We start from the raw sequence: 57,461 nt of genomic DNA on the forward strand, positions 1-57,461 counted from the left end.
AGGTATGTAACTTGGGGTTGAGCATTTTTAATACAATTATAATTATTTATATTTAGTTTATATTATAAGCAGTTCAAGTAGTGTTACCATTCTCTAATCCTTTTCAAATGCATCAATGTAACCCATCACCAATACATTTGTTCATTTTCCCATTCCTTGATCGTGTACCGCGCAATCTGCCATGAGAGCTAAGTCAAACCTCTGACCTTATATCCTCTAGGTTCTTAACTTTTTTTTGTGTGAGAGGTTTGTAAGACTTAAAAGTACGTATACATATATTTAAGTGAGTTTTGAAATTGCATTGTTGAATCAGTTTCTTCCCTAACACATACAACTTTCTTATCAATGATTTAAGAATCGTTTTTAGTTTGTAAACATATATGTTGTTTCTTTTCTAATTATCTACTCATAAATACCCGTTCTTCCCCTCGTTCAAACCATCAGATGGTTCTACCAGCTTGATCATGTACATATATAATAATAAATGAATGTACATATAAATACAATATAAATGCAGCAAGTATACTCTCTTTGCACACCTACCAAGCGAATACATATATTAAAGCCGTGTTCGAAAATGCGGGGGAGTTGACGATTACTCGGACGCGTATACGGTAAGCGGAGCATGGCCGTGGCGAAAAGTGTCTGATCGGGTGCTCTGTGCGGCAAGGCGAATTGTTTCCGCCTATCCAGTGTATTTGTGAAACGCGGGGGCCTAGATTCAAAACGTTTTACGCAATTAAGCCCAAGATCCTTTGGTCTGAATCCTAATCCAAAGCATTTGTCACGAAATCAAGAGAAAAAATGAGAGGTGGAGACAAAATCCAAAGGGGATTGAGATCTCGTTCCAAACAAAATAAAGTTGAATCTTGTTCCTGCATAGTCTATCTTCTTCTATTTCACGAAACTGAGGAAGAAGAAGACTTATTTACAAGTCTACCATTCACTAAAAACAAAAGAAATATTAAAAAAAAAAATTAACGTAACACTGTTCAAACTCTAAGATAAATTGAATCAAACCACATTATTGTCCACTACACCACATTTACAACTCAGTTATCTTACAGAAATTTAATATATAAATACACCACATTGCTTATATAGTTACATACTTACATATTAAAGCATGTGAAACTTCCGCCATGTACTTTCGCATCAAATCTCTTTCACGCACTTCCTCTAAGCCTCCACTTTAGAAAGATAGCAAAGACCGATCAACACAGTTACAATACCCAACCTGAGCCTTTTGTTTCTTTTGGCAATTCACGTAATGACCAAAACACTTCACACCAATCTCATAAGTTCAGTGGCTGTCTATGCTCATCAGTCTTCTTCGCATAGTAATTACATCCACCCATTGATGTTACTGCTCAAAAACAGACCAGTGCTGAATGCTCATTAGTTTCCTTTGTTTTCATGTACATATCTTAGTCTTAAAGCGGAGGCGCCTTGAGGAACAAAAGAGTACACTTTTGTTAGTTGTTCTTGAGGGCGAGTTGTTAAGTAATGCATCACAAGTAGCTTGGAACAGTATTGTATACTTCCTTGTAGCTCTATAAGACAAATATCAAGCATGAAAACACAAATATATGTATTAGCACATATAATATGGGAGCATGAAAACAGAGTAATAAATCATAATAGCATCCTCACACTTTCATAACAATGCATTATTTAGAAAAACCTTGATTTCCTACGGCCAGAGATGTCAATTGAGTTGTTCATGTCCAATGGGTATGTTCAAATAAACAAAGCAGTTTATTGGACATTATTTTTCTTAAGTCTAAATTGTACATAGTCTAAATTGTCCAAACCCAAAATGGACCATTCCAAATGGACCGTCCGCAGGGCCCAAATAAAATGTCTGCCTTAATATACTAAATCTATAAAAAACATAATTTCATATTCAATTTATATAAAAGTACATATACAATGTAAGAAATGTGATTTTACGATTTTAGCAAGAAAACGCAATTTTGCATATTTAACGAAACATGATTTTGCGGTTTTGGTGGAAAAACGTGATTTTGCGGTGAAAAAACGCGATTTTACAAATTTGCGGAAAACATAATTTTTACAGTTTCGGTGGAAAACACGATTTTGCAAATTTATGGAAAAATGTGATTTTGCGGTTTTGGCGGGAAAACATTATTTTGCGGTTTTGGTGGAAGAGCGTGATTTTGCGGTTTTGGCAGGAAAATGGGATTTTGCAAATTTATGGAAAAACGCGATTTTGTGGTTTTGGCGGGAAAACGCGATTTTGTGGTTTTGGCGGGAAAATGCGATTTTGTGGTTTTGGCAGGAAATCACGATTTTGAGGTCTTGGAGGGGAAAACGAGATTTTGCGGTTTTGGCGGAAAAACGCGAGTTTACGATTTTGACAAGAAAACTTGATTTTATGGTTTTAGTGGGAAAATGTAATTTTGTAAATTTGGCGGAAAAACATGTTTCTTTTTATTTTCTGATTTTTAGTTTTTATTTTTTTCTCAACTTAAAAAAAACTCTATATTTTTAAGTTTATTGGACGTCCATGTCTAAATGGTTTTAGCCTATCTAATTTGGATTTAATGGGTTTCAGTCTAATTGGACAACTTTAAATTTTGGACTTAATATGGTCATACCATTTGGGTTTGGTCTTCGCTAACCCATGATCATTAAACCCATTTGACATTCCAACCTACGATAAATCAACTTTGAACGGAAAAAGTTGAAGTCTTTACCTTTGTAATTATTGGATTTTCAACTATAATTTGGAATAGCATCCTCAACACTAATAACGAAGCAACAAAACTGAGTCCGGCCACAAACATAGCAGATATATTAGGGTCAATCCACTAATCACCAATTAGTTTTAAGTTGAAACCTCATAATAAACTTGAATATAATATGTATTAGAACTCATATCCTAAATACCCAAATTCCTAATTAATATTAATCCTTCCGACCGGGTATAAAAGTCGTGATTAACCCTTCCGACCGAGTATAAAGATCGTGTTAAACTCGATCGACCGATATAAATGTTCTAAAGTTTCGAAATTTCTGGCCGATAAGAACTATCATTTCGAAGAGAGATATTAGGATATATATCCCGGAAATTCTAAAAGACCTTAAGTAATATATAAAGGATTAGAACCAATCCATTAATCACCAATTGGTTTTAAGTTGAAACCCCATAATAAACTCAAATCTAACAATATATAAACTTGACCAAAAACTAAAGCTTTATAATGATCCATTATTTGAAAACGTAAGCAACTTGATCCAAGTTAAATCCTAATTCCAATTTAAATCGAAAAAACCTGAATCATATGAAAGGTTATCATCAATTAGGTTTTGACGTTACTCTCGAATCATCAATAATCATCCATATGGTTGCTCTTTCTTTTCACTGTTCTTCAAAGCTCGAATTTTGACGACAAACTTTTTACAGAATCTTGTTTAATTTAATATAGGTTTAATCAAAGTGTTATGAACTAATTGGTTTGATTTAATTAAATCGGTCAACATATATGAGATTGTAAGCATGTCTTTATATTAAGTCACGACATAGTTAATAGGTCAAATTTTAAAATATGCCATAAAATTTCAAATAAAACTATGTTTTAATAGATTAGATATATCTATATTAATTTCTTTTAGAACCAATTATATATATGATTATATATCTTATTGTAAACCAAAAATGAAATTTTAAAGATAAAATTCTTACAATAATTGTTCTTTTTTGGCCTAAAAATCTCATTGACGATATATAAGGAAAGTTATATATATCTTGAATTGAACAATACTAGATCTTCTGTATTTATCTTTAAAGATCTATAATTATTAGTTAATTAAATATTAGATATTGCAATTCTTCATGTAGCATAACAATAACACAATGGCATTTGCGTTTGATTCATAAAGTGCCTTCGAGAGTTCCGATACAGGACGAAAGCAAGTACGAACCACTAGATTCGATCAGTGAGTACTTAAAGGCCAGGTTATTCTCTTTTTTTTTTTTTTTTTGCTTTTAACCTTTTAACCGTGGTTAAAGTGAAGTCATTAGGGTCAACGGGAAAAGGATATAAAAGTAAAACACACAAAAACAAAAAACCAATAACTAGTTGGAGTTAAGTCCGTGTACATATATATTGTAATAAGAAAGAACATTCAAGAATAAATATTCAACTTCCTTTTTTTTATTTTTCCTTCAATCAAAGCAGAATCTGTGAACCTCTCTAAAACCCTAATCAAGCTCTCCTCTCTAGCCTCCTCCTCCTCTTCACACAAAAGCTTCCTCCTTTATTCTCGCCGGATTGTCAGGATTCTCCTCGGTTCCATCTTTCTCTGCCGCCAGGTTTATTTTCTTGATCTGAATTCAGATTTGTGATTTTTTTTTTTTTCAATCTGATTGAAAGATTTAAACTTTTCTTTCTGGGGTTTTGATCTAGGGTTTTCGATTTGAATCTTTGATTGGTTCTTGTCTCCATCTGTTGGATCTCTAATTAGATTTATTTTTTTAAAGGTTAATTAACAGGACTATGGCTACCGAGGAAGGTGTACATGAGGCTCACCAAGTCTCTGAGGCTTTTGTGGTACAGTACTATCATATTGTCGGAAAGGTGACTCAAGAAGCTCATAAGCTTTATGTAGATGCTAGCGTTGTCAGCAGACCAGGTCCTGATGGTACCATGACCTCTCTCACATCCCTTGAGGTACTAACTCGTCTCCTCCTTCCATGCTCCTATTGCTTGTATCTGTGAAAAAAATCCTCTAATATATTTGAATGCTATAATTGTAAAGTAGTTAATGATTTTAATTATTGGTTTCTCATGCTTTAATGCTTTGTTGACTTGAGTTTAAGAGAGACTCTTGATTAGTATCTAATGCAAGAGACTTCGCATTGTGTTTTTTTTTTTTTATCATTATGGTTCCAGGCTATCGACAAGCATTTTCTTTCATGTGACTCTACTACATTCGAGGTGCTTAGTGTCGACTCTCAGTCTTCCTTGGAAGACGGGATTTTTGTTATGGTGATCGGTTTCTTGACCGGAGAAGACAACCTGAAGAGGAAGTTTTCACAAATGTTCTATCTGGCACGTCAAAACACTGCCTATGTGGTTGTTAATGACATCTTTCGTTATGTTGATGAAGTGTCCTCCACTCCAACAACTCTTCCAGCTGCTGTTGAATCTGGTAAGTCTTGTAACTTGAAAGATAGAGAGATAGAGAGATAGAGAGAGAGAGAGAGAGAGTATGTTCGTATCTTGATCTGAGTTGAGAACTATTTTGTAGTGCCAGAAACTGAGGTGGTGGAGCCTGTCCATGCTCCTGCTGAAGTAAAGAACGTTGCTGAAGTGAATACGGCTGTTGCTGAAGCTGCTACTCCGTTGGACAATGGGAGTGACAAGCACTCTGTTGAAAAATCTGTTACTGCTCAGAAACCTAAAGAGATAGCTGCTGATACAGCTGCTCCCCCGGTTGATGCGGGAAAGAAATCTTTTGCTGCAATGGTGAGTTTTCTTTTTGGTGGTTTTGCTCTTGCATGTGCCGTCTATGCAATGCTTATCTAACTAACCTGAGAAACAGGTTGCTTCAATGGCGAGAAGCTCTGCTCCGTTCCAAGTTAAAGCATCCCCGGTGGTTCAGAAACCTAAATACATGGCACCATCTAAACCCCGTGAGGCGGCTCCAGCACCTAAGGCACCTACTGTTGCTGCTAGTAAACGTGAAAGGAAAAACGACCAGAGGATTGTGGACGAGCCAGGTTAGAAGGAAGAGAATGAAATATCTCTTTTTTCTTGTCTTGTCTATTTTTGGATTATCAGATTGGTAATTGTTGTTTGGGTTTCAGGCACTTCGATATTTGTGTCAAACCTGCCAATGGATGCAATGCCGCCTCAGCTATATGAACTGTTCAAGGAGTTTGGTCCTATCAAAGAACATGGGGTTCAAGTCAGAAGCTCCAATGTAATGATCTTTTGATCTATCTTGTCTTTTTTTGTTGCTAGCTTTCTTTCATTGAAGAAACAATTCTAACGTTTTTCTTATGTGGTCTCAGGCTCGTGGAACTTGCTTCGGTTTTGTTGCCTTTGAAGCTGTTACCTCTGTCCAGAGCGTGCTTGAGGTAAATTATAAGTACCAGTTTCTTGTTTCCCTCGGAATCTTTTAATTATAACTCTGTCAAATCCATAGGCTGCCAAGAACAATCCCTTCAAGCTTGGAGACCGTAAGCTTCGTGTAAAGGAAAAGCAAGGCAAGCTTTCTCTTGCTTTAGACCAACCCTCTTATCTAAACAGTTGTCAGTTCCTTATGTGCAAGTCTGAAACTTCCTTTTGTTTTGTTTGCAGTTGAGTATGATGGAAGCAAACCGTCTGGTGGGAAAAGGACGGAGAATGGGTCTGCAGCAGATGGAAGCAAGACAGAGAATGGGTCTGCTGCAGATGCGGAAGATGACTTCAAGCCTATCAGAAGCCGTAGGAACAGAAGTGAGAAGAAGGGAAACGGTCAAAACGAGAAGAACAGTGTGCAAACAACACCAAAACCAAAAGCCTGATACTCGAGAAGAGTTCATATTTGCAGCAGCAGCCTTCTTAGAAAATCTATTATTCTAAACCTTGCAACAAGCTGAATTTTTTTTTTTTTTTTTTAACATTACAGATTCATCTTTCTTTGTTTTCTTTTTTACATGTCAGCACAATTTCTTCTTTTTACATCTTATTTTGTTTTCGTTTTCTTACTTGAACCTTATAATTTTTTGAAAAAAACAATAAATTTGTTACAAATGTGATAATCCACAGGACACTAAGCATCCTCTCATTGTTTCTGCTTTATCATCAGTACATATGTCACTTTGTCCTTGTCTTTATCTTTAAATGTTATTATCTTTAAATGTTACCGACATAGATTTCTATAAATAGAGAGGTTGTACTTGTTTATTTGAATAATCTGAATAAGATCAACTCTTCTTCTCCTCTTACGACCAAACTCTTCCTCTCTGTCTCCTTATCACTTTCTAACATACATATACAATAAATTATTATCTCTCACAACACGTTATCAGCACGAGACTCTGGCCAATTGAGGCTTATCAATCCGAAAATTCTTAAACCAGCAGAGGTAATGTTTAAATTTATGTATTTCAATATACTTAATTTATTTAAATTTTATTATTATTTCGGAGTGAGAGGCTGGACCTTCTTTATTTTTCGGGATGATAGGCGCTGCCTTTCCCGACTGATCGTTATGGTAGGTTATGCCTTCACGATCAGAGAAACACGTGGTAGGCTTTGCCTCCGTGAATTAAAAAAAAAGGTCAAAAATGGTAGACTAAGTCTCCTCGGACCTTGAAATAAGTAAAAGTCAAAATGGTAGACCATGTCTCCTCGGACTTTGAAAAATGATCAATATGGTAGTCTATGACTCCTCGGATCATGTGGTAGGCTGAGCCTCCCGATTTTATTTATGCTATTTAAATTCCTGCAATTTAAATTTATGCAATTTAAATTTATGCTTTTAATTTTTGCATTTAAATTATGCATTTAAATTCCCGTTTTTACTATATTTATAATATTATTCTATGAATACAGTTATCATGTCGAATTTGACAAAGCTCGAAATTAATGCCCTGGATATGACGGGAAATAATTATATGACCTGGGCAGTGGGTGCAAAGATGCACCTGAGAGGAAACAGGCTTTTGGAAACCATCGATAGTTCAAAAACGGTGTCGGATGAGAAAAAGGCTAAAACCATGATATTTTTACGACACCACATCCATGATGGTTTAAAGGATGAATATATTACGAAAGAGGATCCTTGTGACCTCTGGAAATCTTTAAAAGAGAGGTTCGATCACCAGAAATATGTGATCTTACCGAAAGCTAAACACGAGTGGATCCATCTCCGGTTCCAGGATTACAAAAGTGTTAGTGAATTTAATTCCGCGATGTTCGGAATTACTTCGAGGATGATGTTATGTGGAGAGAAAATAAGTGATTATGATATGATCGAGAAAACTCTCTCCACGTTCCATCCTGAAAATGTAATCATGCAGCAACAGTACCGGGTGAATGTATATACCCGTTACTCGGAGTTGATGCAAGTCCTCCTTGTAGCGGAGCAGAATAATCAACTCGTGACTTTAAACCATCAAGCTCGTCCCACTGGATCTGCTCCATTCCCTGAAGCGAATGTTGCATCATCCAGTTATGATAATAGAAGAGGACGAGGTCGTGGACGTGGTGGAAACCGTTATCATGGTCGTGGAAGAGGACGAGGAAAAAGATTTCGTCCCTATGATGAAAGAAATAATAAAGACTTCCACGAAAATGAAAGGAATGAAAAGGGCTAGGATGATAAAAAGCAAACACGAAAGGTTTGCTACAGATGCGGCATGAAAGGTCATTGGGTACGTAATTGTCGTACGCCAAAACATTTAGCCGATCTGTATAGAGAATCCCAAAAGGGAAAAGAGAAAGGAAGAGGTGAAACAAACTTCATCTCTGATGAACCTGGGCCATCCTTTCATGGTTTGAACGATGATACTCATCTCGACGTATCAGACTTTCTAGTTGAGCCAGAGAGTATCGATGAGTGATGTAGATCGATGTGATATAAATAAACTGTATTATAGTATCTATATCTTTTGTTGTAAGATATATGTTATGTTTGTCATGTTTGATGTTTAATAATATATGTTTTATGAATATTTTATATTCAGAAAATGCCAAACTTTGAGACTATGGATGGAGATCTGTGTTTGGCAGATAGTGCGTCAACGCACACGATAATTAAAGATAAGAAATATTTCTCCAGTCTCAAAATAAAAGATTACGCTGGAAGCGTAAGTACAATATCTGGTAATGCAAAGATTATTATGGGCTCTGGAAGAGCGAAATTTTCAATGCCAGGGGGAACAATATTTGAAATAAGTGATGCATTGTATTCCCCCGAGTCTCATAGAAACTTGTTAAGTTTTAAGGATATCCGAAGAAATGGATATCATATTGAGACTATGAGTAAAGATGGCATTGAATTTCTTTGCATTAAGTCCGAGAGGAAACATATATTGGAAGAGTTAAGAATGTTATCCTCTGGACTATATTGTACGAAAATAACCATGACTGAGTCCTATGCCGTGGTAAACATGAAGTTTACTGATACATTTAAGATTTGGCATGAGAGGCTAGGACATCCTGGTTCAGTCATGATGAGAAAGATAGTGCAAAATTTGAATGGCCATCCGTTGAAAAACGGAAAATTTTTGCAAACGGGCGAGTTTACATGTGATGCATGTTCTCAAGGAAAGCTTATAACTCGGCCATCACCAACAAAAGTAGGCAATGAATCACCAATGTTTTTGGAAAGAATACATGGTGATATATGTGGGCCGATCCACCCACCGTGCGGGCCGTTTAAGTATTTCATGGTATTGATTAACGCATCTAGTAGATGGTCAAGTGTGTCTCTTTTGACGATACGAAATACGGCTTTCGCAAAGTTCATTGCCCAGATAATAAAGCTGAGAACGTAGTTCTCAGAGTATGCCATTAAGAAAGTAAGGCTTGATAATGCTGGTGAATTTACATCACAAGCATTTGATGATTATTGTATGTCAATGGGGATTGATGTGGAACATCCAGTTCCCCATTTGCATACACAAAATAGCATGGCCGAGTCATTGATAAAACGGTTGCAGTTGATTGCAAGACCGTTAGTCTTGAGAACGAAGCTCCCAATTTTTGTATGGAGACATGCTATATTGCATGCGGCTGCACTGGTTCGGTTAAGACCGAGTGCATATCATAAGTACTCCCCATTACAATTGGCATCTGGGCAAGAGCCAGATGTATCCCATCTTCGTGTCTTTGGGTGTGCGGTCTATGTTCCGATAGCTCCGCCACAAAGAACAAAAATGGGCCCACAAAGGAGATTGGGAATATATGTGGGTTATATGTCACCAAGTATAATAAGATATCTGGAACCAGTATCTGGTGATATATTTACGGCAAGGTTTGCCGATTGCCATTTTAATGAGGATGAATTTCCAGCGTTAGTGGGAGGAATTGGTAAAATTCCTCAAGAGATTATATGGTGTACACCGTCGTTGTTACACCTTGATCCCCCTACGAATCAAAGAGAACTGGAAGTTCAGAAAATTGTGCATTTGCATAATTTGGCAAACCAGTTACCAGATGCGTTCACAGATACGAGAAGGGTGACGAAGTCATGTATACCCGCTGAAAATGTTCCATCAAGAGTTGATGTTCCTAAAGAACAAACTGATGGAAATAAAATGAAAGAACCTAGGGTTCAGTTAAAGAGGGGAAGGCCAGCGGGTTCTAAAGATAAAAATCTCCGAAAGAAAAAGAAATTGGATGAACAAAGTAAGGTTCTAGAAGAACCTGATATTGAAAGATGTCTGAAAGAAGACATAAATAGAAAGGTTCCAGAAGAACCTGATACTGAAAAATGTCTGAAAGAAGGTATAGATAAAGATGATCCAGATGACGAGAAGGGAACAGAAAAGTATGAGATTTCCATCAACTACGCCCGAGATGAAAAGTTATGGATCAGAAATAAGATAAAAGATGTTGATGGAATATTCTCCTTTTCTGTGTCCAAAGAAATCGATCATGAAAATGATGATCCCGATCCAAGGTCCATTTTGGAATGTCAGAAAAGACATGATTGGGAGGAGTGGAAGAAGGCCATTCAAATTGAATTACTCTCCCTAAATAAAAGAAATGTCTTTGGACCTATAGTCATAACGCCTGAGAACGTAAATCCTGTTGGGTATAAGTGGGTATTCGTGAGAAAAGTAAATGAGAAAAATGAAGTAACACGATATAAAGCCCGATTAGTTGCCCAAGGTTTTTCTCAGAGACCGGTAATTGATTTTGAGGAAACGTATTCCCCGGTAATGGATGCAATTACGTTTAGATTTTTGATGAGCCTAACGGCTTCTAAAAATCTTGAAATGCATCTCATGGACGTTGTGACTGCATATTTGTATGGATCGTTGGATAACAATATATATATGAAGCTCCCTGAGGGATTGAAAATGCCTGAAGCATTGAAAGAAAAATCCAGGGAGATTTGTTCGGTCAAGTTACAGCGATCACTTTACAGATTAAAGCAATCCGGACGCATGTGGTACAATCGCTTAAGTGAATATCTTTTGAGTAAAGGATATGTGAATAATGCGATATGTCCATGCGTTTTTATAAAGAAATCGTCATCTGGCTTTGTGATCATTGCTGTATATGTAGATGACCTGAACATAATTGGAACTCAAAAGGAGGTTGATGATGCTCGAACTCATATGAAAGAGGAGTTCGAAATGAAAGATCTCGGCAAGACAAAGTTTTGTCTTGGGCTCCAGATAGAGCATCTCCGAGAAGGGATATTTGTGCATCAATCAAACTATACGAAAAGGATATTGAAACGCTTTCGTATGGACAAAGGGACTCCTTTGAGTACTCCAATGATTGGTAGGTCTCTCAATGTTGAGAGTGATCCTTTTAGGTCCTGCGAAGATAGCGAGAAGATATTAGGTCCTGAAGTATCTTATATGAGTGCTATCGGTGGGCTTTTGTATCTTGCAAACTGTACCAGACCCGATATTGCCTTTGCTACTAACCTCTTGGCAAGATATAGTTCTGCTCCTACTCGCAGGCACTGGGACGGAATAAAGCATGTATTCCGTTACCTCCAAGGTACAATTGATTTAGGGTTAATGTATTTTAGAAAACCCGAGTTTGGTATGGTTGGTTTTGCAGATGCAGGATACCTATCAGATCCTCATAAGGCTCGATCGCAAACCGGTTATGTTTTTACAATTGGTGGAACCGCGATTTCTTGGCGGTCCCAGAAACAAACTCTGGTTGCGACATCTTCAAATTATGCAGAAACTATTGCGCTTCACGAAGCTTGTCGAGAATGTGTGTGGCTTCGGTCAATGATTCACCACATACAAGAATCAAGCGGAATGGTCAACGAGAAAGAGCCGACGAAAATATTTGAAGATAATTCAGCTTGTGTTGCTCAACTCAAGGAAGGCTACATTAAGAGTGATAGAACAAAGCACATCCCCCCAAGATTTTTCTCGTACATAAGAGAGCTCGAGAAAAATAAAGAAGTGGACATCGAATATGTACGATCATGCAGCAATCCAGCTAACTTGTTCACCAAAGCTCTTTCGACTACAATATTCCGAAAACACGTCTACTGTATCGGAATGCGGCATTTGCGTGACCTGTGAAGAAAAAGCTATGTCCATTATTTTCAGGGGGAGATTACGGCAGTGTACTCTTTTTCCCTTGTCATGGTTTTTGTCCCAACGGGTTTTTCCATGACTAGATTTTTAATGAGGCACTACGTAATACAAGATGGATGATCAAGGGGGAGTGTTACAAATGTGATCATCCACGTATGAGGACACTAAGCATCCTCTCATTGTTTCTGCTTTATCATCAGTACATATGTCACTTTGTCCTTGTCTTTATCTTTAAATGTTACCGACATAGACATCTATAAATAGAGAGGTTGTACTTGGTTATTTGAATAATCTGAATAAGATCAACTCTTCTTCTCCTCTTACGACCAAACTCTTCCTCTCTGTCTCCTTATCACTTTCTAACATACATATACAATAAATTATTATCTCTCACAACAAAATTAAATTTTTAACCATTGTTGGAAGGGTATTTGTATCCAACAGTTTGAAATCAAAGTATCATCAAACCTCTGCATCAATATATTTCAAAACTCTTTCAGATGGTGTTAATGGGCCGGACCTCGTTAATAATAAGAGGGAAGGGCCGGGCCTCGTAAGTGCTTCGTCTTCTTCTTCTGAACGAGTAGAAGTGGGGGAGGGAGATTCAGTAGAACGTAACTGGTAATCAACTCACATATTATTGGATTCCGTACCACTCTAAACCCTAGATTCCGATCTCTCTCTCTCTGTTTTCTTTGCTACCTCTTCGTTTCTGTGGCAGATCGAGAGAGAGAGAGAGAGAGAGAAAGAGAGATTCGTCGATTTGTGAAAACCCAATCGTATAAATTGAAGAGTTGATTCGTATCGAAATCAGGAGTATGTCGGACTGGCAAGTCAAATACAAGAGCACTGTGAAGGATCGAGGAGCTCGTGGAATCCTCAAATTAGTATGAATCTATCTATTTCTCTCTTTGGCTTAGTTTCTTTGGTTTGGTGAATTGCTTGCTTACTTTATATAATTTTGGCAGAGGGAAGGGATGCTGCTCTTCGTTCCAAATGATCCCAACTCTGATTCAAAGCTTAAAGTCCTTACTCCCAACATCAAAAGTACTCTTCTTTACACATCATTTATGAATAACATGTCCTTCGTTTCTTAGTGATCACTGTTTATTATTTCCTTCAATTTCTCATTGGTCAATTTTTCAGGTCAAAAATATACTAAAGAAGGATCAAATAAACCTCCTTGGCTCAATCTCACCAACAAGCAGGTTTCTTTTTGCTTACCCTTTTGTTGTGTAAGGCTGTAAAGTTCCCTTATGTCATTGAAGCTTCCTCAATTTTTTGAATATAGGCAAGGAGTCATATCTTTGAGTTTGAAAATTATCAGGACATGCATGCTTGCCGTGCTCTCATCAGTACGCTTCATCTTCCATCCTCTTCTTTTAACTTTTAATTAAATCTAACCTTTTTTTTTTTTTTTACTATGAGCAGCTAAGGCCCTAGCCAAATGTGAAGAGGAGCCAAATAAACCAGCTGCTGTCTTGACGTCTGCTGAGCAACTCAGTATTGCTGACTTGGAGCTACGCTTCAAGGTTCTTCGAGAAAATAGGTGTGTAAATGATTCATAACCATTAGGTTGATTTTTTTTCCCGGTTTAAAGTTTAATCAGGACTTGAGTAACGTACATATAATCTGAAGTGAGTTGCAGAGATTGCATAAGGAATTTGTGGAAACTAAAGTCTTGACTGAAGATGAATTCTGGGCTACAAGGAAGGTTGCTTCTTTGTGGTTTCCTTTAGTTTTTCAATCTTCTGTTCTTGTGGTTACCGACTTTCTTCATTGTAGAAACTACTGGGTAAAGATTCTATCAGAAAGTCGAAGCAACAGGTCGGACTGAAGAGCATGATGGTTTCCGGCATCAAACCTTCTACTGATGGGCGGGTATATTACATAATTCTCTCTACCCCTTCTTGGAAGTTATCCTTTCCAGTTAAATGCTCATGTAGGAAAGAAATAATGCATACCATATCGTCTTTGGCTCAATTAGTTCCATTTGTTGTTGTATATCATGTAACATTTCATCTGGCTTACTAACCACTTTCTTTTCTTTTCTGTCAGACTAATAGAGTGACATTCAACTTAACCTCCGAGATAATTTTTCAGGTAACCTCTTTGGTTCACTATATTTGTCATTGCTGTAAGTGCAATAAGTTTCGGAATCCTAATCGAAGCTGGATTGGGATAAGTTTATATGGTGAATGGGGTTAAAGTTGCAATTGGGAGTACATTAGGGCTGAAATTCATAAATAGATGTTCAGGTTGCAACATGTGTTTCCAATTGAAAGCTAAACGCGAGATATGAAATAGCATTTCACTTTACCTTCTATTTTGAGTTCGTTTGATCTATAAACATTTAGAAAGAATCTTCAGTGCTGTTTTATACACGCGACTGTCCTTTCCTCATATACTATCTTCGTTACGCTTTCAGATTTTTGCTGAGAAGCCGGCTGTTCGGCAGGCATTCATAAATTATGTTCCGAGTAAGGTAGCAAAGACTTCAACACTATCCCAATCTTTGTTTATAGGTTTAATCATCAGATAGGACGAGTCTTGACTAGCTTTGGTAGCTATTTTCCTACGCCAGATGACAGAAAAAGACTTCTGGACAAAATATTTTAGAGCAGAATATCTTTACAGCACCAAAAATACAGCGGTAGCTGCAGCAGAAGCTGCTGAGGACGAGGAACTCGCTGTCTTTCTGAAGCCTGATGAGATATTGGCTCAGGAAGCTCGTCAAAAGGTTATCTCTTTTCTACATATAAAATCATTTCCATCTAAATTTTATTGAGATGAAAACATTTATGGCACATCCATTTGATTTGAATGTCGTGTCTTGTAGATCAGACGGGTTGATCCAACTCTTGACATGGAGGCTGACCAGGGAGATGACTACACTCATCTTATGGTAAGCCAACTACCACTACATGAGATGGGAGGTTTGGATAACTTCCACCTCAGTGCGGATCAAGGGTTGTTGAAACAAAAAAAATTAAAATGACTGGCACAGCTATATATACGTCGATATATTGTCTCACCCTATTAGATGGGAAGAACTGGGCTCTAGTGATCTATAATATTTGCTGTGGAAATTTTGATATTTACAGTTGTACTGTATCATATTACCCTATGTTGTACTTATTGTTAATTACCCGTAACACAGGACCACGGGATCCAGCGAGATGGCACCATGGATGTTGTTGAACCTCAGAATGGTCAGTTTAGAAGATCACTTTTGCAAGATCTTAATCGTCATGCTGCTGTTGTATTGGAAGGCAGGAACATTGGTAAACACCTCTATGCACCTCTCCTTCGATACTTTCTTCTTACGTTTTTCACGGTAGCTAGTTTACTAAGTGTAAGCATGTGTATTGGCCTTTTGACTTTAGTTATTGGTGGTCAGTATACAATGATGCTCACTTATATTCTCTTAAATTGGAAATCAGATGTTGATTCAGAAGATACAAGGAGTGTTGCAGAGGCGCTCGCACGGGTTAAACAAGGTTTGCTGTTACATTCTGCTTTTGCTTTCTTCTGTGCTGATCCATGACCAATGCCATACTTAATATTCGTCTGACCTCACTATCTATCTCTGTTACCCCTGGTAGTAAGCAAAGCTGATGGTGAAACCACTAAAGACGCTAATCAGGAGAGATTGGCGAGAATGTCCCGGGTGGCTGAAATGGAGGATCTTCAAGCACCGCAAAATTTCCCGTTAGCACCGCTCTCTATCAAGGTTCGTCTCTTTCAATAAAAGGTTTTCACTGTTGATCATAGATTCTGATTTACCCTTTCTTCTTTGGAATCAGGACCCTCGTGATTACTTTGAATCTCAACAAGGAAACGTCGTCAATGAACCTAGAGGAGCAGGGACATTAAAGAGAAATGTTCATGAAGCTTACGGATCGTTAAAAGAATCCATTTTGGAGATTAGAACGAAAGGGTTAAGTGATCCGTTGATTAAACCTGAAGTTGCCTTCGAGGTGCTGTGCTGACTTAAAGAAACCATGGCTTATTCACATATTCCTTCGTTTCCTAGACTAAAAATGTCTATCACCATTCAGGTTTTCAGGTCATTAACCCAAACTATCTCCACCGCCAAAAATATTATCGGGAAGAACCCGCGAGAGAGCTTTCTGGACAGATTGCCGAAGTCCACTAGAGACGAGGTTTTACATGTAAGTTTCTAATATATTCCAATGTCCAAATCAACAATAAGCTTTGTATTCTGTTGTCCAATCAAATGCATCGTAAGTCTTACCTTTTCTTTTCATCTGCAGCATTGGACATCAATACAAGAATTACTTAAACATTTTTGGTCATCTTACCCGATAACAACCACATATCTTCATACCAAAGTAATGTTCTTTCTATCTCACAATCTCTTAAACCAAGAATTTGCTATATACGTATATTCCTGAGCTCTCTCAGGAAAGATTCAAACTTAAGATTCAAACTTACCTTACAGATGTTATATTGTATTTATGCAGGCAGGGAAGCTGAAGGATGCAATGTCCAATAGTTATTCACAACTCGAGGTAAGCTATGAAATAAGAACCTTGGAGTAATCCGTTAGAACAGTAGTTTACTAATATCTCAATACCAATGCAACACAAACATGAAATTGAATCGGTAGTTTAAGCGTATTGCATATAGTCTAGTGTGTACTGTTTCCTTGATATTAAACCGTGCAATTGGACTCAGGCAATGAAAGAGTCGGTGCAATCCGAACTCCGCCATCAGCTTTCTCTACTAGTTCGTCCAATGCAACAGGTTAGCTTCTTCCAGTGCCTACTTAGAACAGCTTACATATATCTAAACTTGCATTGTAATCCAGTTTATGAATTTGTATAAACCTATTTTTCTCTGCCAGGCTCTTGATGCTGCGTTCCAACACTACGATGCTGACTTGCAGAGAAGAGCCGCTAAGAGCGCCAGAGGTAGCGCCGGCGAAGCAAACGGGTCTGTTTAGAAGATGAACAAAACGTCTGCAAGATTTTTGTTTTGTTTCATCAGCCTTTGTTGCTGTTTTCGAGATTTTTCATTTGTTGTGATTTTGTCCAGCCACTGGAACTACAACAAAGGCGTTATTATTGTATAATGAAGACTTTATTGTACTTGGCAAGAACAAAGAGAGTTTCTTTGGCGTACAGATTCTCAAAGGACTTTGATTGTAAATCCAATTTGAGATTATTTTTCTACTTTCCTATGATTTTGTTCCTTTGCGAATCAATCACCTTTAAGAAAATAAATAAACTCTAAGATGGGTTTCTGGTCTAATGTTGCGTTAATCAAATATTACATAAACAAAGAATGATATGCATTTGTAATAACATAAAAAGCAAGGTGATTAGCATCTTACTTCCAAAAAAGTAATCAGTATAGAGCAATTTAAATCAACAATTATGCGAATGTTTTCCCCCTCTATAATCTGCAGGGTTTGGATTGCAAAAGCTTTACACGTCAACGATTTTGCTTAGATCTGATTCCATTCCTTTCTCCATCTTATTATTACCTAACCTTTTTTCTTATAAAATGGGTCAACGTTGCTTATCTTTTTTCAAATACAATTTTAGAACTAGTTTTCTAATTTCTTATAGCATTAGCGCGTAACTATATAGGAGATGGCTACAATAATTTACAGTTTAAGAGGATAAAAAGGTAGAATATCATCTTAGAATGTTAAGAATTCTTTTCGACAACTGGTGATTTGTGAATGTATTCATAGTGTTAGTTTCTAATGCTGTAGTCCTAATCTATTCTTTTTTTTTTTTATAGCAATCAAAATCTATCCAAGAAAATTATATTCACAAAATAATGTGGAACAGAAAATAGTAGAATCTATCATCCTCGCATATTTTAAAACATTTAGAATCCGACCCATTAATGGCATAGAATCTGTTCAGTTTATGATTATTATGGCAAAACCCTTCATATAAACTATATGGGACTCAAAGATACTCGTATGCGTTTCAACCATGGATGCTATAGAATGTGAGATTACAAAAGATTATTCTACTTACTATGATGGTGTGATTATGATCAAGCTTCAGCTATTAATAATTTTGTACGTGTTCCACGGTGGTCAGCGACGGCTAACAAAGGTGGGCTTTTACGACAACACAGTGCTGGTCATTTTATTCACTACAAGGCTCCCTTGAGTCCCAAGGCGGCGGCTGAGGAAGTTGTTCAAGTGTTTCCGAGATGGAAACCAAATCGCATTACACAAATGGATGCATCATTCTGAAATCATTACATAACACAAAAGTTAGTTTTCACCTTGTCGGAACCTGAAAGGCCCATTTGCTTGGTTATGAAGATTTAAACTTAACCAAATGTTACTTAGAAACAGTGTTGTTTTGATTCATTACAGGGTCTAGCAAGGAAGCAAAAAGCTTACAACGGCAACAACATAGATCCCCTAATACTCTCTCTTCATTTATCCCTTTTATGTCTTAAAGAGTTTTAGATCAGACAACATATGTTTTGTCTGAATCTGAGTTAACATTTTGTAAGCAACACATGTCTATCAGTTTACAGATTTAAGAGAATCACATTGATGATGCATATGGTGAGTACCGAGTAGAGTTAGTACACAGATGAAAAACCTCCTAGTCTGAAAATAAGCAAACAGACTTAAAAACAAAAAATACAAAAAGCTACAAAGCTTCTAATAGCTACTACACACTTGTGTTTTGCTGCTGTATCACAATCTAGAAGGGTGGATTCGTTTCAGTTGTTTAACAGCTTGTTTCATCGTCGGCCTTATCGAGAGGCTATCAACCGTGCATTTGAGTGCTAAATGCAGAACCTCGACCAGATCATCCTGAGGACCAGTCTCCCACAGTCCCTTGGTGAAAACCTCCTTAGCTTTGCCTTGACTCAGCATCATATGCGCCCACGAGACAATGTTGAATCCATTCTCGTGAGACGAGAAAGAAGGATCCAAAGCTCGCTTATCCGATATAAGCTCCAAGATGACAATACCGTAGCTGTAAACATCTGCTTTCTCCGAGACACGGCACGTCATCGCGTATTCCGGAGCAACGTAACCAAACGTTCCAGCCACTCCTGTCGTGACATGAGACTGCGAAGCCCCCAAGAGTTTAGACAGCCCAAAATCAGATAGATAAGCGTTGTAGTTGTTGTCCAAGAGTATGTTACTCGGTTTGATGTCTCTATGCAGGACTTTAGGCGAACACTGTTCGTGTAGATAAGCGAGAGCACGGGCCACATCGAGAGCAATCTTGTGAAGGACCTTCCAGTCGAGAGCAGACTTGGATCTTTCTTTGATGAAGTCTTCAAGGTTCCCTCCGGACAAGTAGTTGTAGATAAGAAACATCTCTGTCTCGCTCGCGTGGTAACCTATTAGCATTACCAGATTCGGATGCCTAACCATTTCGAGAGCTGAGATCTCGGCGTGGAACTGTTGGTCCCCTTGGAACCTACCAATGGAGAGTCTTTTAACAGCGAAGACATTGTCAGGAGAGACAACGGCTTTGTATGTGGAACCGAACCCACCGTGACCGATGCAGTTTGAGTTGCAGAAGTAGCCAGTGGCTCTAACGATGCTCTCGTAGGTCAGAGGGATACCATTGTCCACAAAGACTTTGATCTCCTTTGGTTCCACTACTTGAACTTGAGAGTTACGTTTGCCTTTTCTAGTGTAGATGAACAAGACAACGAGGACGAGAAGGACAAAGACTATGACTGAAGCCGACACGATGGAAGCAATCTCGATAGGGTACAAACCGGTTTTGTCTGAAGAATCTGAGCTTGGACTCGCTTCGTTCTCTGAATCTTCTTCTTCTTCACCGTTATGACTCATGAGTTTCCTGACAGCATCGCGTGAGAATCTCTGAACCCTAAAGTCGTTGCCTTGAAGGTCAAGGATCTCTAACCTCTTCAACCCCCAGATCTCCTTTGGAACTTGGCCTCCAAGATTGTTGAAAGCAAGAGATAAAACCCTAATCTCAGAGAGGCTTCCGACCACCGGAGAGATCTCGCCGCCGAGTCTAGTCTCGTCGAGGATTAGAGAGACGACTCTGAGATCGGAGTTGCAAGAGACACCGAACCAAGAACAGTGGTTGGAGATGTTCGGATCCCACCTAGACAGAACACCGTGTGGATCGGAGAAGCTACTCTTCAACTCCAGAAGAACAGTTGCGTCGTGGAAAGGTTTGAGTTTCCGAGAAGATGAAAACGCAAACAGATTCAGAAGCAGCAAGAACAAAGCAAGGAGCGTTTTCTTCATTTCTCCCACCAGAGAGAGAGAGAGAGAGAGAGAGAGTTAGAGAGAGATGAACGGCAAAAAACGCAGGATGATAATCAAAGCCCTGATTTTTCGATTTACCCTTTTTTCAGAAACATAAAATCAAATAAAAAGTTTTTTAAGTCTTTTGTAGATTTTTGATCTCTCTCTCTCGAAATTCAAGTTGCAAAAGATGAAAGTTTCTTTACTCTAAAAGAAAACGACAATTTAAAAAGAAAACAAAAATATTTATTGGCTCAATAATCAATACAAAAGAAAAAAGTTAGTTGACGTATTGGAAACAGTCAAACGAGTATATGAACTTCGAGGAAAAGAAGAAAAAAGAATGATAAAACAAAGTCTAAAAATCTACTAAAAAGCTTAGCTTTCAAAAAAATATATATTTTTTAATTAGGAATTTTTTTCAAAACACACTACTTTACTAAAGATCTAAAGTTTTTCTTTGATAGATGTTAAAATATATATATTTTTAAAAATGGTGATGTTATATTTTTAATAAAATAAAAATGTAAATGTTTGAGAGATAGATAGATAGCGTTTCACTTTCAGGCGTGTCTCTCTCGGTTTTATTGTCGTTGTCATTACAGACTTTAGAGAGAGAGAGAGGGGTAGGGAGTAGGACCCAGGAGAAGTCAATTGTCTGTGATGTTATATTTAAGGAGGGTCTCCACATGGCTGCTTCTAGTTTGACCAGCCAGGCTAAGTGTGGGACCTACCCTTTTTAATTGATCCATGAATGATTAGATTCCGAAAATCGTTTTAACGATCGTCACGGGTTTTTTTAAGTAGACGTGTCTTCCTCTGTGTATCTACGTCATAACGACGTTTATTTTACGTCAGGAACAAGGCCCCATTAGTGTTTTTTTTTGTCAAGTCTCTTTAGCTAAAAGAAAAAAAACACAGAGGTGAGCAGAGAGTACTATTCTTTTTTTTTTTTTGTAACATGAAATTTAATAGGGTTCAGAGAGCAGGAACATTTACAACTGAAGCATGAAACAGATGATTCCAGAGACATGCTCGACGATACAACAAAAGTAGAAAGCATTATGAAACATGAAAGCCTATAAGAGATGATTGTTCCCAAGAACAACTAATAGTGGAAATCGACGTTGATACACCAATAAGAAGCGGCTGGACTGTTGCCCGATAAGAGTACTAATCTAGAAACTAAAGAAGAGGAACAATAAGGAAAGCAATATTAACCAATTTATGAGATGTTTTGTACTTAGTTTCTGCTCTTCACTTCCTCTCATCATCTTCTTCGAAGTAACTGTATGCAGCAACACACAAAGCAAAAATTCGGTCATCAAGCTAGCTTTATGTTATGAGGGCCCATTTCCATAATGGGTTAGAGAGGTTAATGGGTTAGTTTACGGCATGAGTCATGTGTGGCATATTTAACCTAAGACATTAGTAGTATATAAGGAGAGGGGGATAAGAGGAGAGGGCTTTATCTAGAAATTATAAATCAATTGTTCCAGTACTCCTGTCCGGAAAAAAAAAATTCTCAGATACTCCTGTCCGAAGCTACCCGGATTAGAAAATAGATAAATTTTTAATTAAATCCGAAAAATTATTAAAAGACCACGGAACTAACAGAAATTTGCATATTTACAACCCAACCAGTACCATTTCGCGGACCATCCAGACCCGATCCATAAAATTCGGATCTCTTTCTTCATAACTTTCGAAAACCTTGTACGACTTGGTGTAATTGTAAATCTTGGTGTAACTGTACATCGTATAAGACTGCGACTAATATAGACTGTATCAATTACAAAGTTATTCTAAATTGAACTAAGTCACACTTTTTTATTTGCAAAGTTCAACTAGTTTTGATTGTATCTTTTACATTTGCATTATGTTCTTTTACATTTGCATTATGTTCTTTTATGGAGACAGTGTTGTTAATGATATATTTATTGAAGTTAAAATAAATAAAGATTACTTTATAAAGAAAAACTAGAGACATTATATTATATGAAATGTATTTTACATAAACCTAGTAAAAGTAGATAAAAAGTACATGCCATAACTCATAAACACACAGCTAATCTTTAATTGGCCAATGGCCAGCGGTCAAGTGAATATCATTGCAGAAGTCCCAAGCTGCACATTGCCAGAAACAACGATTGCATGTCCACCGTGTTCTAGATCCATCTAAGGAGACTACAAACACTGGTTCTATTACTGCGGAGCACCAACAATCATGTGAGACGCTGGAATTTATTCTTTCCAGTAGAGACATAAACACCTTAGGTTTTTCGTAACCCCAATGGCCTGAGGATACCGAAGTCGTGATCATGTAAATTCATCTGATCAACAAATTCACGACTAAAACTAGGATAGTTGTGAACAAATCCTCTAGCATCAACACTAAACGCTAAGTTCAGTATTCCATCTACATACTTGGCCCACAACAATCCTCTCTCACCAGCAAGACGGATTTTTTCCCTTCCTTCATCAAGTAAATGGAGGACGAAGAACTCATACATACCTCGGATGTAGATGGCCTCTAGATTACCGGCTTGGTAGCACCTAAGCCTGAATGTCCTTAAAGCATTAGCCTCATCAATCCAGTCATTCAAGTTAAAGAGACCTGTAGATCGGTAGAAGTATTCTTCTCTGCCAATTTGATTGAACCCAGAGAAAGCAATTCTTGCACTACCGAAGTCTCGGAGATGGCTTGTTGCTACCTCTAAGAGAATCTTATGAAGCATGGAAGGAGGGAGAGAGCCAAGTTAAAGTTCGACATGGAGAGATATTTGTTTAATCAAGTAAATGGAGAGATTTTCGTTTTACTTATTTGGAGAAGGTGATAAACCCTTTTATAATGGGGGTGATCCTCTAACCGAAATACACGTAGTATGGAAGTTCAACTGACGTGTAGAGAAAAGTATAAACTGAGTATTTATTACCCCACTTAAGTTCAAGTTGTAACTCTTCCATTTAAGGGGAGACGGCGCGACGAGACACGAGTTCAGAAGACACGACTTCTCTCTCCTACAGTTGCATCTCTTGGAATTGGAACTGGAACTTTGTATAACTTTAACTTATTAAGATATAACAATGCATAAGTAAGTGAAACTAAATGATTTAGACTGTCTAAATTTATGAAACTAAGAAAAACGTAACAATTTATATTGTATAAATATTTGAAACTATGTAAAACTTAACGAAATTTAGATAGTATGTTGTTATATTTTGGAAGATATGATCGGTATCCAAAAATTATTATACTTAGTGGATATATTTAATGACAGAAACTAGCAGTATAGGAGATAATAAATGTAAAAGTGAATATTTAGTTTGAGAAAAATCCTATAATTAATGATTCAAGCAGTGGCGTGTCCATTTAAGGGTGATTTGATAGACTCCCTGATAAAGCAAGACTTCTCTCACACGCCTTCTGACTGCAACAGTCGCATGTCTGGAATTTGGAAATTTGTATAACTTTAATTTATTAAGATTTATAACTATGTATAAGTAAGTGAAAGTGAGTTATTTAGATTGTCTAAATTTATGAAACTAAGAAAAACGTAACAATTTAGATTGTATAAATATTTGAAACTATGTAAAACTTAACGAAATTTAGATAGTATATTTTTATATTTTGATAGTAATGATCAGTATCCAAAACTTATTATACTTAAGGATATATTTAATGACAAAAACTAGCAGTATAGGAGATAATAAATGTAAATGTTAGTATTTAGTTTGAGAAAAAACATGTAATTAATGATAATGATGGACTCCGCGAAATAACTGCCCGTCTCGCATGAAAAAGTCTCTTATAATAATAATTACACTTGCATTTAAACACCACAACACTACACCGTCTACAATCATCATTACCATTGCATTTAAACTCCACCACAGTAAGTTAAATCGTCTCCTTCAGTCCGGATATAAAATTTCTCCGCAAAATTCACCAAAAAGAAAAGCAAAGAAAGGATTCATCATCTCCTCTCTTAACAAACAAGATGACACACTACAATAAACTTTCTGCAGTTTCTTATAACCCCAAGATCACGTCTTGGCGTTTCAGAGTCAAAATACACAGGATCTACCCTTTCTATTCCTATGTTACCAGCAGTGTACCTTTCTATAAATATGTCCTAGCAGATGAAGAGGTACGTGTTAAATCATCATCTATCGAGTTTCTAATAACATGTAACCGTGAAAAATAAAAACTTGATCCTTGTACTTTATTTATGTAGGGAACCAAGATGGAGATGATCATTTATTGGAATTCTGATAGGTTTCGAGGCCTAGAGAAGCAAAAGGGAAAATGGGTGGAAATCTTTTGAGTAAAAGTTAACTGTTCCTATCTAGGTTTCCAGACAACTAACTCTCGGTTCAATCTATCTGCTACGCGCAATACACAGGTCCACATCATCGATCCTCTGAACAATCGGCTTTTCATGGACTTCAAGAACATCCATGTAATCCCTCACATGTACCACAGGGACCGAAACTATCCCATAGGTATGAATGCTACTAGAATTAAAATATATTCACATATTTAGATGTTAGTAACCGCAACAGTCGCATGTCTTGGATTCAGAACTTTGTAATGTATTAAAAATATAACTATGTATAAGTAAGTGAAACTAAGTGATTTAGATTGTCTAAAATTATGAAACTAAGAAAAACGTAACATTATCCGGTAGATACAATGGGAGTGGTCTTCAACACGTAAGCCCATTTCGATGACCCTGCAAGTCCAACGATGGTGTTTTACATAAGGTACAACATGTAAGTAGAAAGTAACATATGATCAAAGCAAAATTTATCTATACTGTAATTGACGCACCTTTTTTTATTCTGAATAGTGACAGTCGGATAAAATGAGTGGCAACTGGCGCTCATGCTTATGCCTTCCAGGATGGTCTTGAAAACATGAAGGGTCGTGGACAGGTGATTGTGGTCCTTAAGATGTGGAGGGTCTGGAAATTTTTGAGTAAGTGTAGTTTATGTGTCTAGTTTTAAACGTGATAGTTGAGTAAAACCTTTACTAAACTCATTTACACAGGTTATTTTGGTCCTCCTGGTCTATGGCTTGAGACCGAGGGTGGATTATCTGACTTCAGGTTCAATCCGCGTTTGCCGGAGGTTGAGGAGTTCAGGCAGTCTCTACTACGCAATGACCCTTATGTTCAACGATATGGGGCTGTATGTCTTTTGTAAATCTTGTTGTTCTCAACGTTCTCCATCTTCGTAATTGTCTTTAACTTGGTGAAACTTTGTTTAAATGTTGGTGAACCTATGTCAAATGTTGGTGAAACATCGTGGTTTTATCTTTTTCAGTTTTCCAACTTCGAAAAACATAGATGAACTACAAGTTCGTGCTCCTATAAACTGGTATAAATTTGTGTTTTCACTTAATCAATTGTCCAACTTTGTAAAATTTAGACAAAGTTGAAATTCGTTTTCGTTTAAATAGGTCAGACTTTGTGTTACTTTCACTTTCTCAATTGTCTAACATCGTAAAAATTATAGAAGCTTTTTCGATAGATCAAACTACATAGTTATCCAACTTCACATAACTTAGGAGAAACTTACAAAAAAACTTAGAAAAAAACTGAAAATAGCTGGAAGTCTCTTAGGAATTACTTCATGAATTAATTCCTAGAACTAAAACGACAGCAAGAATAACACAACCTCTTGATATCTTTATCTTGGGCTCCATTATTTTGGGACCTTCACTGACTTCAATTTCTCAAATTATTGTTGCTTTGAGAAATTGAACTTCTTCTTCTAGCATTCGAACTTGGTTGTCCAACTGTTGTATCTCATCGGTGAAAGCTTCATCAACCCATTTGAAGACGTGGTTGTCGTTCTCAAGCTACAACGGATTAAACGTACCAATTAAAAGAAGAACGAGTAAGCCTTCAATAACAAAAGATAAACGGATGTACCCTTAGTGACACCGCATAGATACACCGATAATACCGACAATATGGGTTTTGATTGATTTTGGAGATGAGCTCGGTGATGCACACCCCGCACCAACACTTACTAGGTATTCCCGGAGTTCTTACTCGTCTCCGACCACCGGTCGTGGAAGAAGAAGCGGACATCTCCACTATTTCTCTCTCGGGGTTGGGGGGAGTTCGAATGGGAGAGAGATAAATTAGGGAAGAGAGAGAAAGGAGAAGATAGCGAATGGAGAAAATAAAAAAAGGTCTTTAATACTTCGATTAAACGATTTTGGGGTTTTATCAAATTGGGAAGAGGGAAATTCGAAAAGCTGGGAGGAAAATTTTATTCAAGGATTTTCGTGGTCAAAGTTTCACCAAGTTTTTAGTTTTACAAAAAACATCAAAGTTGTACTTTTTAATTATTTCCATTTATATTAGTTATACTCTACTTGAATGACTGATTTTATAGTTATACCAATTATATTATGTTTCCTTGGTTCATTTCTCATACGATCATGTACACATAAACTTGATTTCTTACCATTAGCAAATTTTTAAATGTAACGAGGTGAGTATTAACGAAAAAGCTATGAGAACTCAGTGTATTTCCTAAATGATTGCTAACAAGCAATGAAATGAAATGAAATTTTTATAATTCTGATTAAATTATAATTTTAATAATAAATCACCATCTTATTACTTCCATGACTTATTAACAAGTTTAGAATTTACAATCATATTACTCAGTTTACCTATCGTAGTTTTACCAGTAAAGGAAAAAAGTTTCACTTGGTTGTACAACACACAAATACAAATTTCACCTCACAACGTTCCCATACGATAAAAACATCAAAACTGAAAGCGAAAGGCTTACAACCTACTTCACCTCAAAACTGAAAGCAAAAGGTTTACAACCTACTCCTCTTCTGTTTCTTCTTAGGGTGTTCATCGTGTTCCAAACTAGTGCCCACATTCTCTTCTTCTCCATATCCACTCTCACGCTCGCTATAATTCTTACTACAAGAGCTTTCTCCAACTCTTGATAGTTGCTTGGTTATTTGAACTATTTGCAATTCTTGGATGTCTTCCACATGAAAAATACTTCTTCTTTGCTCTCTATCCACTGATGTTAGATAAACAAACACATCTTCATCATCCAAAATATATGATTGCCTCTTAGGTTCCACTACCAATGGATTGTAACCCAAATTGAGCTTCTTCGTTAACGGTTCTATTCCCATCTTCCTGCATATCCTCTCCTTCAACAATGAATAAGTGATCTCCTCCAATGATGATATCTTAAAGGATATAGCATACAAACGAGCATCGGTTGGAATCCATTCATAATCATCTCCAGCCTTCGAATAATGTCCATCATAATCAAAGTGTATGTTCGTCGAAAAAAGACACATTGTCTGCAATATAAAAAGATTAAACCATTAAAGTTATACATTGTTATACAGTTATACCATTAAAGTTATACTTCGTTATACCATGTTACAGAGTTTTGTCAGTAATCAGCCCGTATAATCTAACCAAGTTTCCCCAAGTTTCAGAGTTCTAGATGTTTCTCTGAAAACCAAATAGTAATCAGTTTTCTTTGATTCAATCGTCCTTTCATTCCTGACATTCAATCATACAGTTGTTGATTATCCAATTGAGTAATAGACAGACCATCCACGCTTTCCGATCCTTATACACAAATGAATAAGAAATTTTCCATTACTACGAATCGAGTCTTCAATTCCAAATTGTAATCAGCTTTGATTCCCGACATGCAATTATACAGTTGTTGATTATCGAATTTCCTAATAAACAGACCATCCAAACTTTCTGATCATCGACTAGTTCATACACAAATATGAAATCTTCTATCCAAATCAGAATCCCTGTGAATAGAGCTAATCGTTTATGGTGGATGACGATTCTAAAACGATTTGAGACATACCCTGCAAAAAGGAAGCAATAGCTCAATGATTCAGCATCCAAGCGACGAAACCGAGTTAGCAATTCGATGATAGCGAGGAACTCGAAAGAACACCACGACAAGGAAGAGAGAGGATCAAGGGCAGTGGAGGCTCTCTCGAGAGAAGAAGAAATGAATTCGATTAATTAATTATTTCATTAATTTAAGTTTAAATCGGTCAGGGGCACTTTCGACATTAATCACACTCCTAGAGAGTATCAGAATAGAAAAGAGTACCCCAGAATTCGTAAGAGTATGCCAGAATACTTTTTGCCTCATTAAGAGCACCTGAGATTATGACTAAGAAATTAGATCACTTGGAGAGGTGAGAGTACTCTCGAGTTTGTAAACACTTTTTATTATCAATATAATCAGTATTTCTTTTGATCAAAACTGTGTTACAGGAATCTATACGTAAACCGTATCACTTTACGATTGAAACAATCACAGTTTTAAAGAAGTAATATCAATGTACCCGTAACAACACAACACTGCCAAGAACATCTCCTCTTCTGCTTCAGACTTCAGCTGCTGCGTAGTCTTTTCTCACCTTTATTTTTCCTCTTCCATTTTGTGTTTTGCTATTAAAAGCAAAACAGATAAATCAAAACATAAGTTCTTGTTTCCCGGAATCAAAGACTAGTACAATGAGTAAGAAAAGAAACAAACTCACATTGGATATGAAACTGACTGCGTGCTGCTTGGTGAGTTATTGCAATCTCCAATGTTCCTCCACGATACACTCGAGTTTGATCCCTCACTGTCAGTTCCCAATACCTCAATCCCTTTTTGCTCCATATCAAAGCTCTTTCCAAGATCAGAAGAGTCAACCGGAATATGAGAACAAGCAGGGCAGAATGGATAACAGGTCAACTTGATTTCAAAGGTTCTCCAGACTTGAAATCAGGGTACCTAAAACAACTCATCTCTCGCTATCACCAAGTTTTCTCCAATGCTAAGACTAAACAGAGAATCATTCGAAACTGTGCTCAAGTTTCTCTCCAAGCTCTCGGTAACCGATTCTCTGAGGTTGGTCAGATCCTTCTCTATCCATCATTTGAACAGAAGGCTGACAATGCATGACTAACCCCAGAGATTTGTGATCCTGATTTGTCTGATGAACCTTGTAACTCGGATAATTTCAAAGAAAGCCCTGAGAGCTACCTATTATGTCGACTACATTGCCTGAAGACACCGAAGACAAGGAAAGAGATGCAAATCAGCTGTTGGTGATCTCTCTTGAGACGAGCATCACTGACCACAGCAATGCTCCCCAACTGGAACAAAAACCGGCTTCTCATTGTTCTATTCTCTGTTCGTACGTCTTGGATCAACACTCCTACTATCATTAGCGTTTCTATGCTTCTTTAGATGAAAACCCTTTCTATTGTGTCCCTTCTGCTGCTTCGTTTCCATGCCTGAAAAAAAAAAGCAAAAAAGATCTTCTTTTAACTTGCTTCACAATTCGAAAGGAGTCAATGAACGAATCAGAAGCCTTGAAACAATCTTATTCAACACCATGTTTAGCTGAAAAGTCTAATATACATATGTTCTAATGGACCTATCAGTAGTTGAAGTTCAGAATCTCTTTGATGTAAAACAGCATAGATCTAGAAGATATATATAAAGAGGAAAACAGAAGACTTACTTATTATGAATATCCATGTAAAACTCCAATCCACCCTAGCTTTTTTTAACCTTATACTTCACCAGCAACGGCTACATCCTTCACTAATCCTCTCCTCGTGATTCTTCACTGTCTATACATCCAATGTAAAGTGGGCAAAAGATTCGAACAACAAACATAGGATGATTAACATTACCCTCAATAGAGGGAAGAACCAGTATATACATAACACAGTAAAACTTAATCTTGAGGCTTTGAACAATGATGAATCCATCAAACATTAACCGTCTAATCTTTATAAAAAAAAAAACAAAATAAACACACAAGAAATGGATAATCCTTTGAAAATTATGAGGATAAAAGGGGAAAAAGATTGAACAAAATGAAAGAATTAAATCCATTTTGCTCTGCAAATATCTTTAAGCCAAAAGGTATTCCTACAATATATGGATTAGCTCGCCTTAATCAAACAAACCATGGCTGCTTTTGGCGCCAATCTTTTTTTAACTTCTCCCACTCTCGCGCTCCCCCATATTAGCAACTCCACGTGTCAGAACACCAGCTACAGACAACATCTAAGGCTTTTGTCCTGTATCATGTGCTGAGACCAGCCCAGTTCTTGAAGGCAACGAGAGATTCCATCTTCTTGTAATTCCTCTTCCTCAACTTCGGCAACCTAAGCTTCTTATGAGTCTCCATAAACGCCTGCTTATACCTCCACTTATCCACAAATATCTTCATCTCCTGAGACTTCTCCACCACCTGCATCGCCGCATCAAAGAACCCTCCTTTCACCAACGCATACAAGAACGCATCCACTAAACCATGGTCCAGCTTCGACCTCTTCTCCGCATCTACACACGACACCTTCCCTTTGACCTCGTTCCACAATAGCAGGACATTGAAGTACTTCTCCCCGCTCACGTATCCATTGATCAATGACAAGTAGGTCTGGTTATTAGGCTCGTAACGCAAGAAAACCATCCTCCTGAACGTCCTCCTCGCGTCCTCCAACCGTCCCGACTTACAAAAGGCGTGAATGATCGAGTTCCAGTCATGAGAGTTCACTTCCACGCGAGGATCCTCCACGACTTCGTCTAGAAACGCCGCCATCAACTCAGGCCTCTGATTCTCGAGGAGGCCCGTCATGATTGTTAAGTAGCTCCCTTTCAAATCCACCGCTCTTGCCTCTCTCATGTCCCTAAACAACGTGAACGCAGACACGAAGTCCTGGTTCGTCATGGAGGCTTCGATCAATGCGTTATAGATCTCAACGTCTAGCTGTAGACCGGAGCTGCTGATCTCTGTGACCAGCTGAGTGGCTTCAGCTGTTTTGTACTCTTTGCTGTAGGCTTTCAAGATTGGTAAGTAGACGCCAAGCCCCACGGATCCTTCTTCTCCCTGAGCAATCATCTCCTCGAGAACGCTATGTGCTTTATCAGAGAATCCGAGATTGACACAAGCGTTTATGATTCCAAACCCAACTGATCTGTCAATGTCAATGGACTCAGACTCCAATCTCTGAGCTTCGGTTATCAGTGTTGCTAAACTCTTGACGCTTTTACTCTCTATAAACCCTTTCACAATTTCACAAAACGTTTCCTCACCGAAGCTACAATCTCCTCCTTTAAGACTATGGAGTATAACATCAGAAACACTATCTAAATCACCAACCTTAACATATCCGCTAATCATATTCGAATAAAGGATTCTCTTATTAGCAAACCCAAAACCATCCATCAAACTCTCAAGCTCGTTAATCTTCTCCTTAAGCCCCTTTCTTGCATACAAGTAAGCAAGAAACCCAAAGGTAGACTCGTCAGGCTTCACACCAATCACAGACATAGACTCAATCACACTCTCAGCATCGGCTAGAGACTCCATCTGCCTACAACACGCTTCCAGAGATGCATTACACGCAGCTAGATCAGGTTTCATGTAACCAAGCTTCTCATCCGTTGAAAGTCTACAGCTCTCCTTAAACACCTTGAGAAACGAAGCCAAGGTTCCACTTTCGCGGCAGATATCGATAACCAAACCTCCCCAGAGATCAAAGGGGACAAAGAACCTGTTTTTGAACATACACTTGACCAACGCCAACGCGGGGGAAGCAGCTTTGGCTATCTTCATGGATTCGAGAAGAGTGCGGAGAGTGTCGAAGTCGAGCAAGATTGGGTCTTTCTCGATGACGTAAGCAGCGGAGGCGAAGGCGCGTTTGAGTCTGTGCGGGGAGGTGTTTGATTCGGAGAGATGGGTGATGAGGGAGTTGAGGAGAGGCTTCTCGGGGAGGGAAGAAGCAGCGACGAGGGATCTGAAGGCCTTCCATGCTTCGTCGGTGTTGTGGGTTGTTAAGGAGTGGTGGAGGGTGGATTCAAGGGAGGCTTTTTGGTCGTGGGTTAGGGTTTTGGAGGGTTGAGGAGGCGGTGATAAGGAGGGAGTGAGGGTGATTGGTTTGTGGGAGAAGAGAGATGGTTTCAGGAATGAGTAAAGGGATTGACTTTCTGGAGAAGAAGAAGACGATGACAAGTGTTGTCTTCTTCGTTGGATTGAAGTTAGAGTTTTCCTCAACATTGAAGCAGTGAGATCGATCAGAGGCTGTTTTCAGACCACATTCCGACATATTCAGTTTGCTTCCGAGTTTTGTAATGATGAGTATATATTAATAAGAGTACTGAAACAATCACACAAGCTGGAATAGCTCAGTTGGTTATAGCGTGTGGCTGTTAACCATAAGGTCGGAGGTTCGACCCCTCTTTCTAGCGTTTTTGGGGAAATTACTCTTCAAAGCCCCAAAACAAGAATGATAGATAAGGTATGCATGACTTACTGGTAGGGCTGTTCAGGCAAAACCGAACCAAAATAGATAATATGGTTTGGATTTGGTATATACCATACAAACCGAATGGATATGATTTTTAAAAAATCGTAGGATTTGGATATGGTTCAGTATATAACCGAATAAAACCGATAAAAAAATAGAAACATGTAAATATGTATATATTTTATAAAATCATAAGTTAATTTTTTTGCTAATAACTATTACCATATTTTTACAGTAATAAAATAGTCCTAATTTGTAAAACACTTGAACTATAATTAAATAACAATTCATCGCAAATATGCTCCTTATTTTCTTAGTCTTCTTTTGATCTTTTTGCTTTAATTTAGCATTGACTAAATTGAAATAAAGATTATAAATTTGATGATAACAATTAGTGGAAATTCTTCACAATTTTTTTTATCTATAAACGAATAGAGTTTCGTGTTTAATAGAAGAAACATGACTTTAATGAACGCTAAATATGAAATAATATAATAACTTATTTTTTGTGCTTCTGTTTTATTTTTTGTTTTTTGTTTTTTGTTTTTATTATCAAAATTTTGAGCTTTGATTTTAATTATAGATTTAATTATTTTATTAGATGATAGAAACATTTTTTATTTTTGTTCTTTTATTTGAACTTATAATATTTTTTAATAAATGAATGTGTTGACAACAAGACTTTAAAATTCATATAATATGATCCAAAAATAAAGAATTATGTTTTTTGGTATAAAACCGAATAAACCGAAAACCGACGGTATATAAACCGAACCGAACCGAAGTAAATATGAATTTAGAATGGTAGTTATATTTTACTAACCGAAATACCGAAAAACCGAAAAAACCGAACCGAAACCGAACCGATATCCGGATTGAACACCCCTACTTACTGGATACGTTCATACTATATCCTTTTTGGTTAACATTTTCTCAAGAAAAAAAAAGAATATTTAACTATGTACTTGACCTGAATCGTATTTCTGAATTTGATACCAACTCGGATACCATGTCCAATCAGGAACACTATGTTTTTTTATGTTCGTTTGCGTCGATGCGTCTGCGGCTATGTTTTTTTTTTAAGTTTGTTCGTTTCATCGACGCATGTACTTACGTCTACGTCTGCAGCCGAACGCAGCATCCAGCGTCAAACGCCGCTGCGACTTAAATTTCGCGTCTACTTAACCTATTTTACCGTTTTGTCCTTAACCTAATTCACTAATTACCAAAAATATATAACCTAATAGATACAGACGCAACTTTCAATTCTCATAGCTGCAAGCTTTTCTCTTCTCCATCTCTCTCTCGAATCTCAATCTCAAACCTAGCTCTCTCTCTCTCGATCTCTCGAGTTCGAACCCAGCTTCGCTGTATAAATTGGTACTGAGTGTAGTTTACGAGGAACTCCTTTCGAGGTATTTACGAGGAAATATAGCGACCTCCTTACGTGGAATAATTACGTGGTCTTTACGATGAAATTATGTACTTCGTCTTTACGACGAACTGTTTTCCTCGCTAAGTTACGACGAATTGGCGAGGAAATATGCGTTATGACGAACGAGTAACGACGAAACGTGTTTCCTCGCTAATTCCTCGTAAAACTTCTTTTACGACGAACTCACGAGGAATATCGCCGTAGTTAATCTTATGTTTTCTTGTAGTGGAAGTGTTAGTTGTAGCGTATCTGTTATCTCTTTTGTACATTGGTCTTGGTATATATGACATATTGATGATGATTTATTCAATATGGTTTTGTAGATGCTTGAAAGATGGATGTTGGAAGATGAGGATGGTGATTATGATGATGAACTTGGTTTGTTTGATGTGCTTATTATTGAGAGATTGAGTCATAGAACAGATCGAGGAGCAGGATGACGACATGTTCAACAACTTATGTATGAATCTGATCAGCAATGTTATGACATTCTTCGAATGAATCAAAGGACTTTTGAAGCTTTGTGCAAGATGCTAGCTGAGCGATATGGATTGAAAGAGTCTCACAATGTCTATCTTGAAAAATCAAAGGACTTGGTTTTTCTTTGCTTATAACTTTGATTATCATTTTTGTGCGATACTGAAATATTTGTTTTATTTATTTAAGACGATGTATTATTTAGCTTTTGTTTTGTGATAAATATTTTGATAAATATTTTTTTAACCTAGCTTATAATTTATGATAAAAAAATGTTGTTAAATTTGTATATTTGACTAAAAACTATTACCAATTAAATATAATATTTTTATGGATGTAAATATATTTAAACTACATTTTCTTTATTTAAAATACAATTTTACAAATTTAAACTGTATTTTATTTATTTAAAATGCAATTTTACAAATTTATTAAATTTAAATATAAAATAAATGAAATAGTCGCAGGGTCTGTCAAACGGAGAGCACTAAATCAATTTCCTGCGTCTACGTCCAGTGTCTACGTCAATGTCATCCGTCTTCGAAACGAACAACAAGTTGCGTCTGAGTCTGCGTCTGAAAAACGAACAACACCAAAATGAACAGACACAGACGCAGACTCATGCTCAAACACAGAAAGTTGCGGCAACCAAACGAACAACACTATTGATAATAAATTATATGCTAAAAAAGGTTTTATATCTACAGAAAATATTGAACCAACTAGATGCTGATGTTGAACACAAATTTGAGAAGCTTGTGTTTTGAGAAACCACCTAAAATTACTTTAAAAGCATTAATCTAAGTTAGATAAAGCTTTTGTAGTTGAGCCTGAGGAAGGTGTAAACATAGACTATAGATAGGAAAAGGGAGATGTTTGCTAATAATCAAAAGGAACTTTAAGAATCAGCTTGAATGGATGGATGAGACTTGAGATAAATCAGCTTGGGAAAGAGATTGGTATCAGATTCTTGGCCACCACAAGCGGCACCCGATTCCCAAACTCGTCCCCCATAAAACCTAACTTGAATCCAAAAGATATTCTTAAGCATTCAACTACCAACGTCTTCCCATTTTTTTATATAGGATTAGGAGGAGCAATCTTTTGGAGACCAAAAGTTTATTGACTCGCCGCCATTTTCTGTATGAATACCTAATAGCCTCTCAGCTTTAAGATTGTATACGTCTCTACTTTCCACGTTAACTAGCATAGTGGAAAGAACACAACCCACAATGAAAGAAGTCAGTCCGTACTCCTTAACTTGATCGTGAGCTAATAATTCTTTTTTTCCTTTCCGAACGATAACAACAATATCACCAAATTACTAAACCCATGTCTTTTGTTTAAGTACAAAGTGACAAAATACAAGATGTCACGTCTACTATTTCTCATTTTTTATGTTGGGTAATCTTGAGTTATATAAACACATGATAAAAATCACATTTTTAGTCATTGTTACGGCACTCTATATGCATTTTTTCTTTTTTGAAACACACGGCACTCTATATGCCATATTATATAATTGGTGGCATAGTGATAGGTTCCAAGACCACCCGACCACTTCCAATGGGGATTCTTCTCATTCTTCCCATTGAAACTCTTAAAATATGTATTTTATATATATATATAGGGTTCACATAGGCAAAGACTTTTAAAATGAAATTTTAAGAGCCTTTGCCTATGAGTTCCACAAAAATTGTGGATTCCATATATATATTTATACCTATATAATATATACATACATATATATACATAATACATATTTTAAAAGTGCCATCGGAGGTGCTCTAAAATATGAAAGGTTCAAAGAAACAAAAGGATATAAAAAGAATAGAAACAAAAGAGCATCTCGTCCTCCGGATTTACAAAACAAAGAAAAAAAAGGTTTTTAGACTTGTACATCACAAGTTACTAAGCTACTAACCCAGCATAATGATGTCTCTCGACCAACCTAATTATAGGAACTCCACAAGAACCAGAAAAGTAACAGCAGCACTATCCGATTTGCACAACCCATAAGCCGTTGGCAAAATCAAAGCTCATCCATTGCAGCAACCAACCGTGTGTCCTAACCCATCATGACAAGCATAACTACACCGGCTAGTAAGAAGAACACCGTGTTAGTTCGGTCTGACAACTTCACTCCAGAGTTCGGATCACCTAGTCCGCCACTCCCGACCGGTCCAAGAGTAGTACCCGGGAACACTGAAGATGAGGAAGAAGTAGGCATCCCCGTGGAAGTGGAAGGAGTCCCAGTGTTGGGCATTCCGGAAGTGGGGTTCCCGGTGGACGGAGTCCCGGTGGATGGGAAGCCACTGGTTGGAGTCCCGGTGGTTGGGGTCCCACTTTTTGGGGTTCCAGTGGACGGGGTCCCACTAGAGCTGCAAAAGTAGCCAAAAATATCAGTGATTAATTATATAAAAGGATTTTAAAAAAAAAATTTGTTGATTATTTAAGATCAATGGATAATGCACATCTTGATCATGTGAATGATTAATTGTTTTTTGATATTCTTTCTAAAGGTGAACTGAACAGAAATGATACAATTGTTATCAGGGATCCTTGTCTATATTCTATCATTGTGTCTCCAAAAAAAGATCAAATAATTAAAATCGCATTTTTAAAATAATAAAAATTAGTTTAGTCGGTGGTAAAGAAACATTACTAAACATTTGATCAAAAAAAAAAAAAAAAAAAAACATTACTAAACGCATCATGAGCTTCTTTTACTGATAAAACAACAACACGTAAACAACGAACAAGAATGGATACAGACAAACTTAACATACCTGGAACCAGATAAACAGCTTGAAGCCGCTGCAAGATTCAGAAAGAGAAAAAAAAAAAAAGAGACAAGAGTAAATCTATAGATTTGATTAATTCCAAAAACATAATGGGTCATAATAAAGTTGAATACTTGACGGAGGGGAGCTAGAGATGACGGCGGCGCCGTTAAAATCACATGTGGCACCGGAAGAAGCTTTCTTCTGGTAGTAACTGTTGACAGCGACGTCACAGTGGTTTTTGATGGTGTTAGGTTGGTAACAAGCTCCGTTCAGCTGGATCTGAGTACAGTCAGCTCCAGCTCCACAAGCATAGTCTATTGCCTTCTGAAGCACTTGCTCGTTACCGTCTTTGCACACACAATAAGCCGCATCTTTTTAAAGTTTCCCCCAAACAGAAAAATCAAGATCATTAGAACCAAACCAAGAAGCAAATCAGATTTTGAAGTTTCACATCTCTTAGATTTATACAAGAGATCTCATAACTAGCAAAAAGATAGATACACATATATACACTTTTCAGAACTGGCACAAGAAGAATGAAACAGAGGATATAAAAGGGCTTACTTGAGGTAATCATTGAGAGAACCAAACACAGAGGAAGTATAACAGACATGACTCTTGCTGGGTTCTTAGAGATCTATTGCGAGAGAGAGATAATCTTGTAAGGAACTTTCTTTTCTTGGGTTCAAAGACGGTGCGAGCGATAAAGAGAGGGAGTTCTAGACAATAGTGGCAAGTGTGTGTGATGGTGTTTAGACATACAATTATAGACGACCACAGTCCAACACTTTCTCTTTTTCTTCGGCTTTTTCGACCAGAAGTTTACTTTATTTACCAGTGGTGCCACCTCGATTTACGTAACTCAAATGTGTTCCTTTACAACACCTGCCTTTTTGTGATTAAAACTCTAGCAACGGTCAAAAGTTAACCCCCCCCCCCCCCCCCCCCCCCCCCCCCCCCACATTTAATAAAGGGGAATTACGCGACATGTACGTAGCAAAAAAAGAACTATATAACCATTACAACGCTATGATATCTTATATAATTTTATGAAATCTTCCAACAATATCCTTTATATGCGTGAAAAGTTGAAAGTCATTTTTTAATCTAGCAGTTGGAAAGTGTGTTTACTTATGAACCTCTCGCATGCGAAACAGAAAATCTAGGTGAATAGAACGATTGTGCGTAAGAAGGAAAAATGGTTAACTCGACGAATAACGATTGTTCAGAGCGACATCAATTGGCTCTTCAAAGTCAGGGTTACAAAGTATCTTCCATTTTCAAAGCGGCGTGAGCGATTGCAGAGCACAAGTCAATCAATCAAGGTAATTCCAAGATGATTTTATAGCATAAAGGACACACCATTTCAAAGTTATGAAACTCTATTTTTTAGACTATTAAATTTCAGTAAGTCGAATATGATTGACTAGAATTATGGGGTCAAACAACAATTTCATTGACAGTGAGATAAATATGTGAATCAATATCTTTAATAATATGAAGAATAATGCGATGAGTGGATTGGGGAAGATGAACAGTATCTCGCGTTATATGTTCCATACTATATTTAAATTACAGTATAGTATAATACACTTCTCTTTCTATTCTTTTACAAATTGTATCTCTTTCTCTGCCTCCTAATTTTTTTGTCACTACTTGATCAATTGCATTATTTTTTCCTCCAAAACCGTCGCCACTCATCATCTCATCTTCTTCTTTTCTTCTATTCTATTTTATAATCACAGATGCTCAGCATTGGCAGTTGGCTAGTTACGAACCAACTAGGCGGGCATAAAATAATCAACAATTACTTCAATTTAGGATGGATATAGATCATACAATTAGCTCTTTCAGATGCTCAGCATGGGCAGTTGGCTGAGTCGCAGCTAAAGACAAATTATGCTAATGGGATCCCATATTTTTTCAGTCATATTTGTACACCAGCTGTGTCCCGTCAGTTGGTTATTTGTATCAACATTTTATGTACTATCTTCTTGTAAACTATTTATATATTCTTCATGTCCACTACATCCTGGTGTTCTTTCTACAGTCACTTTTCTTATACTATCACTATTTTTATTTTTCAAACTCTTGATAGCGACGAAGAAGAGGGATTTCAAGAGAGTGCGTGAAAATTTGAGTTCGAGAACAGAAAATTTGAAATTAGCGATGAACGATTCGGTCGTGCGGCGTTAAGTAGGATATTGAAAGTTAGGGCCTTTACTATACCACCTGACATGATAGTATAGTGTGATTTATATACATATGCCATTATTGTCTTGGATGGTGTGAAAAGTCACTATGCGTCACTTGCAGTTGTAGCGAAGAAATACAGTTGCAGCCTTCTCGACCTTCACCCCTGACCAACTCCCGTAATGATATGTTAGTAGATACTATAATACATACTTTTATAGTATAGTATCGACTAACCTTCCCACCTGGGGTTATTCTATATCCCAAATTGTGCAACTTCATATCTAACTCGCGCATTTTTTCTTGTTTTTTTTTGTTTTTCTTCTTTATTCACCTCGATCCTATTATTGTCACCATCACTATTACTGATTGTTTTGTCGCCACCGCCATCTTCTCTTCGACCATTTTCACCACTTGTCATCTCTTCCACCTCCAGTGTAGGTTCTTTTCCTCCCCCCACCACATATTCTTCTTTTTTACTTTACGTAGCAACAACAACATCTCTTCATCAGCCGCTCTTATACATTCACTTTTACTGCTATCAGTTACAAAATGATCTAAAAAGATAAACTAAATTGTATTTTTTTTTGTTTCATTCTATTATGATTGGTAGCATAAGAAATTTGGTAGATGCTCTGGTGTGTTTCTGCTTCGACTAACCTATACATTGTATAGTCTAGAATATTATAGCTGGTGTGGTGTTTTTGTTGACGTTTGTAACATGTTTCTCTTTTCACCATGTATATTTGTATTAGTGCTTCGACTGTATTATATGGTTTATAGTATAGTATATTTCAGTCATCTTCGCCACACAATGTGACGCGCATATACTCACGCGCACGAGAGTGGAAGGAGAGAAATGTCAAGGTTTGAGTCTAATTGTCACATCAACTATTCAATGGCTATATTCTTAATTTTTTGAGCTCTTATGAATATTGGGCAAAATCACCCTTTAATAAATATAAAAGGGAATATTAATTTTTATATAAACTTGATTGATAGTACAGTAGTTAAGCTTTTTTATATAAAACAAATAAATTTAAAACTGGAAAAATATAAAGCAAACTAAATACTATTAATTTATCCGATAACTATTTTTTATAAAATAAAATATCAGAAATAGACCATAAACCAAACTATACTTAAATGTAAATTAAACATCCCTAATTTGAACGTTGCCGCTAGAACCGTATTGTTTTTAGATAATCTCTTAATTGTTCCAGAACAACTAAAAAAATAATTAATCAGAGAGAATTATGTTCAGATGTAAGATACCCATCCAGAAATTTTTGCAATTCAATCATGCATGATGGAATCGTATCTCGCAACTCTAAGAAAATATGCTAGACGGACTCAATTGGGAATTAGATCGTGCTACTTTGAAATCGAATTGTGTTTTCGCAATAGTCCATAATGTGTAGTTCCGTCTAATTAAACATTGAACTTCCAAATGGAACATATTTATCAAAATGTAATTCAAAACTTGAAGCTTTTAAACCATCTGGGCTGGCTTGTATTCCTGAGCCTATGGAAAACTTGTTGGTCCGTAACTTTTACAGCATATGCCTTTTTCGCTTATTATTGGTTTACTGTGTGATCTAGAGACCTTGTTCTACTCTAGGCGATGACTGTAAGCATGGGTGGGTAAGCCCTTTTTAAGTTTGACTATAAAGGAAATGCATTTGTTGTTGTGAATGTAAACTTACTGCAAATTTTAGAGTGGTACATGTAAAACTGTCAATTTTGGTTCTATATACTAAATAAAAAACTTTATATCATGTATGCGGTGCGGATCATTCCTCATATATCAGTGCATTGCAGCAAAAGTTGATCTGGTCTTTTGTAGATGTCTTTGTTTTTGTGGATGACATGATCTTTTCACAACAGAAATCATCGGTAGTAATACATATTTGAAGAGTTTGGACCATGAATGATAAAATATATATATACGGATCATAAGAAGCAGAATTTTGATGAACAGTGAATTACAATGGGCGAAAGATTTGTCGCATTCTTTTAACACATTAATAACAGAGCTTTACTATGGCACTAAGACGGCTTTACGTATCGCCACAAGTTTTTTGTTCAGAGCATCTCCTAAGAAAATTCTATAATTTTAAATATAGAATTTTTTGGTCTACAAAAAAAACTTTAAAACTTCAAATTTAGAGTTTAGGAGCAAAAATTTAAATGTGAAATTTTACTACTCAAAACTTTAAATTTGAATTTTCATCTTTTTATTTATATTTTAGTTCTTATAATTAATTACAAATCTCATTTATGATTCTTAAATATTTTTTCGTTTATCGTTTCAATCCTTAAAAATTTTATATTTCATAAATATTTCAAATTTATTTTTATAAATTCAATTTTTACACATAAAATTAAATAAAAGTTTTAAAATAAAATTTATACTATTTTAAAATTAGAATTAGACAACAATAATATTACCAAAAAAAAACTTAACAATTTTTTTAAAGGTACTCGAAGACATAATTATAACACAAATTAAAAATATTACAACAATGCTAATTAATAATCTTGCAAATTTTCTCCGGAACCTCCAAAATATTTGTATAACCGAAATGGAGCATTATAAAAATAATTTTATGGCATAATGTGGTATTTTGCTTGTAGTTCAATATTTAATTATGTATTTCTATTTATAAGTGTATATTTTAGTGTAATATTTTATTGATTAATATTAATGTAATATTTTTATATATGTGCTAGTTATTTATAAAAGATATGAATTTACATTAATTATGATAAATATAAAGACTATAGTGAAAAATACAAATAATCTATATTATTAAAAGAGAAGTACCCATTTGAAAATGTTCTTACTTCATTAATTAAACTCCATTTTTTTGTTGCTTGTCTTTTTCAGTTGCATTTATGAAATATCCTAAAACGAATAAAACTGCTTAATTTATTACTTGTCTTTTCAGTTACATTAATGAAATATGCTTAAATGAATTTAAACTTCCTATTTTATTGTTTGTCTTTTTCAGTTACCTTAATGAAATATCCTTAAATAAATTTGGACATAATGTCATTTAATCAACCAAAAAAACTCATGAATTATATTTACGTGCATAATTTTAATAATGGAGATTTTTAAAAACGTGCATCATTAAAATGTTACCTAAAACATGCAGCTCTAATATATAACATGCATCAATAAAACTAGAATTTGACTCACACAATTGTACGGATATTATTTTCAGTTGATTAAATTAAAAATAATTATTTATTCAAAAAATATTTAAGAATGGCTATGGTTTTAAAAATTATATGGTATTATTTGCTCATAACTCATTTGTCATTTGATAAATTGTTAGAAAGAAAATTTTAGCATAATATAACTCAATTGTCATTTGCTAAATTTATGGTTTTTATTTATATTTTTTATTATTTAATTATAATATTTTCATTTTATATTTGAAAGATAAATGGATTTTCTTTCAAACAATATTTTTGTAAATGTATTTTTTAAAAAATAATCAATTAAAATTGTTATTATCATTGAATATCATTATTTTTGACATAATATGAGTTTTCGTTTACATCAAAACTTATCATATTTTAGGATAATTTTAATTTAAAATGTAATTTTCATATTTTTCAAACAAATTCTAAAAATATTTTTTAAATATTTTGTTATAATTGTTAAAAAAATATTGAGTTGCATTTCAAATAAAAAGGTAAAGATATTAAAAATATTCTAATTAAAATATGTAAAATTTAATATAGTTTTAAGGAAATGGTTAAAATAAAAAAAATTACACTTAAAATAATCATGATTTTTGTTAACTGGGCGGATCATTATTTATATGATATCGCACACGAAAGAAACATTTTTTTTTTAAATTATCTAATTAAGTCTATACTCATTTTTTAAATATTTTTTATATAATATCACACATTCGTAAAAAAATAGATAGTTTAAGATGCAAAAAAAAATATTTACTTAATGAATATAATATGAACGAATATTACAAATACATCATTTAATAAAATAATTAATTAAAAACTGAAAATTCATATCCGCGCTGGCGGGCGGGTCATGGTCTAGTTTTGAAATTAAACTTGAAGTTTTGTTTTCTCGGAGAAGAACACCTTAAATTTCAAATATAAAGTTTTGAAAACTTCAAAATAGAGAGTTCATTTAAGGATGCTATTACAAACAAATGTATGACACCAATTGCACACTTGCATTATATTATCACTATATATTCAAAATGACGTAGATCTCAACATTGTTCGAAACATCCATTTTTCATCACATAGCAACTAGAAGATATATATTTCACCAAGCAATAAAGCTCGACCAAATTTATCACCCTATAAAGTTATTAGAAAAAAGTCTCAAATAAATGTAGAACTCAAAAGGATTAGCAAAAATAGTATCCGGAAATCCTCCATATTTTTTTCCCAAGTGCACATACATGCATCTACATGTGGGACATAACTAGTCAGTAGATTTATTCAAGTTGAGTTACATCAGAATTATACTATATATACCTTAAGAAACCGACGCCATTGATCAACATTGAAATAATATAGAGATCTCTGCTTACAACCCGTTGTGGCTGTATTGTTTTCCAGTCTGCAATATCTTCTATAAAAGTAGTTAGTACCTCTCCTTATTTGTTACCAAGGTTGTGATGATTTGCTGAGGGTACCTGGGAGATTATATCAAACACGGCAGACATTCATATATGTCATTTTCATCTTTGAAACAAAACATACAAGCACACATCCCCTACTGATAAAATGTAACAGATATATTCGTTTTTTCGTAATGTGAATGGTGTATAATTTGGTCATGTGGTTTATGAACAAACGTTCTAAGTCATTATTGTACGTTCGTAATAAAGGGCTTTACTCGCGGGGCTAAGATGCTCATATATCTCTTCTTAATAATTTTCTGATCCCCTTTTCTTTCTTGGCTGCCTTTAGCTAAAACAGAAAGTATTTATTCCTGTGACCTAACACATTACCCTCAGAAATTAATACACACACACACACACATATATATATATATATATATGCTTCATGCATGTATCTCATATATACATGTACATAGAATAAAATTCGATACACCAGGACACAGTCATGCATACACATAACTGAGTTATAATGTGAATACATAGATTAAGGGTTAATATAAATAAAGGGGGAGAGTTTCAGCATAAGAGTGACACTAGATTAAGAGGAGTAGTTGAGCTTCGTTACATATTAATATTTGTTGACATTTTTATAATCCTGCCTACATATATGCCCTAGAGCGAGAGGAGTAAGACAAAAGGCGCTATACGCCGGTGCTTGATCCTAATGCAGTCACTAGAAAGTAATAATAGACATTTGGTTTACTAAATGAATAGATAGATAGTGAGGCAATCATCCACTTATTATATATGCATCATCCAACTTTTATATGCGTTCTACAAAAAAATGCATTACTATAAAGGAAAAAGAAAAAAAAGCACTGGCCGACATATCTATCAAATGATCAAATATTGTGCCACGAGAGATGATGAGTTGCATCAATGATTAGACTAACACGATAAATATTCTCACATATATATATTCATAAGTACATCTACATCAAATAGACTCGTTCCTGTCAAAGTATGAGAATTTTCATCCACTGAATATATCTCTTGATTTGGGATTTTAGTTTTGGACTAGAAAAAGTAACCTTTATGCCTTTGTGGTCCAATAAAGGTGTTAAACCCTTGCGAACCGAAAAAATATATATTTTCTTCTCTGTATAGAATTCAGTCGTAATCATATATATTTAGACGAACACGGACAAATAAAAAGATATATAGGAGCATTACCTCAAGTATTGCGCATGGTTTGAGGTACAATATCACCAAGCAAGCCTTCTTCTGGTGGATTAATAGACGACACTGCAGCAGGTCCTTCAGTAGTAGATTGGGGTAATCTCAGCGAAGAAGTATTGTCTCTGTGGAGTTGATGAAGGAGTTCTTGGTAGTAATAAGGATCTGGCAATGGAGGAGGGAGAAGATGATGGGATGTGAAGTTACTAGGGTCGTGAGCGGTGAGGATTCCACCACGAGGGAATCCAGTGGTTTGATGGCAATGTTGTCCTTCGTATGTTGTGATAACTATCGATGGATCTTCAGATGATCGTTCCACTCTCTTCTTCACCGTGCATCTGCTGTTCGTGCATCTATAGTAGCTCCTATATAAACAGTAGAAGTTGTCAGGTTTATCTACTGATCTAAGTGTTGTACCATGTATATATGTAATTTTGCTTTAGTTAATATATACATGTGAAAATTAATTTAAGATGACAAGAAAGTGATGATAGCTAGCTTGGAGACCTTGGGAATGGACTATTTTTGACAGCCTTCTGTCCATATTTGCGCCATCGATATCCATCTTCAAGATTATCCACATCACTCTTGGTCATGAATGCGAATCTTGGCTGCCGGATTCGCTTCTGAGCCTTCTTCTTCTCCTTCTTTCTACAAATAACATCAAAAGATTATTAATATATCACCATGCATCAGATTATTATTAATTTAAGAGCCGGTTCTTAAATTTTTTAGTTAAAATTTAAGAAACGGGTTCTTATATTCCGTTAAGAACCCAACCTAAGAACCCCCAATAATCATGCTCTCAGAAACTACAGAAAAACCAATCAATCCACCAAAACATCTCACAAAAACATTAATTCTGTAATGCTAATGCCACCACTGTCAAACTTCCATAAAAATATCTATAACAATACTTTCATGAACCTAAACATGTAATGAAAAAACGTTACTAGAGTTAAAGCGTAGACTCGTGATCATGATCATTTGCAATAACGATGTAAAATCATACTGAGCGGCACTCATTTTCATGGATGGTGGACTCCGAAACCCTACATATCAATTAGAGCATGATTTATTACGATTTACGAGACGAGAATTATAAAATAATCCAGGGTTTTGTTTTCACTATTAGATAACAATTACATCACAAAAACGTGAGACACTTTTGACCTAATTAACATTAGTTTAATAAAAAGAAAGGACGAGGAAGAGATGTAGAGTGCACGCAAACATCACACAGCCGCAATAGCGGCGCTGTGCGTTCATCATTATTGTCCTTGTCTTCACTGGCACCGACGATTCATCACAAAATTACTAAATTCACAATTATTTTGTACGGACGAATCGATTCTACATTTTTCTTGCGATGATACAATGCGACAAATAAAAAATAAATGAAAAGGAAATTTTATTCGCGTTATGTCTTTGGCCTTAAGTTAATACACCACCACCAATATGATGTGTAAAATTACGATCAGACCCCTGCGAAAGGAGACATATACGTGTTTCTTGTCTCATCGTCTATATATGCGGAAAGGAAAGGAAAAAAAAACTCACGGCGTCTCCGGTGCTTTCGCGGCGGAGGCAGTTGAGTTCTCAGTTGGATCCTCGCTAGAACTGGAGGTGGCGGGGAGATTAGTAGAGGTTGAAACCTCTGTAACGGCAACAGAAAGAGCAGCTGCGGGGGATGAGGAAGATGAAGGAGTAGAGGGTAGAGTGGTGGTGGTAACGGAAGATGGGACACCGGAAGTTGGTGTTAAACCGGTATCAAACCGGAGGGAGTGAGGATGATGATGATCGGATTGGGAGGAAGCGTGGAGGTTCCCGACAAAGTCAGAGAAGATGTCGGAAGTGTTTCTGTGGAAGAAGTGAGAATCTGGAGCTGTGAGTTGTGTCCAAGAGGAGTCGTGGTTGGTCAGATCGGGATTTTCAGGATCGTTCATGATGAGATGTAGAGAGAGAGAGGTAGCTAGGGTTTGTTTGCAATTGGAAGAGAGAGAGAGAAGAAGAAGAAAAAAAAGACTCGAAGCCCATTAAAGTGCAGTGTCTCGTCAAACACCGATCAAAGACTCTTTTCACTCTTTTGAATTTTTTTCTTTTTAATTTCTTGAAACATATTGTGAAATACGTAAACTTAAATAATAATTCATGAGAGAGAAGAGTACATTAATTTAAGCTGAAAAGTGGGTCCCGAATCTACTTTTCCCTCCTAGATCGACCCCTATTTTAGGAGTCAGATTCGCATTTACACTTTCTTTACCTTTTTGTTATTTCAGTTTTTTTTTATAAAAAAATAAAAGATGAATTTATTTATTTATTTTACTTTGTCTATTCATGCATGGGAGTAGTTTACATTTATATATAATAACTACAACACGCTCTCTTCGATTTGCAATAAAAAATCTTATATATTAAAAGAACATTCGCTACCTTCATTGAAGTGTGATTTTTAAAAAAAATAGAGCTAATGGACATTTAATCTGTAATTTTATTATTTAAATTTTGGACCTAATAGAAATTTTTATTGGGCTATCAATAATTGAATTTAAACAATAGATGATCTATTGGATTTATAGATAATATAAATTAAATAGATATAATTTAATGTTGTAATACTATATTTCCATATGTTAAATATTTAAATATTTGTCGATGTTAACTTTTAAAATTATAAAGATTTTTTTTTAATTAACAAAAATCAGATTATCTAACAATGATTAATCTTTACTACCTTAAACCAATGAAAATAAATTTTAAACTATATAGTTTATTTTAAAAATTAAATAAAAACTAAATGTTTAATTATTTAATGGATAATATAAATCTATGAAGTGAAAAATTTAATTTTTTAAAAACTTTCTAAATTTGTGAAATGTTACAATATCTTTGAATATGACAATAAAATAATATTTTACTAATCTTTATATATATAGTTATGATTTTAATAATGAAATAATAATCCAAATATATATATATATATAAGAAGATACAAATACATGTGAAAGTTTGAAACAATCTATTCAATGAAAAAAATATACCGTAAATTTATTATGTTTTAAAAATTGATAGATACATATATATTATAATATATACTAATTTAAAATTAAAAACAAAATATTTATATAAAAATAAATGAAAACAAAAATTTGCGCGGTTACGCGGATCGAGATCTAGTTGGAATTATATGAGCCGATTCCCCATTTTGTAAAAAGGAAGCTTTTACTTTCAAATATCAATGAGACGAGCAAGTTAAAAAAAAATAGTGAAATTAGGAGACATGTGCATAGCAGAAAAAATATTAAGTCTATGCACATAACAAGTTGATGGCTACGATATTGTCTATATATTATGTATTAATGACAAAACTATCTTGCGCGTGTGTTTCATTAACCACATGATTTTTTTTTTGATATTTTATTTGTTGTGGTAAGGATTACAAATAAACCAAATTCTTATACGACTCACCAGAAGAATGAAATAATGAAGAAGAGTCATTGAGAATAAACAATAACGACAACGGCTCCAACAATGGTGGTAAGCGGAGATCGGCGGTGGATGGTTTCGTTCATATCAATTGAATACATCAATGATCAATACATGAGGTTAATGGACGAACTGTTAATCCACTTTGATTACTACAGACATGATAACTTTGGGAGAATATAAACAGTTACCATCACGATGTACTATTCTATTTTAATAGAAAACATAGAATATAACATAATATGTTTCATCTTTTTAAAGTGTTTTTTTAAGTTATATTTTATCAGAGAAACATTCAAATGATTAATGATTCATATCATATGTATTTTATACTTTATGAATCTTATTAATAATTAATCTCCCTCCCTCCCTCCCTCCCTCCCTCTCTCTCTAATACACTGTGCGAAAAAATTTCATATATACAAAAGTCTGTGAATGTGTCGAGTATTCTATATTATGTCATAATCATGTATAATATAGTCACGTAATGGATGAAATCCAATATTGTAATTAGTTAATTCATTTGTGTGACTGACTATACTATATGGTATGTAGTATAATATGATAGCCTTAGCCTTAATTTTGGAGTGTCAACAACATCACGCACACGCGATTAGAAAGAGATTTCAGTCATATTTGTGTGCAAATTGTCCCATCTGCCGAATTCAACCGTAGAAGGGCTATATTCTTAATTTTTTTCCTCTGTAATGAATATCAAGCAAATTCACCCTAAAAAATAAGCATAATTTGATATTTTAAAAGAAAATATCTTTAGAAAAAGAAGCATAAATAAAATTTGAATAAGGTATATATTTAATTTAAATTTAGTGTTTGAAAGTAATTAAGTGTTGATTCCTGCGTCGTGTTGTCCATGTTGGATATGATAAGAATCTAACGAATGTAATCCACAAACAATTAACCAACCACGTGGAACTTCTCGATCATCATTTTCATTATCTTATACATTCGACTGTTATTCCTTATTTCTATTCCCGTAATTGCAATCCTTCGAATACAAACGTTTTTGGTCGCACTCAATCTAAACATATCTTGGATAAATTATATTTTTTTTAAACATATCTTGAAGAATCATGTAAACCTTCACTGGTAGTAATAAAATAAGATGAATAGATTATATTATAACTGTTATAAGATAAACTTTGAAATGATCCTCCACCCCTTTACCAACTTAAGCACTATGATCATCTACTCATCAAGCACTATGATCACCCACTCATTTACCAAATCAAGCACCATCTTTGATATTTTATGCATTGTTGTTCACTATAAATACCATCACTCATCTCACTCTTTTGTACACCAAAAAAACAAGAACAAGAGTTTATAATCAAAGAACCATTACATCTTCTTCTTCTTACTTATAATAAACTCTCTCACTCATAGTAGTGTTATTTGCTTCCTACGGGTATTAAATTCTACTCTTATTTAAATTTCTCGATACTATAAATTATAAGTTATTTCATAACACGTTATCAGCACGATCACTCTGCGATTCGGTAAAATTTATTTGTATCATTTATACCCTGTTATAATGGTCGGTATACCGCCTCTACTATTATTTATATCATGTTATAATGGCCGGAATACCGCCTATATTATTTACTAGTAATTTAATTTATTTATTGGTCGGCCGAGCCGCCTTATATCCTGTTTATTATTTATTGGTCGGCCGAGCCGCCTTATATCCTGTTTATTATTTATTGGTCGGCCGAGCCGCCTTATATCCTGTTTATTATTTATTGGTCGGCCGAGCCGCCTTATATCCTGTTTATTATTTATTGGTCGGCCGAGCCGCCTTATATCCTGTTTATTATTTATTGGTCGGCCGAGCCGCCTTATATCTTGTTTATTATTAATTGGTCGGCCGAGCCGCCGTATAATTTATTTATTATTCTGCATTGATCGGCTGAGCCGTCGCATGATTTATTGTCATATAACATAAATATTTCATTGTCATAATTTTTCACTTTTATGAAATTTTATAGATTTGATTGACCGTTTAATACGATATTTTCAGACTAATTTTTGGTGCACTCGATTTAACCCAACGGTCACAAAGAAAATTTTTCAAAAATTTCCCCTTTCTCCAACGGTCATGAACAGTAATTTTCATTTATAAATACAACTCATTTTCACTTCATTTCATCATCCAAAACATCTCATCTTCTCTCAAAAAAAAAAAAAAAAAAAATTTCAAATCGCTCTCCTCCGATTTTTCAAGAAAGATGATTCGCGCACTTTTGTTTTTATGTGCCATTTTTATTTGTGTTTCTATTTATGGTTTATTCGATGGAGAATTTACTCCAAGTGAATTTAAGATGATTATCGGTTTAATTTTATTTACATCGCTTCTCCTTGTAATTGCTTGTATGGTTAATGTAAACGGTTTTTAAATTATGAAGTTCTAATAAAATTATTATTTTGCGTTTTACAAATGGCAAACGTCGAGAAACTCCAGTTCCCGGCTCTGAAAAAAAACCGGCGAAAATTATGTCAGATGGGTCACAAATGTGAAACCTTATCTTGTAATAAAAAAAAAAATATAACCGAAGCGATAATAGTCGGTAACAAATCGCCACCCGAGCATATAGCCGAAGCGATAATCTTCCTGAAGAAGCATTTAGATGAGAATCTAACTCACGACTATGGAGACGTTGAGGATCCAGCCGTATTATGGCAAGCCTTGAAAGACAGATTTGATCATCAGAAGGAAATCAATCTCCCTCACGCTCTTGAAGAGTGGAAATGTTACAAATGTGGATGTAAAGGACATTGGTCCCGTACATGTCGTACTCCCCCACATTTGTGCAAGTTATATCAAGAATCCATAAAAGGAAAGGCTAAAGAGATGAACCTCACGAAAAACGTTGAAGGGACCTCATACCTTGAATCCTCTGATTTCGCAAATGAGCTGGACTAGAATACTCTTGAAGAGTACGGAAATGTTTCTAATAAGACTGCTGAATAGTCCTCATTTCTAATATATAATAATTATGTTTTTCAAAGAATAATGTTGTTTTAACAACAATATATGTATAATTATTGTGTGTTTTCTTTATATAATCAATGAATAAATTTCACGTTTCACTTTTATTTAATGTTTATGATAATTTCAGAAATGGATCAAAATACTAATGGAGCAAAATCCAAGAAACGGATTCGTGAAATATGCATACCAGATAGTGGAACAACGCACACTATTCTGAGACAAAAGAGATATTTCTCTGATATAAAACCGACAAGAATTGTCGTCAATACAATATCAGGTCCTGCAGACGTGATTGAAGGAACTGGTAAAGCAAACTTTACTTTGCCGAATGGAACAAAATTTTCCATAAATAATGCTTTATATTCTCCGAGTTCTAAAAGGAATTTGTTGAGTTTTAAAGACATATATCTTCACGGATATGATACTCAGTCTGCAACTGAGGATGGAAAGAAATACATGTATGTAATTTCTGAAAAATGTGGCAGAAAACACATATTGGAAAAGTTTCCAGAACTTCCTTCGGGATTACATCATACTTATATCGATGAGATCGAATCAAATCTTGTAGTAAAACGGAACCCAGAAGAGTTCACGTTATGGCATGATCGCCTTGGCCATCCAGGCAGTACAATGATGCGTAGAATCATAGAGAGCTCACATGGTCATTCACTGAAAATCCAGGAGATTTCTCAAGGGAATAAAATGACATGTATTGCATGTTCTCTAGGAAAATTGATCGTAAGGCCATCGCCAACCAAAATCGAGAAAGAATCACCAAAGTTCCTTGAAAGAATTCAAGGTGATATATGTGGACCGATACATCCACCATGTGGACCATTCCACTATTTTATGGTATTAATTGACGCATCCAGTAGATGGTCACACATTTGTCTATTATCATCTCGAAATGTGGCATTTGCGAGATTTCTAACTCAGATAATCAAACTGCGAGCACAGTTTCCTGATTATACTATTAAAAGAGTTAGACTAGACAACGCTGGTGAATTCACATCCCAAGCATTCAATGACTATTGTATGGTAATGGGAATTGAAGTTGAACATTCGGTTGCTCATGTTCATACGCAAAATGGTTTGGCTGAATCTTTAATTAAGCGTCTGCAATTGATTGCAAGACCATTGATCATGAGATCAAAACTTCCAACCTCTGTATGGGGACATGCCATTTTGCATGCAGAAGCACTCATTCGGATCAGACCGAGTGCATACCATAAGTATTCCCCACTTCAGTTAGCGTTTGGTCGAGAACCAAACATTTCCCACTTTAGAATCTTTGGTTGTGCGGTATATGTGCCTGTAGCACCACCACAACGAACAAAGATGGGACCACAAAGAAGGTTGGGAATATATGTTGGTTGTGATTCTCCATCAATTATAAGATACCTAGAACCACAGACTGGTGACGTATTTACAGCACGTTTTGCTGATTGTCATTTTGACGAAAATGTATTCCCAGTTCTAGGGGGAGAAAACAAAAATGTTGGAAGTGATATAAAATGGAGTGTACCATCATTGTTATATCTTGATCCTCCTACTAAAGAGTCAGAACTAGAAGTTCGGCGAATTATGCATTTACAGAGTATAGCTAACCAGCTACCTGATGCATTTGCAGATACCAAGACGGTAACTAAATCTCATATACCAGCTGCAAATGCTCCTGCTCGTATCAAAATGCCAAATGAACAAGAAAAGGAGGATGACACACGAGAGCCAAAAACACGCCTGAAGCGTGGTAGACCTGCTGGTTCTAAGGATAAGAATCCTAGGAAACAGAAGAAAGCTGAAATATATGATGCACCCAAAATAGCAGAAAATATTTTGGGAGAAATAAATGATAAGGACTCTGATGAATCAGAGCATCATGAATCGAAAGATAATCATGAGATTTCTATTAATTACATCCATAATAAAAGGATATGGAATAGAAATGAACAAAATGATCTTGATGATGCTTTCTCATATATCGTGTCAGGTGAGGTAAATGAAGATACCGATGATCCAGAACCGAAATCCATATATGAATGTCAAAAGAGACATGATTGGAATAAATGGAAAGAAGCAATACAAATCGAACTTGATTCGCTTAACAAACGAAAAGTGTTTGGATCTATTGTACTCACACCTGAAGATGTGAGACCAGTTGGGTACAGATGGATTTTCGTTCGAAAACGAAATGAGAAAAATGAGATTACAAGGTATAAAGCTCGCCTTGTAGCCCAAGGATTTTCTCAAAGACCTGGTATTGATTATGAGGAAACATATTCTCCTGTAATGGATGCGATCACATTTAGATTCCTGATGAGTCTAGCCGCTGATAAAAATCTTGAGATGCGTCTCATGGATGTTGTTACAGCTTATCTATACGGATCATTAGATACTGATATCTACATGAAAATCCCTGATGGATTTAAAATGCCAGAAGCATTAAGTTCCAAACCTAAAGAGTTATGTGCAATAAAATTGCAAAGATCATTATATGGGTTAAAACAATCTGGACGTATGTGGTACAATCGTCTCAGTGAACATTTAACAAAAGAAGGATATGTGAATGATCCTATATGCCCATGTGTTTTCATCAAGAAAACAACATCCGGATTTGTGATAATCGCGGTATATGTTGATGATCTAAATATTATTGGAACTCAAAAAGAAATACAAAAGGCATCAGACTATCTCAAAGGAGAATTTGAGATGAAAGATCTTGGACAGACACAGTATTGTCTTGGCCTACAAATAGAACATTCACAAAATGGTATATTTGTGCATCAATCCACATACACTAAAAGAGTGTTGAAACGATTTAACATGGATAAATCAACTCCTCTTAGCACCCCGATGGTCGTTAGATCACTTAACATTGAAAGTGATCCATTTCGACCACCTGAGGAAAAAGAAGAGATACTTGGTCCGGAAGTACCATATCTAAGTGCAATTGGAGCGTTGATGTACCTTGCAAATTGTACACGGCCTGATATATCATTCGCTGTTAATCTTCTAGCAAGATTTAGCTCATCTCCAACACGAAGACATTGGAATGGAATTAAACATGTCTTTCGTTACCTACAAGGGACTATTGATTTAGGCTTATTTTACCCTAAGGATTCAAATGGTCAAATGGTTGGTTTTGCAGATGCAGGATATCTTTCAGATCCACACAAAGCCCGATCGCAAACAGGATATGTTTTTACTATCGGAGGCACTGCTATATCTTGGCGTTCTCAGAAACAAACGCTTGTGGCTACCTCTTCAAATCATGCTGAGATCATCGCACTCCATGAAGCAAGTAAAGAATGTGTATGGCTAAGATCTATAAGCCAACACATTTGTTCAAGTAGTGGGATTGACAAAAGTACGGGGCCAACTATTCTATATGAAGATAACGCGGCATGTGTTGCTCAAACGAAGGAAGGATATATCAAAAGCGATAGAACCAAACATATACCTCCGAAGTTCTTCTCATATACTCAAGAGCTCGAGAAGAATAAAGAGATTGAAGTAAGATATGTTCGATCATGCGACAATGCAGCCGACCTCTTCACAAAATCACTCTCTACTTCGGTATTCAGAAAACATGTCCATAACATTGGAATGCGTCATCAGAAGGATCTATGATTGCTCAATCGAGGGGGAGCTTACGTAGTTGTACTCTTTTTACCTAACTATGGTTTTTCCCATTAGGTTTTCCTAGAAAGGTTTTTAACGAGGCAACAAAGACGTTGAGCGAGAGCGGAGAGTGACACCGGTTCCCAAGGGGAGTATTACGAAACTTAATTTAATACAAGATGGATGATCAAGGGGGAGTGTTATAAGATAAACTTTGAAATGATCCTCCACCCCTTTACCAACTTAAGCACTATGATCATCTACTCATCAAGCACTATGATCACCCACTCATTTACCAAATCAAACACCATCTTTGATATTTTATGCATTGTTGTTCACTATAAATACCATCACTCATCTCACTCTTTTGTACACCAAAAAAACAAGAACAAGAGTTTATAATCAAAGAACCATTACATCTTCTTCTTCTTACTTATAATAAACTCTCTCACTCATAGTAGTGTTATTTGCTTCCTACGGGTATTAAATTCTACTCTTATTTAAATTTCTCGATACTATAAATTATAAGTTATTTCATAACAATAACAACATATGTTGGAGAATCATGTAAACCTTCACTGGTACCAATAAAATAACATTGAACTTTTGAATTAGTATGTCCACAAAATCAGCAGACTAATCGATTTTTGTAAATTAAATGGTTAAAATTAAGCGAGACACATGTCTAGGTGATGTCTAACCAATGAGAAGATCGTAAGATAAGTTGATGGAGACCGGGACTTCTCTCTCTCTCCTCTCTGAGATGAGATGAAGCTTTCTCCGGTGCTCTATCGGTTTCGGTTCTTCGATTCCTTTCTTTTACGTCTTGCCTCTGGGAAGCCGTTGCCCTTTAAGCAGGCTTCGCCGGCTTTGCTTCCGGGAGAAGATGATTCGTTTTACATCTTTCTCGCCGGCTTATTCTCCCGCATCGTACGGTCCTTTCGTTTTGATGGCGGTTTTGGTTTGGTTTCTATGGTTTCTCGAGTGGTGATTCGGTTGATTACGTGCTTGATGTGATGGATGAGCTCTCGAATTGTTCGATTGATGCTCTCCGATGATCTGAAATTAAGTGGTGATGGTGCATGGATGGTGAGTGAGGGATTTCTAATCGTTTGGGTGATGGCTTCGTTTCTGGATGAGGTCTCGACTTCTCGTTTTGACGCTCTCCGGTGAAAAGAAGCAAAGGTGAAGAAGTGGTGAGTTTGGGTAAGCGCTTGCTCCCGGCGAGGTCCGGTGAAGCGCCGTTCAGTTCCCGGCAAGGTCCGGTGAAACGCCATCCAGTTTCCGGCATGTTCTCTTTGGCGGTGGTGGTGACGTGTGTCATGCCTCGCTGTCGTGGTTTTGACACGTCTCGTCTTCGGGGGAGAATCGAAGCGGTGTCACGTGTTGGTTTGGGCCAGTGTAGATTGGGCAGTATGTGGGCTTTTAGGTTTAATTTTGTTTTGGGTGTTTGTGTTTGGAGCCCTATCTATTGGTTGGGTTTGGGCTTCTGTACTTTTTTATGAATAATAATATCAGATGGAAAAAAAAAGGTGATGTCGAACCATTATTGGAATACCGCTGAAAATAGGCCTGGACAGTTTACCCGATACCCGAAGCTGCATCCGAACCCGACCTGAAAAACCCGAATCGAAATCCGAACCGAAGTAGCAAAATACCCGAACGGGTATTGATTTAGGAGAGATTGGATATCCCAACCCGAATGGATAATATCCAAACCCGAATAGATACC

At 36.0% G+C, this 57,461-nt stretch overlaps 8 protein-coding genes, 1 non-coding gene and 1 pseudogene across 10 annotated transcripts; 4 read left to right on the plus strand and 6 right to left on the minus strand.

Annotated features, from left to right (window-relative positions):
• The first annotated feature begins 4,127 nt into the window (after positions 1-4,127).
• Positions 4,128-6,801, plus strand: LOC106354486 (nuclear transport factor 2-like). Its single transcript, XM_048746900.1, has 9 exons — positions 4,128-4,339; positions 4,508-4,697; positions 4,920-5,178; positions 5,278-5,495; positions 5,572-5,749; positions 5,837-5,952; positions 6,044-6,109; positions 6,178-6,238; positions 6,333-6,801. The coding sequence occupies exons 2-9, from the start codon at positions 4,524-4,526 to the stop codon at positions 6,536-6,538; spliced, it is 1,278 nt and encodes a 425-aa protein (XP_048602857.1). The 5' UTR covers positions 4,128-4,339; positions 4,508-4,523; the 3' UTR covers positions 6,539-6,801.
• Positions 6,802-7,657: 856 nt separating this feature from the next.
• On the plus strand, positions 7,658-8,335 carry LOC106355995. The gene has a single exon (XM_013795846.2). The coding sequence runs from the start codon at positions 7,658-7,660 to the stop codon at positions 8,333-8,335; it is 678 nt and encodes a 225-aa protein (XP_013651300.2).
• Positions 8,336-12,853: 4,518 nt separating this feature from the next.
• On the plus strand, positions 12,854-17,471 carry LOC106354485 (general transcription and DNA repair factor IIH subunit TFB1-1). Its single transcript, XM_013794430.3, has 20 exons — positions 12,854-13,149; positions 13,231-13,309; positions 13,409-13,470; positions 13,554-13,617; positions 13,694-13,811; positions 13,901-13,976; positions 14,048-14,143; positions 14,321-14,365; positions 14,691-14,747; positions 14,847-15,002; positions 15,102-15,167; positions 15,423-15,546; positions 15,706-15,762; positions 15,868-15,995; positions 16,069-16,242; positions 16,324-16,437; positions 16,540-16,617; positions 16,750-16,797; positions 16,964-17,032; positions 17,133-17,471. The coding sequence occupies exons 1-20, from the start codon at positions 13,081-13,083 to the stop codon at positions 17,229-17,231; spliced, it is 1,779 nt and encodes a 592-aa protein (XP_013649884.1). The 5' UTR covers positions 12,854-13,080; the 3' UTR covers positions 17,232-17,471.
• Positions 17,472-18,790: 1,319 nt separating this feature from the next.
• On the minus strand, positions 18,791-20,727 carry LOC106354484 (probable LRR receptor-like serine/threonine-protein kinase RPK1). Its single transcript, XM_013794429.3, has one exon. It carries the CDS (start codon positions 20,511-20,513, stop codon positions 18,966-18,968), a length of 1,548 nt encoding a protein of 515 aa, XP_013649883.1. The 5' UTR covers positions 20,514-20,727; the 3' UTR covers positions 18,791-18,965.
• Positions 20,728-22,786: 2,059 nt separating this feature from the next.
• LOC106355994 lies at positions 22,787-23,251 on the minus strand. Its single transcript, XM_013795845.1, has one exon. It carries the CDS (start codon positions 23,249-23,251, stop codon positions 22,787-22,789), a length of 465 nt encoding a protein of 154 aa, XP_013651299.1.
• A 5,768-nt stretch (positions 23,252-29,019) lies between these two features.
• Positions 29,020-29,837, minus strand: LOC106355993 (annotated as a pseudogene).
• Positions 29,838-30,270: 433 nt separating this feature from the next.
• On the minus strand, positions 30,271-32,675 carry LOC106354483 (pentatricopeptide repeat-containing protein At1g69290). Its single transcript, XM_013794428.3, has one exon. It carries the CDS (start codon positions 32,617-32,619, stop codon positions 30,643-30,645), a length of 1,977 nt encoding a protein of 658 aa, XP_013649882.1. The 5' UTR covers positions 32,620-32,675; the 3' UTR covers positions 30,271-30,642.
• Positions 32,676-32,736: 61 nt separating this feature from the next.
• TRNAN-GUU lies at positions 32,737-32,810 on the plus strand. The gene has a single exon. It is a non-coding gene; the product is annotated as a tRNA-Asn (tRNA).
• Positions 32,811-36,528: 3,718 nt separating this feature from the next.
• LOC106354482 (PLASMODESMATA CALLOSE-BINDING PROTEIN 4) lies at positions 36,529-38,388 on the minus strand. Its single transcript, XM_013794427.3, has 4 exons — positions 38,132-38,388; positions 37,699-37,938; positions 37,571-37,598; positions 36,529-37,162 (listed from the first exon to the last, which is right to left on the minus strand). The coding sequence occupies exons 1-4, from the start codon at positions 38,178-38,180 to the stop codon at positions 36,850-36,852; spliced, it is 630 nt and encodes a 209-aa protein (XP_013649881.1). The 5' UTR covers positions 38,181-38,388; the 3' UTR covers positions 36,529-36,849.
• A 5,752-nt stretch (positions 38,389-44,140) lies between these two features.
• LOC106355991 (probable WRKY transcription factor 57) lies at positions 44,141-47,719 on the minus strand. Of its 2 annotated transcripts, XR_007319767.1 has the most exons (5): positions 47,173-47,710; positions 46,120-46,263; positions 45,610-45,977; positions 44,288-44,448; positions 44,141-44,217 (listed from the first exon to the last, which is right to left on the minus strand). XR_007319767.1 is itself a non-coding variant. In XM_013795844.3 (4 exons), exons 1-3 carry the CDS (start codon positions 47,556-47,558, stop codon positions 45,611-45,613), a joined length of 897 nt encoding a protein of 298 aa, XP_013651298.2. In that variant the 5' UTR covers positions 47,559-47,719; the 3' UTR covers positions 44,141-44,448; position 45,610. The 2 variants fall into 2 exon arrangements, 1 of the variants encoding a protein (XP_013651298.2); XM_013795844.3 differs by having other exon boundaries at positions 44,141-44,448; positions 47,173-47,719.
• Between the last annotated feature and the right edge of the window lie 9,742 nt (positions 47,720-57,461).

This window comes from Brassica napus, chromosome C2, assembly GCF_020379485.1.
Source record: "Brassica napus cultivar Da-Ae chromosome C2, Da-Ae, whole genome shotgun sequence".
NCBI classification, from domain to species: domain Eukaryota; kingdom Viridiplantae; phylum Streptophyta; class Magnoliopsida; order Brassicales; family Brassicaceae; genus Brassica; species Brassica napus.

Bases quoted from the DNA above. Each gene is read 5' to 3' on its own strand.
- LOC106354486 (XM_048746900.1), top strand. From the start codon at position 4,524: ATGGCTACCGAGGAAGGTGTACATGAGGCTCACCAAGTCTCTGAGGCT. The intron at 5,750-5,836 runs GTTAGAAGGAAG...TTTGGGTTTCAG, and splicing joins GAGGATTGTGGACGAGCCAG to GCACTTCGATATTTGTGTCA. The intron at 5,953-6,043 runs GTAATGATCTTT...ATGTGGTCTCAG, and splicing joins TTCAAGTCAGAAGCTCCAAT to GCTCGTGGAACTTGCTTCGG.
- LOC106355995 (XM_013795846.2), top strand. From the start codon at position 7,658: ATGCACCTGAGAGGAAACAGGCTTTTGGAAACCATCGATAGTTCAAAA.
- LOC106354485 (XM_013794430.3), top strand. From the start codon at position 13,081: ATGTCGGACTGGCAAGTCAAATACAAGAGCACTGTGAAGGATCGAGGA. The intron at 13,150-13,230 runs GTATGAATCTAT...TAATTTTGGCAG, and splicing joins CTCGTGGAATCCTCAAATTA to AGGGAAGGGATGCTGCTCTT. The intron at 16,618-16,749 runs GTAATGTTCTTT...GTATTTATGCAG, and splicing joins CCACATATCTTCATACCAAA to GCAGGGAAGCTGAAGGATGC.
- LOC106354484 (XM_013794429.3), bottom strand. From the start codon at position 20,513: ATGAAGAAAACGCTCCTTGCTTTGTTCTTGCTGCTTCTGAATCTGTTT.
- LOC106355994 (XM_013795845.1), bottom strand. From the start codon at position 23,251: ATGCTTCATAAGATTCTCTTAGAGGTAGCAACAAGCCATCTCCGAGAC.
- LOC106354483 (XM_013794428.3), bottom strand. From the start codon at position 32,619: ATGTTGAGGAAAACTCTAACTTCAATCCAACGAAGAAGACAACACTTG.
- LOC106354482 (XM_013794427.3), bottom strand. From the start codon at position 38,180: ATGTCTGTTATACTTCCTCTGTGTTTGGTTCTCTCAATGATTACCTCA. The intron at 37,599-37,698 runs GTATTCAACTTT...TGAATCTTGCAG, and splicing joins CTCTAGCTCCCCTCCGTCAA to CGGCTTCAAGCTGTTTATCT. The intron at 37,163-37,570 runs GTATGTTAAGTT...CTACTTTTGCAG, and splicing joins AGCTGTTTATCTGGTTCCAG to CTCTAGTGGGACCCCGTCCA.
- LOC106355991 (XM_013795844.3), bottom strand. From the start codon at position 47,558: ATGAACGATCCTGAAAATCCCGATCTGACCAACCACGACTCCTCTTGG. The intron at 46,264-47,172 runs GTGAGTTTTTTT...TGTTATTTGTAG, and splicing joins GCGAAAGCACCGGAGACGCC to AAAGAAGGAGAAGAAGAAGG. The intron at 45,978-46,119 runs GTCTCCAAGCTA...CTGTTTATATAG, and splicing joins AAAAATAGTCCATTCCCAAG to GAGCTACTATAGATGCACGA.